The sequence below is a fragment of the Protomyctophum bolini genome (assembly GCF_963924005.1).
Source record: "Protomyctophum bolini genome assembly, chromosome: 10".
Classification (NCBI taxonomy): Eukaryota; Metazoa; Chordata; class Actinopteri; order Myctophiformes; family Myctophidae; genus Protomyctophum; species Protomyctophum bolini.
In genome coordinates, this window is record NC_137871.1 from 8420578 (window position 1) to 8485049 (window position 64472).

The 64472-nt window shown below is 42.8% G+C and overlaps 2 protein-coding genes across 2 annotated transcripts; one reads left to right on the forward strand and one right to left on the reverse strand.

Moving 5' to 3' along the window:
• Positions 1-27662: 27662 nt before the first annotated feature.
• Positions 27663-28167, reverse strand: LOC308322785 (small ribosomal subunit protein uS17-like; the record flags this gene model as incomplete). The annotated part of the gene is made up of 1 exon (XM_080774232.1): positions 27663-28167. Exon 1 carries the CDS (start codon positions 28149-28151, stop codon positions 27663-27665), a length of 489 nt encoding a protein of 162 aa, XP_080630358.1. The 5' UTR covers positions 28152-28167.
• Positions 28168-28524: 357 nt separating this feature from the next.
• LOC308322516 (hydroxysteroid dehydrogenase-like protein 2) lies at positions 28525-29799 on the forward strand (the record flags this gene model as incomplete). Its single annotated transcript, XM_080773813.1, has 1 exon — positions 28525-29799. One exon carries the CDS (start codon positions 28525-28527, stop codon positions 29797-29799), a length of 1275 nt encoding a protein of 424 aa, XP_080629939.1.
• Between the last annotated feature and the right edge of the window lie 34673 nt (positions 29800-64472).

The window sequence follows — 64472 nt, forward strand, 5'->3', positions numbered from 1 at the left end:
TGTACATGCACCTCCCCAAACAAGAGTGATGAGACAGCCCCCCCCCCTGCTCCTCTCTGTGAATCCTTTTTTTAAACGCATATACATTGATCTGTATATACTGCCGTGGCTGCATTAAACCATTAACCATTTAAGCATCTATAATACAACAGCGCCGTTATATGGGTGTGACGATGTTGTGTCGAAAGATCTATTTTATCGTTTCAAGAATCGAAAGTGTATATCGAAATGTAAAAGGCGACATGATCGTGTCGTTTGACTTTGTGTCGTATATATCGTGTAGTTTTGAATGCAAATAATCGGCGTCGAATCGTTTTGCAGCACTTTAAGAAGAAAAAAGAAAAAGGAGATTAATTACTTTTCCATTCAAAATCGCTACACGTTTGTCCATATGTGTTACTGTCCATGTGTTTGCCAGAGAATCACTATGTGTTTACTTTTATATATACATGCATAAATTCTTCCCTAAAAAAAAACCTGCACTATCCACAGATTTAATGTACTTGCTAAATAGCTGCTGTATCATTGAATCATATCGTATCTTCACAATATCGACCATGTATCGCTTCGTCAACCATGTATCGCGATTGCTGTTAAAATGTATCGTTTCACTATACCATCAGAAATAGCAAAAAATAGTGGATCTAAAATCGGATCTTGTACGTAGATCCGATTTTGTCATTTTGGGTCAACCCATTCTGGGCGGGAACCCCTTTTGGTGTTTTAAACATTATGTTATAATTTATAGCTATTGACTAAAATAGCAGATCTACAAGCTCATAGCATGCCACCTGAGTGGCGCGCTACGAGCTTGTAGGTCTGCTATTTTAAAAAAACCTGTGAAAATATTTTAGAAGGGTTTTTTTTTTATTTCGAGGTCAGGCCTAAAGTGGTTAAACGTATACATTGATCTGTACACACGGTGTGGACACTTGACACATTAAACATTAACTGGGAGGAAGGGAACAGATAAGGAGGTAAGGGGGTGGTTGGGGGGCATTAATAGAGTGGTATAAAGGGTTGTTTGGGATGGCAGGTCTGACAGCCGGCACTGAATGATGCTGCCCCACCTGTTCAGTGTGAGGAGAGGACGCAGAGGAAATGTGGGAGTGAAAAGTTGGCACCCTGCTGTGCAGACACTGATTGAAATTTACACGGATGCACTGACAGCCATATTAAGATCTGAGCACGCTGTGTGGCGACACAAACATGGGACAGAGAGAGAGAGAGAGAGAGAGAGAGAGAGAGAGGAGTGGGGGGGGGGGGTTTGGGGGTTGCTATCTGTCCTGGTCACATGCACAGCAGAGCATAAACATGAATACATTTTGATAACATATGTTTTACCATTTCATGTTTGTGTGTGTGCGTGCGTGCGCCTGCATATTTCTGTGCTTATTTGTGCGTTTGCGTGCATGTAATATATATATGTGTGCGCGTGGTCATGTGTGAGTAAAGTCTGAATTTTAAAATTTCACATTGTGTTCATTGGTGAGTCCGATAAACAAGGTATCCATAATTTAGCCATTATGGTTTCAGAGTGTTTCTTATAACAGTATAGCTCCATGACATTCTAATCTAAACACATCACTGTGGAGGAGCCCGGTCCTCAGTGTCTCCTTCCTTTTGTCATTCTCTCCCTCTAACGAGGCTTGACAAGTCTAAAGTGCCCCTGTTTGTTCTCCTTTATCGGCCGGGGCAGCTCCCGGCCCTCTCCATTCAACACACACTACAGTGGAACCAGATGTCCTTCTGCCCTGCCAGCGGCGCAACTTTCAAGTTGACAAGGTCCCCCTCGAGAATGATGGGCTCTGTGTGTGTGTGTGTGTGTGTGTGTGTGTGTGTGTGTGTGTGTGTGTGTGTGTGTGTGTGTGTGTGTGCGTGTGTGCGCTTGTGTGTGTGTGAGAGAGAGAGAGAGAGAGAGTGTGCACGGTGGCAGACGCACAGTTTGTGACTAATAGTGGGTTTGATGTGACAGGGGCTGGCTGTCTGGGGAAATTGAAGCGCGGTGCGTGTCGATACCTTTGTGTCTGTGTCGGTTGTAGGTTATTGTTTGCAGGGGCCTTCGGGGACCGAGGGGGGGGCCCAGGCACTTTTACATCGCAGACACACTCTGTGGTCAGCAGCAACTTTTTTATTGGTGGCTATTGATCGCCGGCGCTGCCGTCCCACTGTGGCTAATTTGCTTGTTAACATAAATTTGTCAGAGAGCAAGTGGATGGGCGGCGAGGGGCGGGGGGATGTGTGTGTGTGTGTGTGTGTGTGTGTGTGTGTGTGTGTGTGTGTGTGTGTGTGTGTATAAAGGGTTTCATGCCCCCTCTCTCCATCTTGCCCTTCTCTGCTCTTTCGGCTCTAATGCCTGATTTATATTTGGTTCAATTAACGTCGAGTGGTGGCGCTATCATGAATAGCCGATCTACAAGCAGCGCGTCACAATGTGATGCCGTTGTGAGTGAGCTTGTAGATCTGCTATTTTGAGGTATCAAATCACGCACTGAGGTCCATATCAAGCATCCTATGCCCCTCTCCAGCCCCAATATACGCAGGACCTTGTTTATTAAACAGCTGCTTGTTAACCTGTCATTTAATCAATGCAGCCCCTCCTCCTGCTGCTCCTCAGAATTAAAAACGAGTTAAACACAAACCAGCCGTAATGACCTTTTTATGACGCCCACTCAGCCAATGAAATTAGCAGTAGGAGGAGCAGGATGTTTATACCTATAAGCCTATATGAGAGTCATTAACTTCAGAAAATATCATTTTAAATGACAACACATGTGGCCCTAGCTTGCGCTTGGGGCCACATGCTTTTCTACTGTGAGTTGTGTGTCGTCACACAGAGGAATGCAGTGGCTTTCTAACCGACAACAGACGGAACTGAAGACATAAAAAAAAAAAAATCTCCGAGAGAGTGAGAGAAGGAATAAAAAATAAATAAAAGAGGACTGTATGAATTTTATATTAAATTCCTTTGGCTAATCCAGTTTTCTGTTGGGGTCCAGACCGAGTTTAGGCAAAGAAGAAAAATATTAATAATGCATCACGGGAACTTATTTTCTCTTTCCCCCGCTGAAAGGGTTTTAAAGGGAGTGGTACTTTCTCAACATTCTGCATGTGGGTTATTTGTAAGCACCCCAATAACTAAGCAAGGTGACAGTTCATTTTATGAGATCTTAAGCCTCCCCCTAAAGCCCTGAGAACGCTGCAGGTTGTATTTTCTAATACAAAAGAGGAAAATGGTATGAAAGGCAGATAATGAATCGGTGGAATATTGTTGAGTCGGTTCCTTTGCATCCTGCCCTGAGGCATGCTGTACGGGCCTATGAGCTTTGACGAGCCACTTATAGAGTTCACACAAAAAAACACACTATTGTTCGTATATATCATCTCAATATTGAAATGGTCTCTCTGAGATGCATGGCCATTTTAAATAACACGCCCAGGCCATATGAAAGAAGGCCTATCTTTTCATTTCCGTCGATCCGTCCGTCCGTCCGTCCGTCCGTGTGTATGTGTCTGTGAGCACTGTTGGAACCAATCGACGTGAATAGTTTGCACGCACACTCTCGGAAGGCCGAGTAAGAATTGAAAGATGTCATGTTTTTTCTCTGGATTCCTTGGATCGTGACTTAATAACTCCCTTACATGATATAGGCCCCGGCCAATTACGCCATGACTAGATTTAGTTTTCTTCTAAACAAATGTTTTGCTATAGTGCTGATTCTGTCCCAAACTCCCAAACATCGGCACACATTTTCTATGGGATCATTTTGATTAAGATGCATCAGATCGTTCAGATTATATTATTCCAAATGGCTACGACTGACTGCCTTCCAAATAAAGGGGCTGGGCCAGGCAACCACTTTTATAGTTGGTAACATAATGGGTGCGTGTGTGCGTGCGTGCACGTTCAGAGGGGTGCCCGTGGCAGGGAGTCTCTCTGATGTGCCTCTCTGTCTGAGCCCCCCGGGCAGAACAGACGTGCACAGTCATCTCCTAACCCCCACCCCCCGACCCCCTCTCGCACGGCCAGTGTCCATTCCCCCAGCATGCCACCGCCTTTGAGAACAAGGTGCTGTGGGGGTGTACAGTTGGCACTGGTGACAGCAAAGGGTGACATCACCAACAACTGGCTCCATGAGGCGATGGGAACATCAGTAATGTTTCTGTTGGGCCTATCAAATAAATCACGTTGGGGGCCAGGGGGGTGTCTATAGCAGTCTTGTCTACATGGACAAATAGCCCCGCAAAAGCAACTGTTTCAGAGTCAAACTAAACCATAGATTATGTCCACATGCGGTGTATTCAGTTAACTTTGTGCTTTTTTTAAAAAAAAGTGGTTACGGTAAATAAAATAAAGTTCGCTTTATTTGTCATTTATATTCTTGTTTGCTAAATAAGTTAAAACATTATAAAAAAAAGACATTCTAATTGAATATACGTTTTTAAAACCGATTTGAAAATGTTGCACTTTTTGACAAAATACTGGTCAAAACATGCTCTAATGAGGAGCAGGGAAAACAACAGGAGAGGCCTACTGTAGATAGATGCCATACCCGTTATCCCTAAACCTATTTGCCATATTTCACTATCTTGAAAAACATTTTTAAAATAGTTAAACTAGCCGATCTATACATCGACAGGTTGTAGATCGGCTATATTTGAACTATTTTGAACTTTTTTTTTTTTTCAAACTAGTAAAATATATGGCAAATAATGTTTAGGGATAAGGGTTGATTTGATCCCGAAGATGATTCTCTGTAATACAGTATGGCGCTTTTTCACATGGTACCGCCGCAACTTGACTCAACTATACCTAAATACCTCCTGGTGATCTAAGAAAGTACACTCTCTCAGGGAGGTGGAAATAATGCTGCTAACAATCGGTCTCCCCAAAAGACCTTCTGAAAATAACTTGATAAAATCTCTCAAGGGGATGAAGTTCACAATGTTTGGTCAACTGCCGTATCTCATCCCTATAGGGTTAATACAAAGTTAACGACAATGATAATGATGACAATTAATTTAGTTATATATAGCACATTTCAAGACATAGTCTGCTTTACAGAACAGGGTCAAACATAATGAAAAACTACAACAACAGCATAATCACAGCTACAAGATATCAGTAAATAAAACAGCAAGCACATGTAGTGAGTGGCGTTGAACATACCATGTGACGTCAAACACGGGAGAAACTCAGCCACCTAAGATCACGGTTTGCTGCAGGATGGCAACCATGAGGATGGAGTTTATCCAGGCTCAAAGGAACCAAAACACAGTGAGCAGACTGTGAACAGTGAACTTCGATGAGTCACATATAACAGCACGTGTGTGTTCAACCGACACCCTTCACACCGTTTGCGGTACTAAATCTCAGCGGGACTATACCATTTTGTTCCCCCCCGGAAGTTCCTAATTGTGAGTAACGTTAATCTATTTAATCCACATGAACCCTGGGCGTCCGTCCCTATTCTGCTGCGAACATTTGGCAAAAAATTGCAGATCTACAGGCACACAAACGCGTCACAGCATAATGATCTGTGAGCTTTGTAGATCGTCTATTTTTCGTGAAGAGGAGCGGACCAAGTATAGACCCCCAGTCAGTTAATTGAGGGTTAAAGTGGCCAAATTATATTATATAAAAAAAAACTATCACCCAGCATTCATTTAATCATCATAATGTAAAGCATATTTCATTCATACTTTGTGTGAAAAGTTACTCGACTTGACAATGGTGTGGAAGATAGTGCTGAAATATATCAGCAGTTTTTCCCTCGCAGCAGTTTTATGCCCATCAGGGGAACGGCAACTTTGTGTTTAATTAGTTCAAGAAATCGTGCAGTATTTTCCATGTCTTAGAAGTTTAACTGAAATGCATTATAAACTCTTTGAAATATCACGCTGAAACTGAAAATGAGCGCTGGAGTTGTGCACAACCTGTCACTAATTATACTTTCATGTCTGACTACAAGTGGGGGGGGGGGGGGGGGGGGAAGAGCAGGGGAGCACACTGCATCATGGGAGGCATGTGATGCATTGTGGGAGGAGTTTAGGGACACACTTCCCTCAGAGAGGATGCGTCAGCATTTTTGTGTGATGATTTTGAGTTCTTGGTTTCATCTCCGGGTTCCAGAGGGATAGAACACAGAAGCAGATGTGCCTGCGAGCCATTGACCATCGAGTTGGAGAGGTGAAAGTTTAGGCTGTGAGAGCTGGTGTTAGGGTTAACTTTGGGGGGGTCAGAGGTCAGGGTTATGGTCAGGTTAGGGTTGTGGTGAGGTCAGGGTATCCAACCCCTTCAGGGTGTAGTTGAACTGGTCTGTGTATCCCCGCGGTGAAGATAACACTATAACATGTCATCTCAAAATGACTGTAATTAATAAACATACACTCAATAAATGAGGAACTTATTATTGGTATTACGATATAATTTACACTAAATAGTAAGTAAGTACGTTTAAAATAATTCAAGTCTTGTGTTGGTTTTGTCACATCGTGTTTTTGCATCGCTTACTGGCAAATGGATAACATCTTAAATTTCAATTTCAGGAAACCTATCCACAGAACGCATTTACAAATTGTTCTGACTCGTTGTAGATGTCCCTTTATGTAACTGCTTTATATAAGGGATGATATGTTCACCAATAATGACACGTACAATATAGGATCACAGTGGTAAAAAAAGAAAGAAAAGGCATGACACATCGGCTGCATAATTGCTGATGCCAATAGAGCACCGAAGTGTGACGTCAATATCGGTAGAGGGCGCAAATCCACAGATTCATGTACTTTTTATTTGCATTATAATCCCCATAGGGGGATTTTTAGATCGCCTCATATAAGAACTGTGTTTGAAAAATAAACTGAAGTCCTGACGTAACAGCGAGTTACGTCAGGACTTCAGTGCTCTATGTTGTCACAAAAGGCAAATGGCCTATATTATCCTCCAAATCCATCGGTCTATACAGATCTGCCCCGTGTCACTCCCATTCCGCAACACCGCATCTCCACCTACTGCGTTGCGTTGCGTTGCGTTTGGACGACGTCAAAGAAATGAACCCGGTGAATGGGGGCGAATGCAACGCAGCGCAATGCAACACAACGCCGGCTGTGGAGCACCCTTCATTGGTTAAAAAAGGGGAACATTCAATGCATTGACGCTGACGCGACGCCCCGATGGATGGCTGCGGTATACGTGGAGCTTTCGGCAGTAAGCTGTACTTCTTCATCCCAGCCTCTGAGATACTTCCCTGCGGCTTTTTGGCCTTATAGTTCCTCATGCAGCCCAGAAAAACCTGGAGTGGTTGGAGGTGGAGGCCCGGAGTGGAGCTGAGGTGAAAATGGGTGGTCACACATGCAGGTAAAGGCTCCAGACTCTGGGCTCAGTGAGAAGCACAAGGCATGGTGGGGGTGGGTGGGGGTATATAATGGCTCAGTAAACAGAATACCATGGCATTACAGAGACATCCTGTGAGAAAGCCTCCCCTCTCTCCCTTCTAGGTCCAGATGCTCATATTGCCATCCGACTGCTGTTGGGCGGTAAGGTTGAGGCTTTAAAGCAACCCGGCTTTCTGTTTCTGTTTTCAACTTTCAGCCTCCCAAGACTGTAATGAAAGCAAAACAGTAGAAAACTCCCACATTATTAAATAAAACATGCAGGTGGCCGGGGGCCAAACATTGTCACGCTAAGAGGCAACAGGGTAACATGCTAACGAAACCCGTTACAGTCCGAGGTCTGAACCGCAGAGAATGTGTGCAAAATGTATGTAAACTGACTTGTAATTAGTCATGACCAATTGTCAATTGTGTTAATTAGCCATTAAGCTAGTATTTAGTTATTACTAATTGATAATTAAATAATAATAGAGATTAATAGAGACTAATTCATTTAACTATTTATTAATAGTATGTTAACTGAACAAGTAAATTGTTAAACTTGGTTAAAGTGAATGCAAACACTAAACAGAAGGCCATGTGGCGTTTGATGGACACTGAATTTGCGACTTTCCACTAGGCCGGTCTGATTACTCTTTTGTTCATGAAAGTAAAAGAATATTATGAAAATATACAGTAGATAACTAGATACCATACAGCATATGTGTCAAATATGTGAAATAAATCCCTGTTTTTGTGATTTACACTATTTCTGTGCCAACGTAAAATAACACATGATATCATTATGCCATAATAGACGTTATAGAGTTAAATATGCAGGTTTCTGGCATGTTCAGACACCGGAGGACTTGGTGGCCAAGTGGCCATGGCAGTATATATATAGCAGACATGACAGGAGTCGTTACGGTCAGTCAAAGCCCCCAGGCCGGAGTCACCGGGGCCATCGATAGGGGTCATCCTGAGGTTACCATTACAGGCTCCTCCGTCTTTGAGGTTGTGTCCTAATGAATGTAGACCCTTTTGGTGTGTCTGTGGCCCTTAATTAAAACGACGAACAGTCAATATCAAAAACAGACTTTAACCACTTTCAACCTGGTGTCCTTATTTTGGGGCATTCCAGAAAAAGCGGAACGTATTGTAAAAAATTGTGAAAATGGCAAGCTCACAGCAGCACATCACATCGACACTGTTCGCAGAACGCCATCTTACGCTGAAGTATAAAATAGGGCATAAACGTGTGGTTAATAATCAAATATCACGTCTCTCACGTTAGCAAGCTGCTATGTGGAATTATTCACAACTTAGAGAGTTGCACCATATAGTACTGGCAACCAATTAAAGACTGATTTGTGCTGTGTACATATTCTTTGCTGACGTCGTTCCAAAGATGACACAGACTGATAGAAGCCTGGATTCGTACAAACTAAAGTGTCAGGTCATAAATATGTAAAAACAACTTTTCCTTCCATCTCTCCCGTGAGGGAGGAACGGTATTCTTCCTGGTATTCTTTCTGGATAGAATCCCATGGTATCTCTCTCTTGCTCTCTCATACTGTCTCCATTTCTCTATCTCCCTCCTATTCACTTTCTTATCGGCCTGGAATCCCATAGATAATGGAATCCAGATGGAACGAAATGAGCTAACATGAGACACAGCAAAGATAGAGACATTAATTACCTTTTTTTTTTTTTAATAGCACATTTTCCAGTGCCTGCTAGACGGCTTTGAAATAAGAATAAAATAAAATATAGGCCGCTGAAACACATCACATGGTCTCCTGGCCAGATGGCACAATTTAGAGCAATGGGGGGAAAGAATCCTGTGATGTTCAAAGTTCTCTTTCTCTGATAGATTGTCTCGGTGTCTCCATCTTCTGTTCTTCCCAAGCAGAGACACAAGAGAGAATGTTTGCCTTCTGAATATGATAAGACAGAACGGAAGCGTAAAGGATTCTAGATTTAGCTTGTTCGTCTGTTCTTAACGTATGATTATTTTGATTCGAATTATTATTTGTTTTGTTGAAGAGAGAAAGAGGTGTATTTGAATATCAGTAGTGTTATATAATTATCATTGTACATTGACAACCAGTTATCTGAGTTATTATGTGTTCAGTTTGCGTTTATCTTAAAAGGGGAAAAAAGAAACAGAAACATATCATCTCCCATGATATCCACTAAATTCCACCATGAAATACACAGAAGCTACCACTGTTCAGAGATAAGACTCTTTGAGAGCTAGAGAAAGAATTGGTGACAAAGAAGGAAAGAAAAGAAAGAATATTAACCCATAAGCTTTATTTTATACTTGTGTCATGTAGCAAAAATGAAGCTCACGGCGCAAGACTCTATTTTAGAAATACTGTGCTCATTTTCAGGCTTTAATGACATGCCCAAAACAGGGAAACCAGGGTTAATGTGACTAAGAGAAAGAAAGAAAGAAAGAAAGAAAATACCTTTGAAAAAATAAGCGTGAAAACCAACATGTCTCGTCTTTCTCTGAGACCCCCAACATCCCCCTTCTTCTGTCTATCTTTCAACACCTTTCTTTGGGATTTACTTAGAATATGAAAGGATTGCTTCTACACCGGGCTTGACAGACACTGTACTACTTTATTAAAGCTCAGACGCCAGGTACGCCTGTATTAAAATTGAAAGAGAAGGCAGCGAGTGTTCGATTCCACGGGATAGACGCGCTGAAATCCCTGGTCAAAGCATCAGGGATCTGTCACTTTCTCTCTCACACACTCTCTCTCTCTCTCTCTCCGTTTCTCTCTCTCTCTCTTGCTCTGAAGCACCGAGCAACCCTATTGATATTTAGATGATGCAGTCACGCAAAGGTAGTAAAAAGCTTCTTCTTTTTCTTATTTTAAAGATATTGATTTTAAATTGCACATTAGGGCACGATTCCACGACCAGATCTGCTATACCTTAAAGACGGACCACTCTATCTCGCGTGTGGGAATTTGTATGGATTTTTTCTTTTTCTTTTGGTGGGGTGGGGGGGGGGGGGGGGTCTTGTTTGTCATGAAGAGGGGGTGAATGCAATAAGTGCTCCATTACTTAGACAATCTGCGAGTGCTCAGAAAATTAGTCACCAGTGACCCTCTGTGGCCTCACCCTCACACTCATCCTCCAGTCACGGGAGCTGCTGGGAATGGGAATGAAGCCTAAACTAATGGGACGGCGCTGCGGCCTCCGATATAGTGGAGCCCCCCCCACACTGACTGACTGATGCCTGAGCTCAAAACAATGACACCACTGAAGTCTTGAACCAATGACACACAACACACAGACAATTATGAAGATAAATAATCACTGCCATGCCATGGAACATGTACTGTCTGCCCCCTCATATTAAGTCTGCTCCCTCCGTAGAGGCCTTTAAGTCTTTACTAAAAACCCATTTCTTCTCCCTGGCTTTCAATGTTTGACCTAATTAACCTGTGTACTTTTTGTGTTGCTTTGATTTTGTAATGTAACCTGTGTACTTTTTGTGTTGCTTTGATTTTGTTTTACTATATGTTACTTGTGTCATGTTTCCTGTACAGCACTTTGGTTGGCCTCCTGGTCTTTGAAAATGTGCTCTATAAATAAAATTTGATTTGATTTGATTTGATTTACTGTAATAGTGCCCATGATGTATAGTTCAAGTTCAAGTTCATCTTTATTGTCATGCGTCATGTAAAATCACACCCGTGTGAACTGAGTGGTGCAGCTCCCCTCTCCCCTCTCTCTCTCTCTCTCTCTCTCTCATATTAGCAGGCAACAGTGCAGCACTATCTCTCTCTCTCTCTGTTTATGACACAACAGTGCCACTTTTGCCCCTACTGGCATAGTAACATAGTCACATTAGTTAACACGGACATTGATGTTCCTTGGAGTGGTTGCACCACTCAAAAAATACAATTAATTACTTCCCGGCTCTCTCTGTAGGCCATTCCAAAACCAAACCAAAAACATACATGGTCTACACTATGTTTACATTACAGGTAAAATAACATTACAAGTTACAACTAGAAAAAGGCTAATCTTCTGAGCGCAAAAACTGGCATGAGGCATGGAAACTGCGGGGGAAACAACGTCTCTATGACCTACGATTACAATTTTCACATTTGTGGCACCCCCCCCCCCTATGGGGAGAGAAATGTGTCGTGGGTGCGTTCTATTGAGGCCCATCAACATTGTATTCCGATTAGGGGTTAATTGATTGGATGTGGGGTTCATGCATGCATGCAAAGTTTGACACTGATCTGCCCAGCACTGCAGTGTCTGAGATTAGCTATACACAGACAGACACACGGACAGGACTTAAAACATACAGTCTTTGCCTCTCGGCCTGTCAGGCCGGTTTTCATAACGGGTACGTCAGTTGTACAGCAACCTGACTGGCTGTGGAAAGAAACTGTTACGGAGACAAGTGGTGTGTGATTTGACGCTCCTCCTTGACCTTTTTTAGAGAGTGCAGAGAACAGAACATGAGTGGGTGGTTTGTGTTCTTAAAGGAGTACTATAGTTCACCCAAGAAATGACTTTATTTCTATTGTTTACGTGCCTATGGTGTTGTCTTTGACTTACACAGAGTTTTAGTTTGTAAAACAATTCCTTAACGGTGAATCCAGAATCCAAAATTGAAGAAAAAACTCTTGATGGAATGGAATTAATCAAAACGGTAAAAAAATAATCTGTCCATAAAGTCCAAAATACAGCTCATATTATCATTTAGATTATATTCCACCAAAGTCCGCTAAGAAACCGGTTTAGCCCGGTAGTGTTTTTTTCTGGTTCTATAAACAATAGAAGAATAAAATATAGATGCACACATATGCATTATGAGCAGTGTTTAGGATGCATTTTCGAGGGGCCTCCACCTCCTATATTCAGCTAATAGTGTAGCTTTCGTCTTCTGACAATGAATGGAGAATTTACGTCATTATGTGTCTGAGCAAATGGGATATTTCTGTCCTACACAACAAAGGACAGAATTCCATTGACAATGAAGCAATAGACAATTAGAGCAAATATAGACATGATGACGCATTTTCTGATGATGATACTTTAATGATGGGGTAGGTGGGGTAAGTGCCATGTGCACAAAACATTATCTTGCGCAAAGGATGGTGGAATGGCAGGGCTGTGTATCTGAAATTATGAATTCACAAAAACAAATATATTTTTCACAATATGTGAAATGTGAAATCCTTCCCTGGCCTACTGGCGGCGGGTACAAGACATTTTGCGCTGATCGATCGGTCCACACACACACACACACACACACACACACACACACACACACACACACACACACACACACACACACACACACACACACACACACACACACACACACGGTGTGTCTCGGTCCCTAATAGCCATGCAGACAGTACAAAAAAAACATGATAAATAAAAATATTGAACCTAATTGTAACTCACACTATACTTCTCAGACTCACTGTGATGCTGCTTTTTCTACCACACACCCCAGTGCTGAACCACTCTACCTGGGCCACAGTCAGCCGCAGGGTGATGTTAATGTTATTATGTATACCCAATATCCAATGTTGCTGGCTGCCACAAAATCTATGAATATTAACTTCAAACAAGCTTTGTATTTTTACATATACCCGGTTCAGTTTTACTTTCAATGGCTTGGCCTTTAAAATAAGCGAAAGGCTTTGTGCTGAAACCGTGGCTGATAAAGAGACAACTAGGAATTACCACAAGGGAGTGGAATACATTTCCAGAAAGACAGATTTTAACTTTATTTGGGCACTGTTCACCACGGCTCTGCCTGTAATCAAACAGTTGGCTCCATTCACTGCATCCTAATACTGACATCAGTTGAGCTACATGGAATTAAATTTTAGAGTACAATTTAAGTTTCTGTGTTCAAGGCTCATATTGTGCAATCAATTAAAAAAATGTAGCCCGCTCACTTTTACCCATTACTTTTAGCCCATTATGAATTACAGTTTACTTTCAGTTTCACATTACTACCGACCATTTACTAAAGCATACCACAGGCTATAGTTTGTTAGATTTTCCAGGAAGCCATCAGGCTCCATTCATTTCAGTATGGTATGACAATGGACCTTTATGCAAAGTGCTCTACAATAATCATCCATCTGCTATTTTCAAAAGATTTGTATACATTTGAAAACTTGAAATGGCACATTCTGCATAATGTGTACTTTTGCTATTAGTACAATTTCATGAGTACTTTTTCCACCACTTTTTCAAGCGCAAATGCAAAAAGCCATGAATTGGAAAATGGTCTGTTTATAAATGATAATAATATGGCACAATATGTGAATAAACAATGATTGTGATATTATCGGCAGGGGATACAGTCCTTTAAGCCTTACGTGTTCAGATGGAAACTTTGTTTTGATACTGTACTGCATGGGAGGGGGCCAGCAGACGGAACTTTTAATGATAATAAAGAGGGATCAGCGCAGATCTAACAAATGATGAAAAACGACCTGTGTTCTTCCTCTGAGACGACATGAAGAGAGGAGGAGGAGGAGGGAGAGAGAGAGAGAGAGAAGGATGGAGGGATGAGAGAGGAGGAGCAGAACCTGCAGGCCCTTCATTCCATTCCCTCAATGTCTCTTTCTCTCCGTCTCTCTTTCTCTCTAGTCTCCAACTCTTTATCTCACTCCCTCTGTGCTCTTCCTCTCCTTTTACTCTCACCCACTCCCTCTCTCACGTTCTTCCTCTCATCGTCTCGTCCCCCCCCCCACTGTCTTCCTCCGTAGCCGTACAAATCAAGACCCCCCACCACCCCCTCCCGACCAGGACAAACCACACTGAGGCATCGCTTGATTTAATAAATGAGGCTTGAGAAACCTGATCACACAACACACTTGTCTCCATAAAGGAGCAACGAGGGGGCCTGACTATTGCCAGATGCAGGCTGGGATGTCTCTGAACAAAGAGAACGCACACATGTAATCCCTTTGGGTTTGGGGGGGGGGGGGGGGGGCGACACTGTCTATCTAATGGGTGCCAACAGAGGCACCCCCCCCCCCCCCCCCCCCCCCCTTCTGTGTGTGACTGTATGTGCTTAGACATCACAGGGAGTGAAGGAACACTGAGAGAGATACTCCCTCCCTCCCTTTATGAAGAGAAAGATGGAAAATCCATTTCCCTGTGTTGACACATAACCAGAAAAAAGAAAGGAGACTTCACTTCCAAGTGAATCTATGCCCCGAAAGTGCCGCTGTGCGGCGCGTATGGAAATGTGGAAGATCTTGGATGTCCTGGAAGAAATCCAGGACACAATTTGCTGCAACCTCATGCTTCTCACATAGCGGAGCGGGTTTAATAACAAGGCTTGTAGATCTGATATTTTGCATTGATAATAAAAAAGAAAAAGTTCTTTATAATGTTTTTTTTTTTTTTTTAAGCATGTACTTTTGAATACTTAAAAGCACGTACTCCAGACTGAGCAACTTCACTTGCAGTTGAGTCAATATTTGACCAGGAGTATGCCTGTCCATACTTTGACTCAAGTACTGGGGTTATAAGTATAGCCTACTTTGTCCACAACTGGATATATGCTAACAAGACATGGCCTAATGACGGCATGGCTTCCCGCCCTGTGGATCGCTGAACATCATACTGATGCCATCAGTCTTGCTCAAACATGGATGGACGATTCAGGATCTGAGATTATGGTTATGGCTTCACAAAATGTGAAAAAATATGACCAATGCTCCTTACAACGTAATCACTATATGTTCCCCCTATATTTTTGGAATTATAATGGATTTACTATCCATAATTCCGCAACATAAACGAAAACCTAAACCGACACACGTGCGTGCGCGTGCATGCGTGCACAGTGAGCTGTCAATCATGCCGAGTAATTAATAAGGTCGTCCTACTAACTGGGCCAACACAGTGGACCGGCACAGCATGGGGAAACTGTCCTTGAAAAGATGGCACCATATAATCCATGGGCAAATACAACGCAAGCCGACTTAATCTGTGGGATCACAGCCTAGGATAGGTCACATTATTAACGAGCCATTTAAACAACAACCTCTAATCTGGACCAAATACTATCAGCATAGTTTGTGTGCAGGTGGATTGCCTTTAAGAATAAGAGCACACTGAGTCTATAGTGGCACAGTACCTCGTGTTGGCAGATGAAGACTGATCCAGTTCATACAACACAAATCATCTCTTCGTTCAACATTAGCATTCCTTTCTTCTTAGTGAGAATAAAAGCTTGCTAAGTCTTCGGCATTAGATCGATATTTCTGGTTAATTCATGTGTGTTCCTTCCAAAGCCAAATTCACTGAGTGTATTTTAAAAGGAACATTGCAATCTCTTTATACTGTTTAGTTATATTATACTGTCTGTGTATGCTTATCTGCTCCACAGTACAATTAGCTACTGTATGTCTACAATAGGCATCTTTATCCATCCACATCCAGGTCACCACTGAGTCTACAGAACAGAACGATTTTGTTTTCCTTTCCACATGAAATGTACTTTAGTTTAGGACTAGGCAGTTCAAGGGAAGAAAAAAGAGAAAAAGAAAAGGGCATTCCCACACCAATTTACACAATTGTTTTCTCAGAGAATCATGTTGTTGTAGACTACTGTTGCTCCCTTGCCCACAGACCACGCCATGTAGACTCTACTCTAGTATAAAATGATTTGTATGTATGTATGTACAAGGTGGCCTTTATTGTTACATCTTTACAGGTATATATAGTTAAATGTTGTTTTGTTTGTCTCCTCAGACTTTGTAGAAGCATTGGTAATAGTCATTTTAAAATAGCTATTTTAATATGATGTACACACACACAACAAAGGGGGGGGGAGCAATTAAGAAGAGAACCATTTTCATCAGTATTCTTGCAATCTTGTACTTATAAGGTGCTTGAAGATGATTGAAAGTCGTCAATTCCCGTTAGATGTTTGGTGTGTATAGAGGGACAAAGGGAGGGGGGCCTATAGTATCATCCCCCCTGGGGGAGTCCAGTCAACTAAGGGTTTAAGTGGTTAAAAAGGGATGACACGCGGCATTACAGTGACCACAAGGCAAGAGTCGGGCCACTGTGGAGGAGGAGAGGAGCCTGCTCCTTGGACCAGTGCATGGCTGGTATTCATGGCATCATCCAACATGAGGGTTCAATTTGCTGGGGGAGAGAGATGGGAGGATCCATTATTCTGCTTTTGAAATCCCTCCATCGTAATAATGTTTTCTGATCAGACTGAATTAGAACAGCTTGTGTGCCCAAGACGTCCACATAAGACGTCCTGGGAATTAACCGTATGGGCTTCCCAAGACGTCTGTGGACGTCTTTGCAAAAAAATTGTAATTTTAAATACATACTGTATATTTCATTTTGGGAAATGTAGAATGTGTGATGTGTTTGATATCACAATTTAACACTTTATAAAACCACAGTAACCTTATTGGCATCCCTATTATTGGCCACATTTTTCAAAAAACAAATTGTCTGTGAAAATTAAAAGAATCACACGCGTGTGAAGTGAGGCCTCATACACACGTATAAACGTATCACAATGCAATTCCAATGGGAGTCACATGGTTTGACCAAACATTTGTGTTTGATTGCTGATTGCTGCCTCATCAAACACAAATGTTTGGTCAAACCATGTGACTCCCATTGGAATTGCATTGTGGCAGCCATTAATCACAGACAGAGCACAGAACAGTTATCGTTTGATACGGGTGTATGAGGCCTAAGGGGCGCTCTAATCATCGTACATCATCATCAAGAATGGTGGTCCTTTATTTGGCCAAGGGTGGCCAAATAACCGACATACCCAGCCGATTTGCATATATGACGTCAATTCTCCATTCATTGTCAATGCCATTTAATGTTTGTGTTCAGACAGAATCTACACTATAGCTGTTTATAGGAGGGGCTATAGCGTCCCTCAGAAAAGCAGTGACCGATGTGTGATATAGCATACACATTGTCAAGCATGTAAATCGGGTAATTTTGTCTATTTGTCATATGAAGTATAGGGCTTAAGTAGTTATGAAATGCCCTGCATATTGCCATACTTAGAGATAAGGTGGTGATGTGGGGTGAACGTATACAGTAACAGTATAGCTGTATATTTCTATCTGGAGCCAAGATAAAGTACCGCAAGGCCAGCGGTCCGGGCCAAGTAGTAAATTCTTATCTGATCGTGAGTAGAATACACCAATAATGTAAAATCACAAATGTAATTGAAATCTTATTGTATATATACTGTAGACCACTACATCTACAACTATTAACTATAATTGGCTCCTGCATTATCTCCTCCTTGTGACTCTGTGGTCAAAACACAACTGCATGGAAATGTTAAATCCTCTTCACCCAAAGACACGGGATTGTTTTTTTCTTCCTAGAGAAGAGGTGCAGTTATAAGAAACGGATGCTACTGTATACGTACATTATGTGTGTTAGAAAGATCTACCGGAGACACACTCACCTATCGTAACAGACTGGGAACATAAGCAATGTGGTGAGTATATACAGGCGTGTTCTGTGCAGTTTCAACTAGAAACCAAACTCTCTTCCCCTTCCAACAGGGAGGCTTAAACTGATTTAGTCGGAGCAGAATGTATGCCACAGAACTGAGAAAAAAAGGATCTGATGAAATTCCGTTGTCATGGGTGGGGAAAGAGGATTATTTATGGTGTTGTTTATGCGTATATATTTCCGTAATTAAAACATATTGGCTTCCAAATGCAATATAAGAGACAAATTGCTTTGGCATGGCCGTGGCAGTTGGGGGACAGACTCTGCATACTGGCAGATCAAATGAAAAGGGATTGTGGAGACTTTGAAAGTACATTTGAGACTTCAGACTATGGTAATGAGGCCTAACATGGTGATATCGCCATGCCCAAATATTTGGTTTGTCATTCTGTGGTGACAGGATTCTCTGCGTACCATGTGTCGTGGTAGTGGTGGTGTGTGTACTGTACTGTACTGTACTGTACTGTACTGTACTGTACTGTACTGTACTGTACTGTACTGTACTGTACTGTACTGTACTGTACTGTGTGTGGAAGGGAGGGTATTGGAAATGGTGTGTGTTTTTGCATGTGTGTACAGTACATGTGCATGTGTGTAGGCCAGCATGTGTGTGTGTGTGTGTGTGTGTGTGTGTGTGTGTGTGTGTGTGTGTGTGTGTGTGTGTGCGTGCGTGCGTGCTCGTGCAAGAGCGTGTACAGTATGTGACGTGTGTGTATTGGGTTCAGGATTCAGGGGTGGGCTTGGGTGGAGGTCACAACTTTCATCATGTAAACACTGTTTCATGACTATATGTCCCAGTGAAGTAATCTGATTACTTTCAGATTGTGGGGATTCAGTTCAAAGAAATTAGCATGATTTACAGTATATTACCATTATTATGTCCTGATTGGTTACTTACAATGTATGTACAGTTGTAAATTGTAATGTTCAGTGATGGTGTGGTTATACAATCTACATGGAACCCTGTGGGTCAAGAACTGAGTCCCACAAGACAGAGTGGTGTAGACGAGGAGTGGCGTTATTGGAGAATGACAAGCTGGAGTTTGAAATAGATTGTTTTCAATGAGAGCGGTGCGAATATCAGCAACTATAGTCTGTTGTGCTATTACAAGAAAACACTTATTAAAGGATTTAAGGCCACTAAAGCCTGAGTCCAGTGCACTTCCATGCAGTCCAGGACTTTGTAACTATTCCACTCCCCAAAGCCGACCCTGATAACCGCACAGAGCCTTTCTGAGCTTTCCTATATGGTCTCTCTCTCTCCTACATTGTCTCTTTCCAAGCTTTTCTATCGTCTGTCTCTCCTACACTGTAAATGGTACATTTATATAGCGCCTTTATCCAAGGCGCTTCACATAGATTGTGCATTAGATTCACCCATTCACACACACACACACACACACACACACACACACACACATAGAGTTTAGACACAGATGACAGATGAAACCCACCAATCGGGATGCTCATTAGGGGTTCAGTGTCTTGCTCAAGGACACTTCGACTCTAACTCTGGGGGAGCCCGGATTCGAACTGGGAACCTTGCGGTTCCCATCCGGCCACTCTACCCCTGATCCACCGGCGCCGCCCACTGTCTCACTGTCTCCATTTCAGCTTTATGGACAGCTTTATGGTCTGCCTCACGGTCTCCGTCTCAGCTTTCCTGTACTGTCTGTCTCTGCCCACACACTGCCTCCACACGATATGGCCTCATTTGGCATATCGGGTCATATCGTATCAGTGAAATGTCTACCGATATGTGTCATATTATACTGTATATACCGATGTAACTCAGCCTATTTTATCTGTGCCAAACGGTGATGCCAATGGGTGCTGGTAGTAGTGTAGTGTGTCTGTGTCACTCCGAGTCCAAACTACTCTTTTTAAAATATATATGTTCTCCCTTTGAGCTTCTTATTGAGTACTGTATTTATGAGCGTTGCATCATGTTTGTCCTGTTATTGTCTTGTATTTATTGTTATTGGCAGAGCTGTGTCACTTATTTTGCCTCTTCTCTTGGCCAGTTCACACTTGTAAAAGAGACTTCAGTCTCAATGTGGTTTTTACTGGTTAAATAAAGGTTAAATAAAATAAAATAAATCCTTGAATGAAGAAATTTGTTAAAAAAAGCAGCTGTCTGTACTACTGTCACTGTACCTTAGTTTACATAATCATAATTGGTAAAATTCTTTGCACAATCCACACAGAAAAAGGCCTGTTTTCACTCCAGCTCAAAAATTCACTATCAGTTGCATACAGTATCGGTTATCGGTGATTGTCCCCTTTCTAAAATTGATTATCGTATCGGTCACAAAAATCCACATCGGTCGGGCCCTAACTGCCTCCCTCTTGGCTTCCATCTTCTCATCTTTTTAAAAGACATTAACTTTAGTCCTATACTGCATGTAATCGTCACCACCCGACCCTACACTATGTACGTGTGTGTGCGTGCGTGCATGTTTACAGTGCGAGTATGTGCACGTGTGAGTCCAGAGCTGGTTTCAATCAGTTGACTTTGACAGTTTGAGCAGAGACCAGGAGACAGCACAGACAACCACTCGTCAAACAACAGCAGGCTGTCCTGACACACTGCTGGGATAATAGGAGCAACTTTCGAAACAACACCCCCCTCCCACACCCACACATGTCACACACACACACACATACGCGCGCGAGCGCGCGCACCCACCCCGCTGCCTGTATTTTGAGAAGAACATATGTTTGCCTGTGTCTACTTCTGTCAACAGCCTTCTCGACAGTGGCACAATCCAGAGGAGAGGAGAGGAGAGGAGAGGAGAGGAGAGGAGAGGAGAGGAGAGGAGAGGAGAGGAGAGGAGAGGAGAGGAGAGGAGAGGAGAGGAGAGGAGAGGAGAGGAGAGGAGAGGAGACACACCAGGCTGATAGGACGACTCATTTCACAGCAATGCACTGGTGTGGTTTCTCCCCCCCCAAACAACACAGGGATGAAATTATTTTGTGGTAAAGAGAAATAAAAATAAAAAACATGACAAAAACCCTTGCCACAGAAAAATTGCTTTATGTAAATGTGAAAAAGAAATAAAGAAAAAAAAAGATTCTTCTGGGATACCAGCCCTCATAACCCTTCAACAACCCTGAGTCAATCTCTCTCTCTCTCTCTCTCTCTGTGGAGAATGGACATTCAAACCAGATGTGTTTAAATGATAGCAAATGTCAGAGGCAATAGTTGTACAGAACACCTGGTACAGCACAGATAGTCTGACTGGACGTGACTGTGTACATTTTGCTTCCTCTTCTGCATTCTCTTTAATGTACAATAACAATGTTTCATTTCCAACCAAACATACCGTATATATCTTGCCAGTACATGATGTGCGGCATAAGATTATCTCATCGTGGACATGGACAATAATATTGTGGTAACTCGATGCTGCAAACTTACTGGTACATGGTACATGGTGCTGTGGTATGTGTGAATGCTTTCTAAAAATGTGTTGCCATACAACCTCTCCAAGGCCGACACAGCATCCATTTATTTTAGACAGTCTACATTAGACAACATCCATTCAGACACTACATATAGACAGTGGACTCTATGTACATTAAACAGACAGTATAATGCATAACTAGCCCTCTCCTGTCTGTTAGAGGATCAGGACGAATCTCTCATCTATCACGTCTTGAAAATATGCTGCCAACATCTGACAAAAAAACAAAAAAACAAATCTATCTATATTTTTAAATGAACAAAAATGTGCAGGAGAGGAGGCACAATATCCATTTTCCATGTCCATAATATATCAACGGCATCAACCGACCCACCACGGCTAATCTCAGACATTACCTGATCCACGAGGGGTTTGTTTTTAGAGCTCACGTCACATGCGTATATTTATCCTGCCATCGGGGTCTGTGGTGGTGTGTTTTCAGGGGGGGCCCCGGCAGGGCAGGGTGGCCCTCCTTCCTCTGGCTTGGTTCTGGCTGATGATTGATGACTCTTGTTGTGACACTGACAGGGAGGGATCAGCAAAACAACCTACAACTTCTGCATAGCTCCGCTGCAGCCAGACGCCAGCTACGCTATTGTGTCATCGGTGCTGGCACGCACTCACACGGCAAGCCACTCGTACACGCATCCACCCACCCACTGACACACAGAATTCACACACACACACACACACACACACACACGCACACACACACACACACACACACACACACACACACACACACACACACACACACACACGCGCGCACGCACACGCAGACAGAGGCGGCTGGTGTTGATTTATCATGGCTGAAACATATTTTCTCATGCATTGAAAATGAATGATGGCCGACATGTTTGCATCCCAGTACACACCCATAAAACGATAATTATCCTCTGTTCTGTGGAGAGATATTGTTTTACATCTCTGCCCGTGTTTCCACGCCCTCCATTTTGCTTGTCTTCTTTCCAAAATCAACTCCGGCCACCTGTTCTGATGATGACCACACAACGGAGTCTCTCAGCCAGTCTTCTATTGCCCGGGGGGGGGGGGGGGGGTCACTCATAAATGAGTATACTTCTCGTTGCTTTAGTACCACAGCTGCCCAGATATGTAACATTTATGATATTAATGCCCCCCCCCCCCCGGATCTGCATTTTATTGAGTTATCAATTTTCTTTTTAAAAACTCTTTCCGAAACCCCAGTGACAACTTCCCATACAGAAATGTCAATTCAGGGGTGGGCCATTAACAATATATCTGGTTGCAGACAGAACGGAACGTTTTACTGCCGACGGCCGTATCAGATAATGCCAACGGCGGGCACTCGGATGTGAATCGGCGCACAGCGATACCTCCTCAGCAGCGGCCATGCAGTGGACGGCCCTGCGTGTTTCCATGTGGCGCCAGCCATTACAGACCCAGAATTCTTCACTTCATAAAAAAATATCGTCCGGGCCATATCCGCAACTGCCTGGTAATCAATACTGCCGGCACAGCTGTCACACTATAAAAACCAGTCTTCAGTCGGTGTCCGACTGCCGACTCATTTGCACAGATTCAGGCCACCGAGTGGCCTGTGTGTACCGCTCCCTTCACCTATAGCAGCAGTACACTGTCAGGGTTATATTCAGACCACCGAGTGGCCTGTGTGTACCGCTCCCTTCACCTATAGCAGCAGTACACTGTCAGGGTTATATTCAGACCACCGAGTGGCCTGTGTGTACCGCTCCCTTCACCTATAGCAGCAGTACACTGTCAGGGTTATATTCAGACCACCGAGTGGCCTGTGTGTACCGCTCCCTTCACCTATAGCAGCAGTACACTGTCAGGGTTATATTCAGACCACCGAGTGGCCTGTGTACCGCTCCCTTCACCTATAGCAGCAGTACACTGTCAGGGTTATATTCAGACCACCGAGTGGCCTGTGTGTACCGCTCCCTTCACCTATAGCAGCAGTACACTGTCAGGGTTATATTCAGACCACCGAGTGGCCTGTGTGTACCGCTCCCTTCACCTATAGCAGCAGTACACTGTCAGGGTTATATTCAGACCACCGAGTGGCCTGTGTACCGCTCCCTTCACCTATAGCAGCAGTACACTGTCAGGGTTATATTCAGACCACCGAGTGATATTGATAGGGTACAGTAATTAGACAGGAGAGGGGGAGAGAGATGGGGAGTGACTGGCGGTGAAGGCCGTCGGGGCTCGGGAGTCGAACCCGCGGCACGCCGTCCGGACGGTTGAGCTAACCGTCCCGGGCCGACCATACATTTTTGAGGGGCACTATCCCCTCCTATGTCCATCAATAAAGCGTATATCTATTCTACGTCCGAGCATAGACATGGTAACGCCCAGCCTGCCTCTGATTGGCCTATACCGACACTGCCCGTCTTGCCTGTCCTCCGAGATGCAAGGGTACTCCGTGGTGGGAAATAACCATAGACTAAAGGAAATAATACAAGTAGGCCTACAAGAGAATGGCAACACGCGACAGTAACTTAAACTTACATTTTTGTAGAAGAGGCAAACTAATATTGTTTGTGCTGTTTGCTTTGATTGAATAATTGATTGAACACGTACGTACTATGATTTGATTTGGCTGTGTTCTAAATTACAGTACAATAATGTTTCAAGTTTGCCTCGGACGTAGAAAAGCACTATGGTAAGACAGAACATGCAAAGCACTAACTCATGTTAGCAGAAAACGACATCATATTTTGGATATCCCGAATTCATCGACTTCAATCTTAGTGCATATGAGTTAGGAGTTAGGAGTTCACACGGGCAGATGCAAAGATACAGTCTACCAGTCATTGTCAATGGAAGCCAGCGACATGCAGATGCAAAGATGCATCCGACGTTTGTAGCTGCTGCAAAAGCTACAAAGCTACAAAAACGTCCTGGCTTGTGGTTTCAACTTCAGATACAAAGATACAACGCTACAAATACACGCTGTGTAGCTTCACATCTTTGTATCTTTTGCATCTGCCTGTGTGAACCATCCACACCTGTATATACAGTATATGCTGATGACATCAAGGATCTCCATACATGAGCATAAAAGGGACCAGACAGACATGGGTACAATGGGTAGTCTGACAATGCATACAACGGATTATGCATATTAATGAACATGGTGCATTCTCAACTTGCGTCGCTCCTGAGTATAGGCCAGTGGCCAGGGTAATTTTAATTTGCATTTGCAATGTTTGAAATGATAGAATAGTCACTCAGCAAAGCTGCATAAACAATAATAAATCTGAGCAAATACCCTTGGATGGGCAATAAGACAAATGCACCAAACTGCAACATCCCCCAAACTGTTCACTTTCTTGGCCTGTGTGTGTGTGTGTGTGTGTGTGTGTGTGTGTGTGTGTGTGTGTGTGTGTGTGTGTGTGTGTGTGTGTGTGTGTGTGTGTGCGCGCATGCGCGTGCGTGCGTGTGCGTGTTGTCTCCATCGAGAGCTGGGCAGTGAAATGTAGCACAACGCCACATTGCAATCTGATCTGTACTCGACAGGACCTTGAAGTAGGCCCAACCACATCTATCAGGGACTGGCTGTGTGTGTCCTTGTGTTTCTCAGGGAGAACTCTCTCAAGGATGAAGCAACTCTTCAAAAGCATCTCCCCTCTTTTGATGTGACTGGTATAGGGATCCTTCTCAGCTCCACCGCCATCTTTTAATTGATTATGTGAGGCAGAGGGCAGCTGGATTGTAAATGAGGTGAGAGACAGCGAGACACCACACTCAGCTATTCCTCTTATCTTCCACTACAATGACACTGGCAACGGGGCCGGTGTATAAAGTAAAAATCTGCATGTTTAGAGGTCTAATTTATCATGAACAAATCAACAAATGAACCATTAGGGATTAGGCTGATTTCTGTACGTGAAAAAATGTATGGGATTTTTATTGGTGGAACCACAAAATGGCTGCCACTGCTATCTATGCTCTATTGGCTAAGTTTGCGGGAAGTGTGTGTTTTGCACAAAATGCTACAATTCATGAACACAGTGTCTGATTGGCGTGCAACTTTGCATCCCCATTCCCTATAGAGCGTCGCAGTCCCGCCCCCTTTCATGACGACGCCAGGCCCAGGAAATTGTTTCCAATGCATTTTTCCCATAGACATTTCAAAACCTATTTATTTAAAGACCTTATAATTAGCGTCGTACAAAGCCAACTCTTGTCGTGACAAATCATGACAACAAACACAATATTTTGGACCAAACAAATAATTACAAGGAAGAAGAAAGAAGAAAACAACAAAAAAAGTGTTCTTTCCAATTATTTGTTCAGCCCGAAAAATTGTGTTTGTTGTCATGATTTGTCACGACAAGAGTTGGCTTTGTCCGCGGCGTAAACGTCTTTAAATAAATACTTTCTGAAAAGTCTATGAGGAAAGTTAATGGGGATTTATTTTCCGGGTCTCTCGAGGGGCCGGGACTGCAACGCTCTATAGGCCAAGAACCCTATTGTGCTGAAAGACTACGTATTTTTCCAATGGAAATATCCTAAAAAACGGGGTCATATTATAATCGGGGACTAGACTATATTGTCTTCAATGTTCTTGTTCCACAAATGAGTCTTGAAAAATGGGGGTGGTCTTATAATCGGAGTAGTCTTATATTCGGCACAATACGATAATTAAAATATTGTGTATTACCTAAAACATATCTTTCTTCACTGCTTGAGTGGAAGTGTTTTGTTATATCTAGAAACCAAGCAAATACCTATAATGTTGCCATGCTAAAAGAAGCATAAGGTTTCTCCTTCCAGAACTTACCAGAAGTGGAAATAAAATCACTCTCTACTCCAGTGGTGGCTCAGGGCATGGTGACATTTGACAGTCTTTTATAGTATAGAAAGAGACATGTTTGGGCGTGGAACAAATTCAATTGCTTGCGTATTGATCCCCAGCCATCCGTCATTATTCCCAGGTTGATTGACAGGTAGAAATTGGTTACGTTAAGCATTTCAAATGTTATAGGGGAGCTGACATTTGCTTGCCTGCCTCCCAGTGTCAATATTGTTGGAGGGATCTGTAGCTTTATGAGATAGCATTATACACTGACAGTGGATTTTGTGTGATGTCCCAGTGTTTTTCCTGACATAATTTAAGATATATTAAAAACCGACGGAATCTCAAGGTGTTTAACCCATTCTGACCGGGAACCCGTTTCGGTGTTAGCATCATGTTATGTTTAGCTATTGAAAAACAGCAGATCTACAAGCTCATAGCGCGCCACCGAGTGGCGCGCTACAAGCTTGTAGGTCTGCTATTTTTTGAAAAATCAAAGAACGACTGACATTTTTTAGAATCTGATCTCAGGTCAGAATGGGTTAATCAGACCTAGTGTGTGTCCAGTGGAAACCTCGTATGAATCTGATCTCAGGTCAGAATGGGTTAATGCCAATATTATTGTCCTTCTCCAGGGGATCATGTATGCTCATAATGGGTGGTGGCTGCACGCACGCAGCTCTTAATGTATTCCCGGCGTGCTCTTAGGCATTGAGCACACCAATGACATCCAGATCCAACCGTTCTGATGGAATGGTGTCAATGGTGCTTATACGGCAAAGCATCATGGCCTCATTGAGCTCCCTCTGACTGTCATCTGCTCCAGACATGAATTCAACAAGATGTCATTGGCCCTCATTTAGCACATTTTAGTCAGAGGAGTCATTGGACATAATTGTTAAGACCACCAGATACTTAGTTGGGGGGTTGCTGTTTCGGGAAAAATGTATTGTCGAGTGAGGTGTCAAAAAGTCTTGATTTTGATTCTGCTATAGTGTAGATTTTTGTCCTAACATAAACATTAAATGCCATTGGCAATGAATGGAGAATTTACGTCATATGTAGACGAGCAAATCGACATGTTACATCATGATGATGTACGATGATAAGAGCGCCCCTCAATTCACACGGGTGTTTTTTTCTTTTTTTTTTACAGAACATTTTTATTATTGAGGTTTAATGTTTGTTTTTAGTTCAATGTTTGTTTTAAAAACGCCATTGACAATGGACAGAAATTAATGTTTGTCTGGTCCCTAACACAAACATAAAAATCCCATTAACAATAAAGAGAATTCAATGTTTGTTTTGTCACCGTTTGTTTTACATCATCATTACATCACCTAATCATTGCAACGTGAGTTAGACTTATAGAGTTAGCTCTACCGAATTCCCTCCTCAATGTTGTAAGACGATAAGAGCGCCCCTCACTTCACACGGGTGTGATTTATTTGACAAAAGTCCGCTATAAAAGCAACATTTTAGAACTTCTGGAATTGCTTCTTGGCTCCAGCTGCCTTATTGGTTACTTTCAACACGTTGAACCGCACCGTCTTGCTGAGAGGGCGACACTCCCCGACGATCACGACGTCTCCGACCGTGACGTCTCTGAAGGCGGGCGACAGGTGGACAGATATGTTCCTGTGCCTCTTCTCAAATCGGTTGTATTTGCGAACGTAGTGCAGGTAGTCCCGTCGGATGACGACGGTCCTCTGCATCTTCATCTTGGTCACCACGCCGGAGAGGACACGTCCGCGGATGGAGACGTTTCCAGTGAAGGGGCATTTCTTGTCAATGTAAGTGCCTTCGATAGCCTCTCTCGGGGTCTTGAAGCCAAGCCCGACATTTTTATGGTAGCGAGGGAGCTTTTCCTTTGCCTCCTTGCCACCTTCAGTGGCCAGAACAGGCTTTTTGTTCTGGAAGATTATGGGCTGCTTCTGGTAAGCCCTCTCGGTTTGCGCGTCCGCCATCTTCGCCTGCCGAGGTGTAAAGAGACGACTTGATTTTCAAATAGTCAGTTGCTGTCGAGTTCGATGGTATCGGCAAGGACCCAAGGACGTGATGCGCAAAGTGGGAAGTGAGTTGGATCAGCGGATCTCCCAAAACTATTTATAAATCAGCAAATACCCATATATGGAGTATGTTGCATGATCAATATGACATTATACACTGACTCCATATTTGAGCATGCCACTGGCAAAACTCCATTTAGGGGAATATTCACATGCAGTATGAAAGGAAGCTTGCAGCTTTTTCTTTTTATTGAGTCAAATGAATAAATAATAACAATAAAAAAAAGTTTTCGTCTCATTCCACAAAGGGGGAAGGTTGGAAGTTTCGAAGATGTTGCAAAACACTGGTAAACTGTCAGGTGTCACTCTGTTCATTACTGGCGCCAGCCGAGGCATCGGTAAAGCCATCGCTCTGAAGGCGGCGAAGGACGGAGCCAATGTTGTCATCGCCGCCAAGACGGCGGAGGCGCATCCAAAGCTCCCTGGAACCATTTACACCGCGGCGCGGGAGATCGAGGCCGCCGGAGGTCAGGCGCTGCCGTGCGTCGTCGACGTGCGCGACGAGGAGCAAATCAGTGCCGCCGTCAAACAGGCCGTCCGGAGGTTTGGAGGCATCGACATCCTGGTGAACAACGCCAGTGCAATCCACCTGACGGGAACGATAGACACTCCGATGAAGAAGGTGGACCTCATGTTGGGAGTCAACCTGCGAGGCACCTACTTGACATCCAAGCTCTGCATTCCTCAGCTCTTGAAGAGCAGCAGGACACCTCACATCCTGAACCTCTCTCCTCCTCTGAACCTCAACCCCGTCTGGTTTAGGAACCACACGGCGTACACCATGGCCAAGTACGGCATGTCCATGTGCGTCCTGGGCATGGCGGAGGAGTTCCGGGGTCGAATCGCCGTCAACGCGCTCTGGCCGAAGACCGCCATCCAGACGGCGGCCATGGACATGCTGGGCGGGTCCGGCGTGGGAAAGCAATGTCGCACGGTGGACATCGTGTCCGACGCAGCGTATGCCGTCCTGTCGAAGCCCACCTCGTACACTGGAAACTTCGTCATCGACGAGACGCTCCTCCGGCAGGAGGGCGTGGTGGACTTCGATCTGTATGCCGTGGAGCCTGGTCACGCGCTGTTGCCGGATTTCTTCCTGGATGAGGAGGAGCCTGAGGGATTGGCCAAACGGATGGCGCAACATGGGGCTACCCCGGCGTTCAAGCCACCCGGTAGTAGTCAAACTGGCAGCAGTGGGAGTTCTACAGGGGGTCCCATAGAAGCCACGTTCGATGTCATCAGAGGAGTCCTTAATGCTGACGTGGTGAAGTCCACTCGGGGAGTGTACAAGTTTGTACTTTCCGGTGAGCACGAGGGCGTCTGGTACATTGACCTGAAGAACGGTTCGGGGGCGGCTGGACGGGGCGAGCCGTCGGTCCGAGAAGACGTCGTCATGACGATGGACTCGTCCGACTTCAGCAAAATGTTTGCCGGGAAACTGAAGCCGATGACGGCGTTCATGTCTGGGAAGCTGAGAATCAAGGGCGACATGGCGATGGCCATTAAAATGGAGAAGATGATGTCATTGATGCAGAAATCCAGACTCTAACTTCCACCAGACCGCCTTAACAGGACTTGATTATCATACCGCCTGACTGAATTATTCTCGTAACGCCTTAACTTTTAGTGAGAGCTTAGCCAGCGTGATTTCTGGTATAGAGGGGCGGGTGCCGGCGGGATCATGGCGGTGGGTCCTATCAGTTCCCCTCCCCTCCCCGGTGGAAAACAGCGGAGAACACTGACGTCACCACATTTGGAGGGACGCCCCTCTTCACTGTTATTCACTCCCACTCACTCCTACCAGGAAATGTGGCTCGTTTGCCCCGCAGGCTTCTCCTTCTCTTGTGAAAACGAAACGCCTGTGGTCTACGAGGCTATAGTGAGAGAGCTTAACAGAACTGTAACAAAACATTGCAGAAATCACACAACATAATGGCCTTATACCTTTCTTGGTCCATCTTAACAGGTCACCATGGTAACTCAGCGTCAATCCACATCTTTGTTGTAGCCAACGCACGGCTATAGGTGTCAGACATGTCAATTTTCCGTGTTGTCTTGTTGTCCTCTGTTTTTCTGTTGTGTAACATTGTTTGAATCATGTTGGAGTGCTGGCTCAAAACTACGAGCAAATGCCTACCAAGTGGGGACAGCCACTGTCCTCCTTTCCTATTGGTTGCCCGGTCAAAGTTCATGAATGTTGAACTCTCAAGTTCAACACGCCACAACAAGAAGCTCCACCTCTTTGTTCCCATAGAATGGAAGTCAGCGGGATGCTGGCCTAACGCATGTTGTGTGGCCTTGCCCTATAACACTACAGACCTTGACTCAGACCACATTAAAGCCAACATACTACCCGTTAAAAGGTTTAACTTTCTACCTTTACGTATGTGATGTCACCGGTGGTGGATTCATTTTATAAACTGTAATCATAAACGCTGATGTTCATATTAAAATGTTTAAGTTTTGAAAAAAAGGGACAGACAGGACGGGTACTCTGACAACTGCCATTGTATAACACAACAGGGTGTGGTCGCTGCCTTTCTCCAACTTGCTTCGTTTCCGACTTGCATCGCTGCAGAGTTGGGCACCGACCTAGTGATACTAATTAAGGTTTCATTCCGTTCAGGTCAAACACAGTCAGGACGGGTGCTGCTATTGTGCTTGTTGGCTCACTGGAAAACTGCTGCTACACTAAACGGAACAGAACCGCAATTAACTTCATCAATTACACTTGCTTGTTTCCCTGCTAATTCATGTCAATATGCGATAGCTATGCTATTCACTATGCTCTATTGATGGCCTGCATCAGCCACTAAACCTTGTGGGAATATACCATTGTCCTGATGATGCTTGAACATCAATTAGGGTTAAGGTTTCGGTTCGGTCTTCCTTTGTTTTTCTATCACTGTGGCTTTGCATTGGTTTTGGGGGAGGCCTTTGCATGTGAAAACACTGACAGATACACCTTAGACAAGTTAACGGGGTATACTCTGCCTGTCCTCTTTCATTGACCTATCCTTTGTTGGTCAAACCCAAAAGCAAATGTTTAGGTCTAGCTGCCCATCCCTCTCATGCTGTATACCTTAACAGGAGACACTGTCCATATAGACCAGCACTCCTAGATCAACATTGGGCTGACTGGACAGTGGGGAGGTCAATACATAATCAATGTGATGACCAACTTGTTTCCATCTCCACTCACCATACACGTATCTGTACAAAATGAGTGAAATGTATATATTTCTCTGAGACTGCATGTGACATGTAATTAAAAAAATAAATCACACTTGTGTGAAGTGAGGGGCACATTCTGTGCTCAGCCAATCAAATCATCACAAATGTCATTCCGGCCAATCACTTTTCTGCCCTCACTTTTATCCTCAATATGTACTTTGCTCAGCCAATCAAATCATCGCTATGGGGTGATCAGCCAATCAGGAGGCCCTCAAAAATACCAAATCCAAGAGGACTATGAGGTCATTGAGGGCAATGTTGGACGAAATAACACCTTTATATGAATCAGTATTTATTTTGAACTTGAAATGACATTGTTGCTGTTAACTATGAAGGGCATAATCAACAGCAAAAAAAAACATAATTTTGTGTTATATGTAGGCTACAGTAGCTGAATGTATGTCAATTGTGGATGTTTCCATTTGCCAGCTATATAGAACAGAAACTATATAGCAGATTGGCCAGGTACCAACTTGCAAAACGCAAAGGATTAAATTAGCAAAAAATGTAATTAAATTACAGCCACCATTACGCAGAATACTACGACATATGTAGCGGTCACATATGTTACACACCTGCACCTCAGGGTTGTCTCACTCAGAATGGTATTAAAGATTAATGCATGCCTTATGGGATCTGGAACGTCTGGGATTCGGATTTTGTTGTATACTTTTCATCGAATTCTGGGAAACGTTAAGTGGGGTAAATGTATCTGGTGTAATCCCTGGATTAGCATAGCAACCAGCTAATGGCCAGGGAGTGGACATGTGTCTGTGTTTCAGGTTGCATTTAACCTGACACTCTTACTGGCTCGACGGGCTCAATGCAAAGTGAGAAACACAAAAAGTATAGTAAAAACAAAACAGAGATAAGCTGTTCATAGACCCGATACAAGGATTGACACGCAGACACGGACAGGAGCAAAAACAGCTGTCCAGCCTGGCAGAGACGACAAATTATGCTTTAATTACTAATTTAGCTTTGACATATCACCTGCCGTATGCAAGCCACCAGTAGTACAATGTACAGATACACGCACCTCAAAGTAAAGTAACAGCCATGGTTCTATATTCTCTACTATACTACAGTAGATAACTATACAATTTCAACCTGAGGAAACGATTTTCAGTGCACACTGCACATGTAGTCTTTTGTGCACAGCGTGGTTAGGTAAACGTTCTCAGTTCGTTTTGAGAGTAGAGAGAGAGTAGCAGAGTTTTTGCTGTAGGCTACAATTAAAAGATTTAAAAACATCCCCATGAAATTTCCTGGGTCAACAGTTTACAACCCATGAAGATTGGGATTCCCAAGCCTGCAGAAAAGTTTAATGATTAAAAAGTATTGTAATTTATCATGGCGTCTTAGGGCTAGACTAAATGACGGCCTTTAATTCACATTCATTTTGGTTTGCAATCAGTCCCACTGCCCCCCTCTGCAATTTACAGCACAATTCACCCAGAGGTTTTTGCATTTTACTGTGTCATTTCTTGAGCAAACTCTGGATTTATAAGAAACACATGACATTAATGGAAACTGCTATTAAAAGTCTCACACACGCGCACGCGCGCGCACACACACGCACACACACACACACACACACACACACACACACACACACACACACACACACACACACACAGAGTGACAGTACACAACGCAATGCGTGTGCAGTGCACCCATTTGGCAACAATACACTATACCACCACAAAGACATAAACACATTCACACATTATAGTTGGCACAAATGTACAGAAATCTGTGCTCCATCTTTCCCTCTCTTTAACTGTCTGTCTGTCTGTCTGTCTGTCTGTCTGTCTGTCTGTCTGTCTGTCTGTCTGTCTGTCTGTCTGTCTGTCTGTCTGTCTGTCTGTCTGTCTGTCTGTCTGTCTGTCTGTCTGTCTGTGTCTGTGTCTGTCTGTCTGTCTGTCTGTCTGTCTGTCTGTCTCTTTGAACTCAAATCTACGTAGATAGTTATGGGTCTTGGTCAGGGACATATCGACACAATGCACATCAGTCCTTCCGATACTTTCAACCATACGGTATGGCTTCCCATATATGTATATAAATATATGTGTGGGCGGATACATGTCACCAGTTATCTTTTAATACAATTAAAGTGCCCCATAATTGACTCTATATGAAGTGTTGGACGTGTAAAGCTGTGAAAACAATGGAAACAATGTTTACAATATGCTTGTTAGACTGTCGATCGTCATACATTGATAGATACCACACTTGCGTGCATATATTTTGGATTTTGGTGTATTTATGTGGGTGCGTTCGTTTCGTGCAGACGCCCGTGACTGACTAAACCTGCATGGATTGGGTTGAACTTTGGGGGTTTTTTTACGTAGCGCGAGTCGCACCCCTGCATGAGCAGCCCTGGACCAAACCCGTCTGCCAAACGTTCCCCGTCTGAAAAGACCTTAATGCTGTAATATTGTCCAAACACCACCAAGCCCCCACTTTGAAAACCACTGGTCTAGGTGGTGTCTGTGAGCTGGAGCGACTAGGGTGCTGTCAACTCGCACTTGCAGCTGATCAGGTATACTTTTATAGGTCACACAGTCAGGTTATATACTGTATAATTAAACTGTGTGATCTAACTTTGTCTTTTGAAGGGAGGCTGGCTCCTGAAAGCGATCCACATGCTCCGAGAGAGCAAACTCACTTTATATTATATTATGTGTTCAAACTTTCACACTGTTTTTGGACTAAGTCACACACTCAAAAAAGTTCTGGAGGAGATGACGTGAAATTAAATTACTTTAATGTCATTTTCAAAGGTTAATAGTATTCCTCCAACTTGGGCCTTTGCTCTAGCATGTGTGCGTGTGTGCACTGTGCATGTGCATGCAATTTCTCACTCTACATACAGTGTGTGAAACTACACATGCACAAAGTCATGGTTGCAGCCTTGTTACATTTCAAGCACCAAGAAGGTGCCTGCTCCCAATTCCTGCACATGTTTACCCTCTCTATTGTGTGAAGCAAAGATATCTTGCATGAACCTGCACAATCTTTTTACAAAACATTCTATAAGATTTTTTTCTAACACTCTATATTTTCTCACACACTGCAGCTGCAAATTATCACAAAATACATGGCTAACCGAGTCTCCGGACACTGTTCTGAAATACAGCCTTTATTGATTAGTTAAGATCTACAAGCTATGTGTTGAGACACCGCCTTACTACGGAATTTAAATGATGCCATATAGGCCAGGATGACCATGAAGAATTTGATCATTCGAGAAATGTGAGGAATTCAGCATTGGTCCAAGAAGTCAATTTGCAACTTTGGAATAGGGAATCTGATTGTGCTTGTAAACTATAAGAGTTTAATATGTGAGGGCAAGAATAACTTACAATAATTGTAGTTTTTTACGGTATTGTTAACATCCAGTGTTTTACACAGGATTAAAGTCTATCACCACAATCTTAACACAGTAATTAGTAGTTCCCTGTAAACTCCATACTAAGTATATACATGGCTTAATTACTAGCCATTAGTAAGCTCAATGAGAAAACCCTCCTCCTAACCAATAGCTTGTAGCATGTAAAATAAGGCATTGAAAATGTATCAGTAATGACTAATACAGGATTAATAAATTGCTAATACTCATGATAACAAGCAAGTCTTTCATGGTCAATAATGTGTAAAAAGTATTATTAGCCTGTCGTAATTTCTACTTCAAGTTAGCTTATCTTCACTGATTTAGCACAAATTTCTGGACAATCCCAGAACATTGTAGGAATTAAAGCTCTGAAACTAATTGAGGATGTGGGATATTATGTGAACTTAAACAGCTGACATAAATGTTACGTACGGTATGTCACCCCCACCCCCTGAACAACGTTCATGTTGTCAGTTTAAACCTACGCACTTCATCTGTCTATCCGACAGTCAGACATTCAGTCTTAATAATAATTTGGCATGGAGGAAGTTTGGTTTGACCAAAGTCTGTGGTGAAATCTTCTTGGCACATATGATAAGAAACAAACTAACTGGGGTTTAAGAGGCCATATTTTACATAATTATGGCCTCTCTGTTTCTTACATATATGACTCACTTTGATCGATTGGTCACAGATTGATATTATTTGGTGGACTAAAAGTTGATATACGGCAACAACAAACATGATGTAGCACCTTGTCGGGATCATACAATAGTCTGATAACGTGTACCTCCAGGTTCTTGTAAACTCAGGACTAAAAAGCATTATGTGAGACAGCACAGTATAACTGTCCATCACCAGTGTTCTACAAGGTGGAAAGTGTGCAGATAAATTATGCAAACTGTTGAGACTTGGCACCCACATGGACTGAAGAATGAAATCAGTACCCCCGGTCCGATTTTCACACTTAAGACGTCAAAGGCCCCTCGACAGGGTTTTCATCACCAATCATCGCGGTGATCTCTTTTGCATTCAAGCAAAACCAACAAAAAAAAAAGAATGACAGTTGGATCTAAGCTGTCCACAAACGATGCCTTGAGGCTTTAAGTGTGAGTTTCAGCCGAGCGTAAAATGTCAGCCGGGGGAAGCTTCCCAAAGCGAAGGCTTGTTGGCAGCGTAGAGTGGAAACCCAGATTCATGCGAAGGAAAAGGGAGAAGACGTTTTTGGTTTTGCACGCTGCAGTTTTTTGCGGAGGGGGCTCTGGCGTTCCGCTCGCATGTCATCGGAGACGGCATCGCCACACTACGACGGCACAGAAGCACAAATTGTAGCCTATATTTTAGCTTGGACGATTATTTATGTACCTGCCACGGATTTTGACTCGAGCTCACTGTGTTTCAGAAAACCTCCCACATCTCTCTCTCTCTCTCTCTCTCTCTCCCCCAGCCCCAGATGGAACAAGCCGGAGCGACCGCATAAACATTCTGGAGTCAGAATACCTCAGATCCTCCTCTTAGTGGAGTTATATGAATTCCCCATATGTGGTACAAAATTATGCATAAGAATAATAATAAAATGGGAGGCTGATGCCTGTTTGTGAGAAGCTTTGTGGGAATAAAAAATATCAATCCTGTGCTAAGACCCCAATCAATTTTATAGATGGATTTGCATGATATAAACAATCAACATTTCTGATTTGGGGGGGGGGGGGGGGGTTGATGCTTGTGCTATCTGATACCGATCGCCTCTCACAGGGTTGCTCACATAATAGGCCTACATATGGTTGTTCTGTATGGAAATCATACTAAGAGCTGGCTGTGGGAAAATTAATCAAATTCTTTGACGGCTATTTGCATATTTGTTGACTGTTTGTGTGCTTTATTGGGAGTGATCCAGTTCATATCAAAGAAATCCTGGACATTAAGATATATTGTCCTAATTTTAGGGACATTAGGGTAAAACCACCATAACTTACTCTCCATTGCCCTCACAGTATCTTACTGTGCCCCACATACACTTAATATTGCCATTGGTTGAGCAAATTCCAAGGTTTAATTGCCAATGTTATTCACTTTGCTTTTTGCTTTGTATTGTTTTTTATTTTTATTGTTCTCATTGTTTTATTACTCTTTTTTGTCGCATTGTTAATTTGTACACTAAAATGTTTTTGTTTTATTTTGCTCTGCAGTGCTGCTATATTTTAATTGTTTTCAATTGACATACGGCATGTGTTTTTGTGCTCATTTGATTTAATTATGTCCACAATTTATTGTGCGTCTGCACCTCGGCACCACTGAAAATGACGATATGCCCTCAACGCGTCTGAGGTTTTAAATAAATAAACGGTGATGATGATGATTCACAGTCCATTTAATAACATACGGTATCACAGTCCAACAGCATGCTGTTATACTCCGTCAGTGTAGCCCTGCTGAACAGCATCGCTCTGTGCCGAGACTCTCACTGGTAGGGCCTAATCCAGTGATTGGTTTTACCTTATCACACAACTTAACCCATTCTGACCTGAGATCAGATTAAAAAAATGTCTTCTACATCCTGACAGTTTTCCATTCTCTGACCCGAGATCAGATTCTAAAATTGTCTTCTATGTCAGTCGCTCTTCGATTTTTCAAAAGAAAAGCAGACCTACAAGCTCGCAGCGCGCCACTCGGTGGCGCGCTATGAGCTTGTAGATCTGTTTTTTTTTTTCAATAGCTAAAGCACGACACGATGCTAACACCAAAACGGGTTCCCGCCCAAAATGGTTTAAGGAGTGTACACTTCTAAGCTGACGGGATTGAACCTCTGTTCGATACAGGTTTGCAAAACTGAATCTGTTGAGCCTCCAAGATTTGATATGGGTATTTAAAGCTCTGCGCGGCATTAACCGCCAGGCACAACAAAATAGCCCGCCTTTTAACAGGGGCTGCTCGGGGAGGAGGGGTGGGTGGGGGGGGGTATCCCGAGTCGGGATGCAAATTGAAATGATCCGAGAGCAGATGGGGAGTAGGTGAGGAGGGTGTGGGGTGAGGTGGGGGTATACACACACACAGGGTGGGAGGTGGCTGAGTTTCAGGATGATGTGGATATAGCAGTGAGGTTGATTGAAAAGGGAGTTATTTGAGGAGTTAGTTGTGATTATTGCTCTTGTGACTCCTTAGAGGAGACGGCGCTGTCCACCCTCTACCACCTATACCAGCAGCCTTTTGTTCAGTAAACATGCTCCTCTCATCTCCGTTCATGGATGTACTGTACAGTATATGGGGTGTACAGTAGATACATAATAGGGCTTCCCAAAAGGTAGTAGACCACATGACATGCCCCTAAAAAATATACAATTTAAATATATTTTTTGGGCGTCACTGCCACTTGAATTAAGGTGACTTGATTGATCGGGCATCAAAAAGGGCCCATCGGCTCGAACCCACAATGCAATCCTTCGTTTTCAAGAGTGTTGCGCATGCACAAGCATCAGTAGCATTAGTTATTATAGGGAGAAAGAAAACTACTAATCCTATTCCCCCCCCCCCCCCCCCTCTATTTCCCATTCCAACCACCTAAAACCTGCCCACGACCCGGGGATTGTGTGTTTAGTCGGTCGGATAGGCGTTTTGGTTTTGTGTGAACTACAGGCATACAGAAGGACAGGTATTTCATGCATTTATAGAAGGATTTAATGTTATTTATTTTACCATAATGGAATGCTGTTTTTGGTGATGTAGAACTTGCCTGTGTGTATTGGGAAATGAGCATGCGTAAATGCAAATAAAAGTACTAGTACTAAATACACAAAAAATATATCATAACTGTTTTTATAGTTGTATTATATTACAGAATTCCAAGGCACACCTTTGAACCACCGGTGGACAGTGTAATACTGTGGTTGTACTGGACAGCTTAAATAGGCTACAGTAGGCTATGTCTAGTTACTTTACTGTACAAGTGAAGCAGGATGTTGATGAAAAAAGGACAATTCTGTGCTCAGCAAAGAGCAAACCTACCGTGGCTATAAATCAATTCAAAGAAAAAAAAGAATATTCTTTGTGTGAATCTCATAGTTGGTAATAAAATGTTTACATATTTGCTACAATTTATAGCTTGCTTGATGCTTCATCTGCAAGTTATACAGCCTCGGTAATTATGTCTTTATAAATTGATAGTGATCATAAATGTGCCATTCTGAGATCATTTCAATCCCATCATAATGTTCCATAATCAGTGACCACAAAGCTGTTGGAGATACTGGGGGACATTTAGACACGGAGATAAACGATGTGGTGCAAAGTAGGCCAACATATACTCAATGTGCTGTGCTTAAGATAAATTACTTTGTTTACTTGAGTAAGTATTTTTATTAGGCTATATATCGATTAATTTATACTTCCAATCCACTATACATTATGTACCTTTTACTCCACTACTATTATTTTGGAAACATTATATTACTATAGTTACTTTATAGATTTAGATTATTAGTAGGCTACAAAACATGAAGCAATTACACCCTGATTCACTCAGGCTATTCGGAAATAGCAGATCTAAAAGCTCACAAAAGCTATAGATCTGCTATTTTTTTTAAAGGTTTGACAAATTTTGATGAATGTCAATACTTTCACTTTGGTACTGTTAAGTATATTTTGATGCCAACACTTTTGTACTTTTACTGAAGTAATATTTTGAACACAGGCCTTTTACTCGTGTATAACAACAGAGTATTCTCGTTGGTACTTCGTCCATCAGCGCTGGTCTTGAGTCATGGCGGTGGTAATTTCACAAGCTACATGTTGCCATATGTCAGTGATACAACACGACAGCATAGAGACATCATTTCTCAGAATTATCAGTGAACATAACATCACTGTGGCTGGAGGATTCTTTTTCTTTTCCCTTTTCTGGTGCATAGGGGCGGACAGAGACTTGAATTGAAAGCATGTTGGCCGCCGTTGAGCCGAGCGCGACTGTCTAGAGAGTGTAGAGAGTCTAGAAGTTGTGTGATAATCATAACCATGCTGTCCTCTGGTCCAGTGCGAGATGCCAGCGTTCTGGCGCACTGGAACCGCTGTGTAAGTAAAGCATCATGCGTCCTTCATTAGGTGCATGCTCTCCAGACCAGAACATTTGAAGCTCCGCTCGAACAAATGAGATTATTTTGACTCGGGAGTTGCCAATGTGTTGGCAATGTGTTGGCAACTCTGCGGCCACCGTCGCTGCAATAGCCACTTAACTGCAGAAGAGTCTTTGAAATGTAAACTTTCAAGCTGCAATTTTAATTGTTGATGTTACAGTGCCCAGGTTGGAAGGATGGGTCCATGATGTCATCAACTATGAACACGCGCGCGAGCACACACACACACACACACACACACACACACACACACACACACACACACACACACACACACACACACACACACACACACACACACGTGTGCATGTACACTTGCACACAGTGGTATTCATTAGTGAAGCGGAGACTCACTAATGACTTGGTAGAAGAATGTTGTGAGCTGCCTACTTCTTAATGATGCAATTAAAGAGGTATAAATCCACACAGTGGTCATGTTGAAGAATCCCCTCCAAAGACCCCCGTTAACCAGATCTAGGAATCATCTGCCCAACTGACACTTAATTGCTCTCCACTTTAGTTCCTTTTCAACCGTGATTTGATTTGCTACTGGCAAAACTATTGTTATCACCATTAAAGTGAAGGCAAGGCAGCAGTGGTCCATTAAAGCATAAAGCACCGTGTTCGTGGGTGCGGCGTGCATGCGTGTGTGTGTGTGTGTGTGTGTGTCAGGGGGAGGGGAGGGGGGGGGGGTGATGGCGGTGCACGCAGGGTGACTCACGATAGGGCACTCCGTTAGAAGTCAGAGAGAGACTATGAAGAAAGCAGCTCCTCTCTCCAGGGTGTGGTGAGCTTTACGGGGGCTTTCACATACAACTTTAAAGAGGCCAAGTTTTAAATCCTAGGATATAGTGTTAAATCACATGGGACGCCTATTGTTTCCAAGGTTTTCCCATGTAAGCACTGTTAACCCCCTGCATGCCATTCAGACAACGACGGAGAGAGAGAGAGAGCTCCTCGCTCATTAATAGCGTATGAGCAGTCGTTGTCGGCGGCCCAGGGGCAGGTGTGGTGTTTCAGCGTTGTAACACCGCTATGTTTAAGTTATTATCCATATCGGGTTACGTTCTGTTTGAATAACGCTCTTTCCGTCCTCTCTCTCTCTCTCTCTCTCTCTCTCTCTCAATGTCCCTTTCCCTCTCTCGCCCCATCATCTTGCATGCATCCATTATGTGATTGAGTGTGCGTTGGTGAGACCACCGCCAGCCCCCTCTGAAACCGCCCCTGACATCATCACCACGTTTCTTTTGCTGCATGCGCAAAAATGAGCCCCGCTCGCCGAGCCTCAAACCTGCTCATTAGTCTATCATCAAGTGTTATTGAGTCTGTCTGCAGCGCTAGAGCCGTGTTCCCCCCCCCCACTCCCTCTGCTGCTCCGCGCCGCGTCGGGAGTCATGCAGGAATAAAATGCATGGCTGCAATAAGACGCTCTGACAGCATAGGAGATGAGTTTGGAAACGCGGTTGAGCTAGCTGTCTTTCAGCGATCACAGTCAAAGGCGCTTTTCTTTTAATCGAGAGGGTGCTAAGAGTAACGAATAAACACGAGGAAATCCAAACACTATTAGATGTGATATTGGAGGGTTGTCTCTTTATTTTAATGTTAAACGTGTGATAAATTGGACCGATGTAAATTCACTACACCGCCGCTGCACTGTCTGTCTACAGTGTTTGCTCACGTTTGAATTGAATGGATCGTGTTCCGTATAATGAGAGATTCTCCATTTGAGAAATTGGGGCCTGTCCTCTTTATAAAATGGTTGGCAGGAATTAAGACAAATTACATTATCTTCAAAGCATATTAGATAATCAGTAGTTGGGGTGGGGGAGAATCATTCCACATTAAGACTATAGTTCTTATAATACTCCTCCATTGTCAGAAATAACAACACAAATAACTTAGAGTTAATAATGATTCCCCCCCCCCCAAAATGGATGTAGGTTGTGAAATGGAGTCTTCATTTTAACTATTGACGTTTTATTTTCATTTCAACCACCCACACCAGTCTCTTCTCTCGTCTGGCGTGCTGAGACGGTGTCAGAGAGTAACATATGATTGTATCATCAGATATCGATCCTTCCCACCCGCTCCATTGCCTCGTATTGATTCCTCAAAGTGGTGCAGCGGGCCTGAAATTGGCCCCTCGCAGTGAATTTTCACCGGTGCAGTGTTTTTATTTGTCAAGAAAACATTCATGTACCACTCAGTCATGTCTTTGCGTGTGCGTGTGTGTGTGTGTGTGTGTGTGTGTGTGTGTGTGTGTGTGTGTGTGTGTCTCTGTCTGTCTGTCTGTCTGTCTGTCTGTCTGTCTGTCTGTCTGTCTCAGTGAAAGTTTGTTTCTCTGCCTGCCTGCCTTTATATCTGTCTGTTCATCTCCCAGATGCATTTCAAACGATGGGCAGATCCACATCACATGTTGGCAGTGTATCTGTGTTCATGTGCGACGTTATTGCTCCAATGCTTTTACTCACTTAGTTTGTAATGTGTATATGGAATTACTACATCTGTGCTTATTTAGCATGCAAAGTTGCCATGATGTCACCTTATCCATTTTTTTATTTGGTATCTACAACTACAATCTGTAGTGGTCGGTGACGATTCCCGTTCCCATCCCAGTCAGCTGAACTTGTAGATATACTAAAACACTTGTGATTAAGGAATACAATATATAAGATCGAACCATGTATACATCTGTAAGAAGTAGAATTTGTAGACTGTATCGCTGTAACTCTTGACATGGTGTATAAGCCTTATAAACGAAAATCTTCATGTAGGCCTATTCCTATGACCAATGTCAGAATACCTGCGTTAACGGATTCCCAACGACAGCTTCCCTGTAAACCTTGAGTATATTTCCTTCTTCTATAATATTGGCTCGACAGAGCTGTCAGTCACCCTGCGGGTGAAATGCTGTGGGCCCAACATGTGGTACTGTATGGCAGCGAGCGTAATGTTGAACTGCAGGGATTCCACTTGGAAAATATGACTTCCTAAAGAAGGAAGAAAATACAAAACAATTGGCCGCCCCAAAAACTCAAAAATTGTAACTCGTGTTGTTGTTCTGTTTTTATATTGTTTATACTAGCCTACTGTAACAGCTGTCGAATGGCTGTCGAATTCAACTTCCGAAAACTAAGCCATATTGCATGTATTGAATACCGGCGTAAATGTTACTGTCTGCGTTGTTAAATCAGGTGTACCAATGCAATACAAATAAAACATATTGTCAAATCACATGGAACCATGTGTGTGTGTGTGTGTGTGTGTGTGTGTGTGTGTGTGTGTGTGTGTGTGTGTGTGTGTGTGTGTGTGTGTGTGTGTGTGTGTCAGTGGTTCCATGTGATATATTCTTTTGAACCTTTCCACAATAGTCCCGTCATGTCGTTAAGAAGCATTCCCATGTATACCGACAGAGAAGCAGCAGTTCATCTGCATCACGGCTCCGTCTCTGTACGTTGCACGCTGCAAAGCTGCTGACACGTCTATTATTCCTCACATAACATTATTGGCTATAAAGTAAAAATAGATTGGTCCCGGAATAAAAAGGGACGACCCTGTATACTCGGCCTAATGAAGTCAGTGATTTAATATGCCTCCTTGCATGGGTGGCAATAGATTCTGAATGTAATTTGGGGCCAGAACAGTTTCCTCTGATTAGGCCGCATTAGGTGCTAATGGAGCCGGGGGCCACTTAGCATGCTAGGGGGTTAAGCACCTTGCTCCAAGGCGTGGCTGCTCTTTTGTTGTCATGTGGATAAGCTGATTGTGTGTGTGTGCGCGTGTGCGTGTGTGTGTGTGTGTGTGTGTGTGTGTGTGTGTGTGTGTGTGTGTGTGTGTGTGTGTGTGTGTGTGTGTGTGTGTGTGCGTGTGTGTGTGTGTGTGTGTGTGTGTGTGCACAAGAGAGAGAGAGAGAGAGACACCCTTCTGTCTCCCAGTGTGTGTGTGGTCTTTATTCTCTGGTGCAGATTCCTGGACTCACCCAATTAATGTGATCCGTCGATAGATTAGATTCTCTTACGTTAAATTAACACAGATGATTTTACATGCATGTATAACACAATAAGATACAATGATCAACATTGCATCGTATCATTCATGTCGCTATAGGATCCGAGAGCCAAATCATTGTATGAATCCAAGATGACAAAGTGCTTGTGAGTTCTCATATATACATACTGTAGGTGTCATTTTGAGCACAGAAGTGTGCTGGAATTGTGATAACACATATACAGTATAATGATAACAACTCATGCTGACAAAGTGCTTTTTATCAACACAGGGTATTTTGATCACCAACACGTGTTGAACCCCAAACCAGACACTCACAGATAAGTTGATGTAAATTATGTAAAGTGTACTGCCTTCAGGGTTTATTTAAAAAGCTTCAGAAACATACAGACGTACAGATGTACCATGCATGTAATGTAGCCTTATGTATCGTAGCCTGCTATGATTCAGTTCCCCCCGAATGGCGATGCCAGCTATATAGATTACAGATTCAAGAGCATATGAATATTATCTACACAGGTCTAAAACAACTTAGACTATACCTGTAAATGCCTTCCAGTTATTCAGAGGTCATTATTAACACTTAAATACCTAAAAGGGCGTCATCTGTCTTTTGATGTGTGATGGATGCACCGGCAGACGGACAACCGGGAGGCATTCCTCGTTTTCCTCCGTCCGATCTTGACACTTTTCTGGCAGTGTATGAAGGAATGGATCACCGAGCAATAAAACAGACAATGTCCCGCGGTGTTGAAAATTTATAGCCTGACGGCCAGCACATATAATAGTGCCATGTGTTTTTGTAAAAAAGGAGGAGAATAGAGCCCCCCATCTTTGATGCTCCAGCAATCAAATATGTCTCAATTAGATTTTATGTTCCCGTTAATATCAGATTTATTTTGATGGGATGAAGACGTGAATACTTATAAAAATTTGCTGGCTCGGGGAATATATCGAAGCAAACATTTTTAAGATGTTTTAAAAAATAACCTAAAATTTAGGCATAACAATTTGGCTAATTATCGTATAGGACCAAGTCGATTATCCACGTTATTATTCATTCATAGAAAAAGCAGACGTCAGTATAATTCTGCGGCAATTTCAGAACCTTGCTGAGGCCTAAATTAAATTGAGCAATTTTCAGGATAAACTATGAATACAAATAAATAAAACCAGAGATGACAATAAATGTATTAACAGCCCTATATACGCCTCCTAAACTGACTGCGTGAAAAGTGGTTTACCCACATTTTAATGTGATTTCAGGCTACTCTTTTCTTGTCACAGCATAATATTAATTGTTTTTTTTACTTTGTAACGTGTATGTATTTTTCATTTGGTTTTAGGATTTCATCAAACCCACAGAAGCGGAGATTATAGCTGGTGAAGACTCCCAGTGATCTAAATGAAGGCACCCGACGCCATCTACTGGTATATGAAGGAACCGCAGCAGCTTCACGCTTCAGATACCTCATCACCTGTCTGATAACAGCCAGGCGACCCCCCCCCCCCCCCCCCCCGCTGTGAGTACAGATTGAATAAAAAATGATATGATGGATGGTCCAGGGGGCTTGATATGCATGGTATAAAGGCCCTAAATATATAGACATATCATTGTCAAATTCAATAACCTAAAACACAACCGAACATTTGGGAATCAAATTAACCTAAGGCTTTTAGAGAGAGAGAGAGAGAGAGAGAGAGAGAGAGAGAGAGAGAGAGAGAGAGAGAGAGAGACAGAGAGATATTTTGCCTTTATGCCTTATGTGTATTATCAAGGGAGTGGGATGAAAACATGAAATGTAAATTATTAAAAATGTATTAAATAGAAATTAAGCTAATAAGTATTAGACTGCTGGACCTGGCTGAGGCGAGTCAGTGTTGCATTCATGATCTTCTGCACTCCAGGCTATTTGTCTGTGTTCAATCATTTGCTATATATATATATTATTTGCCTATAATTATGTATTAGTTTGACAAGGTTTAGATATGGTTATTTTCTGAAAAAGTAATTTTAGTTATACTATTTATTTTACCAGTCCATTGTTATAATTTAATTAAATTAAATCCTTTTCCCCCCTTTTTGACAAGAATAAGACAAAAAAACAAACAAACAGATGTCTGCTAATACGCGAGTTAAGTCAAAATAAGTCTCAGGAAAAAAAAAAGGTGATATTCAACATATTGATTCTTGATTCATTCTCCCAGCCCAACAAAACCACTAATATTTCCGGTGCACAATAGAACCCTGAGCTTTAATGTATACAAATGTATCCAAATGGGCCCCATTTGGTTACAATTGTACACTGGCAATAATGCTCAGGATTTTATAATGTGATTGTGATTGAAGTCACGGAGCAAATTAACACCTGCGGTAAATACTATACTGCTAAATGTAGTTGGACTGCATCAATTAAGATTTCTTAAATTATTTGAGGACACAATGCCTTCAAGGATGTGTGAGGGGGGGTGTAAGGTTTGAGGGTTTGTTTTTTTATATGGAAAACTGCAGTTATTATATTGACATCTTCTATAGCGTTGTTTTATGATTGTAAACAAAAGCAAATATTAATCTAAAAAAAAAAAAAAAAAAATGAAAGAAAAGCAAACAAGTGGGACTCAAACCACGGCAGACTCTGGTGTGAAAGATCGCCCATCTGATCCCCCCCCCACCCACAACCCATCTTCAGTCTGTCTAACCAGATGGCCATTCTCTGTCTGTCTGTCTGTCTGTCTGTCTGTCTGTCTGTCTGTCTGTCTGTCTGTCTGTCTGTCTGTCTGTCTGTCGTTCTTGCTGGTTGATTTGGCTCATGGACAGACATCATTGAGACCATTCCTGTTATCTCTCTGCTACCTGCCGATAAGCGATAACAGTGGGAGATAGCAACTGAGTAGTTATAGTGTGTGTGCGTGCGTGCGTGCGTGCGTGCGTGCGTGCGAGAGAGAATCATATATCATGTGCATTCGTGACACAAACTAAAAACCTTGTTTCATGGTAACCATTAACCATAATCTATTCTGGGGCCTTTTTTGCTTGTTCAATTTTCCAGGTGGTTTGTGTATCGGTGTTGTGTATTGGTGTCTGCATCTGCAGCAGCTCAGGTATACACTATGTCTTTATTTAGAGAGCACACAGGCCACGCCCCCCACACGCCATGGGCTCCATGCACGTCAAAGTCATGTTTTTTATCGTTTCTGGACTTAAGTGTAGGCCACTTAACTATCTAAGCTTTTGCAGTGATCATCCCATTTATCTGGGATTATTGCAGTGAATTCACTGTTTGGTCTTCTTCCAGGCCTAGAATGTCAAGTCCAAAGTCATGTATGCAGTAGCTTTATTCAGTAAGACCTCGGCAGATCCGCCCAAAGCTGGTAGCAGTTGATCTTTGGATAGAGCATGAAATAAATAAATCCTCTTTAGCAGATCAATATTCATCCCATTTAATGCTGGATGTGAAACTGCTGGATTTGAGGCAGGGAGCTTGATGTACAGCTAATCGTTGTGAAATAAGCATTGGGGCTTTGCCATTCTCTCAGCAGATAGTTTAACCCATTCTGACCTGAGATCAGATTCATACGAGGTTTCCACTGGACACATACTGGTCTGATGAACCCATTCTGACCTGAGATCAGATTCTAAAAATGTCAGTCGTTCTTCAAATTTTTCAAAAATAGCAGACCTACAAGCTCGTATCGCGCCACTCGGTGGCGCGATATGAGCTTGTAGATCTGCTATTTTTCAATAGGTAAAGCATAACATGATGCTAACACCAAAATGGGTGCCCGGTCAGAATGGGTTAAACAGGAAGACGGATGAGTGAATGCCGATTGTCTCGCCCCGGTAAAAAAAAAAAAAGCACAACAAAAACTGCTAGTGATTACCTTCCAATTAATACACATAGCAGAACGTCTCCTCCACTATAGCGTGCATGTGCGTGCATGCATGTATTTGGAATAAGGCCTCATCCGTCCGTTTCCTGCTTTCGTCTCACTAGCAGTGACACCAGACTCTAATGATATTAGTTGACACCGCTTGTACAAACAGGGGGGGTGAAAACCGATGGATCATGCAGCAGAGGGCTGTGTGTGTGTGTGTGTGTGTGTGTGTGGGGGGGGGGGTCCTTATTATTCTTTCTCCCGGTGTATTTCATGTTTTAGGAGGAAGCTGCGAGAGGACACGACCTCTGGCTCTTACAGACTCTTGGCACGAGAGAGACCAGGCCCTTTTCCTCCATGTGTAAATTCACTTGGTCCCCCATCTGCCTCGGTATAAGAGCACTCCAGCGCCTGTGTCACAGTGAGTGTGATAGTGGAAAAAGACAGAGAGAGAGACAGAGAGAGAGAGAGAGAGAGAGGGGGGACCGGGGTTTGACCAGTAAGTCAGTAATACGCAACTTAACGGCAGTCCCCATAGCATGAAATACAACATTGGAGGACTCAACCCGTGTAATTTATCGCTGAACTCTCTGTTCCTCGTCGCGGAGGAGATCAAACCCACCCCCCTTTACGAACCCCTGCATCCCCCCCCGCAACTCGGCCGCTGGCTTGTGAGTATAGAAGACCCTCTCCTCTGTGATTTACTCCACTTGTAACAACTGTGTGTACGGAGAGTTCAATCCCGCGTGTACCGAATATGCGCAGCCGCCTCGGCCTCAGGTTATAGCCGTGGACTGCTTCGATGCTTTTGACCGATGGCACCCTGCAGGATGTGTTGTAATTCAGGGGCATTCGATAAATAAAATACAACTTCTGGAGATGTCTTTTTTGAGATTCTGCATGTCTATGAAAAGGTTTTGCGCTAAGCTAACGTGTCTTTCTGTGTGCTATGTGGACGCCATTGGCCATAATTCATAAAAAGAGCAAAATGGCAGCCATGTGAACGTGGATAATCGTTCCTGGTGTGCTCCAAGTATATAGAGACGAGCTGGGTTTCACTTCCTGTGTTTTTTTTTTGGTCAGCGATGCTGGAGGATTATCGTAAATCACAAAAAGAAAACATGTTATTAAAAGCCTGATGATGTTTCCGTGGAGAAGTCTTCATATAGAAAAAACTATTAGGCCATTATGGATTTCACCGGTAATAAACCAATAAATGTCAAGCTACTTAACCCATTCTGACCTGAGATCAGATTCATACGAGGTTTCCACTGGACACACACTGGTCTGATTAACCCATTCTGACCTGAGATCAGATTCTAAAAATGTCAGTCGTTCTTCGATTTTTCAAAAATAGCAGACCTACAAGCTCGTAGCGCGCCACTCGGTGGCGCGCTACGAGCTTGTAGGTCTGCTATTTTTCAATAGCTAAAGCATAACATGATGCTGACACCGAAATGGGTTCCCGTTCAGAATGGGTTAACCATATCTCTAGCGGCCCACGATGCCCATATGGTTGGCATTCCTCAGCGGACACTAATACACATGCACGCATGCTTCAAACACCTGTTCTCCTTTCACATCAGCACGGTACAAAATGGCTGTTAAGATATAGCAAACTGGAGATCAACGCTATAAGACTGGAAAGCTCAATATAAAAAACCCACGCATCGTGTCGCCAAAAAGAACCGATCTTCAAACCGAGCTGACGGCGCATCGCGACGTGTTGTCGTCAGCTTGGAGATCTGTTATTTTCGGAATGCATCGATGTCTTTTTGTCTCTTTCACAATGTGCTGACTGATGATGTGTGATAAAGGCCCCATAGGGTTCCTCCTCCAGGGTCAGTAATAGGTATACAGACAGCATGAGGCTGGAAAAGAAGGGGTTTCACGGTAGACAGGGAAGTGGTAGGGTGCTGACAAGACCCTGGAACACCAGAGAGAGAGAGAGAGAGAGAGAGAGAGAGCTCAGCTTACTGCCACAAAGCTACAGAGCTGGGATGTTTACCAAGGATTTCTGGCTCCCGCAGCCGAAGGGCTGCAAGTGAAAAGAAAGAAAAGAAAAAAGACTAAAGGAAAAGAGGGAGATGAAGAAGAAGGGTAGGGGGGGGGGGGGAAGAAAGGATATTTGGCATTTTCCAACTTTTCCTCGACAAACACCCCCCCCGGGTGTAAAAATCCCATTTAAATAAACAAAACCAAGGAGTTTGGGACCAATTTGTGGACAATGAGCGTTGCCTCAGGGTGGGGTTCAGGGGTGGGGTGTCTGTGTGTGTGTGTGTGTGTGTGTGTGTGTGTGTGTGTGTGTGTGTGTGTGTGTGTGTGTGTGTGCGCGCGTGCGTGCCAGATTGCACCATGCTGAGTCGACGGGAAAAATCCCTTCCTTCAACAAGTGGTGGATGTGGGTCGGCCACACTCCGACTCAACTGGAGGTCTTTACCCTCTCTCGGAAAACTTTGAAGGTAGAGACAGAGAGACAGATTGACGGAGGGGTTCACTGGCGCAAATATAGAGACGGATCTCTCTGAGCAAAATGGCTGCCAGCCAGGAAGGGTGTGGGAGTTTCGGGGAGGGGGGGAAAAGAGGAAGCTCTTGGCTGTGTGTGTGTGTGTGTGTGTGTGTGTGTGTGTGTGTGTGTGTGTGTGTGTGTGTGTGTGTGTGTGTGTGTGTGTGTGTGTGTGTGTGTGTGTGTGTGTGTGTGTGTGTGTGTGCAGCTGAGCTTGGTCTGGACCAGATGTAGCAGATTGAGAGCAGAGACACCTGCACATTCTGTTTCTAACACCTGGTCACAGCAGCGCAGAGAACAGGCTTTCACCTGGCTGACATCTGCTGTATTTCTCAAAGTAATAACACCCTTGGTTCTCTCTTATTTGATCGGATATACAGCATAAGAACTGTCTGTGAGGCCTTCTTCCTATGCGACCAGGAAAGTGAATTCCAGCCAGTTACACTAGATGGTCAGCAGAGGGCGACCACCACACAAAGAAACCCATGCAGGATTAGTGTGTGAATTGTTTAAAAACATCCTCACAGTTCACAGGGAATCATAGTTGTTGTGGTCATTAGTTACATTTTTGAATTTGTAAGGACATTCTGTGCACACTTCAACAGAAAATACTTTTTTTTAATAAAAAAGTATCGTATTTTGAGCTGTAGTGTATGTATTTGTATAAGTAAAGATGTCAAAATATCATCAATGACATGAAACTGAATCTAATTTTGTGAAGTGATGTTACTGATGTATAATCTCACTCAAATTAAATACATTGCGTTTGGAGATTTTTTTTTTATTTGCATTATGCACAGAATGAGAGAAAACGTACATGGTTTATAAACATAAGGTCATACGAACTATCATCGTAATAAGTCTTGATGATAGCAGCTGTACTGAGACCAGTGGTCAGCTGTGATGTGTCTGTTAGACCACTAGAGACTGAGCTGCCTCCACTGAACAGCAATGACCACAGCCCTCAGTTTACAACTAATATCTAAGAATGTTCCTTAAAGTTTTGTTTTTAGACCAATGGTTCTCTTACATGGTTTCTGTCCAGGGGCCCCGAGTTTAAACACTTGCCCTACTTTTAATTAAATCTTCCGGCTATTCGAAAGTATAGCCGATATACAGTGCAAGCTCACAAAGCATGACAAGCAATAGTTTCAAAAACAAAATGTCAAGGCCAAAGAAATGTGATTAAAATTACAGAGAGAAATGTTTTACTCGTGCAGTTTGTACAGACTTACAAACAGCAAAATGTATGAACACGCAACAATAATTAAAAAAAAAACATATATTCCGACATATCTCAAGCAAATTCAAATTCATTTTGAAACTATTTTATTTTACCATTTTCTGAACATTTTCACTTATATGACATGCCCAAAATAGGGACAGGTTCAAAGTAGTATCTTTCTTTTCTTTTCAAAATCTTTTTAATTTAAGTTTTTTTTTAAAACAGAAGCCCAGGGGCAAGCATAAATCGCATTAAGCCTATAAAACTATTAAGTTATGGGAAGAATTAACAGAACAATCAAGTAAGCGTATATAGCCTTCAGTAGTGCAATCAGTATAAGAAACATTAGGTCAGAACACTCTTAAGCCTTAAGTCTTAAGTCTGAGTGGTGACACAGAAGAAATATAACAATATAACAAAAAAACTCACACTTGTGTGAAGTGAGGGGCGCTCTTATACATCATCATCCGGCCAATCACTTTTGGCATCCTCAATTTTCTGTCCTCAACATCTATCCTCACATTCTGTGCTCAGCCAATCAAAACATCGCTATGGGGTATACACACAAACACACAAAGCTGGGCATAGGAGGGAGGGGCTATAGCGCCCATCAGATATGATCATAGTAGATCAAATACAGATTCTTAGATGTGTTGAGGTTTGGCGTTGGTCAAAGCATTGGCACACTATGCCGTTTGTGTGCTGTGGTATAGAATGACATAAATGGACCCCAGGTCTTATAGATTTTTTTCTCAGAGACGGCAATTGAGAACCTCGACGTCTCCAGTTTGAGACGGGACATTTTCACGAAGCTACTGACAGAGCACGGGTGGGGCAGCATCCTTCCATTTGAGCAGAACAGGTTCAAAGCAGTTTAACATGGTGCAGACCACCAGTATCAAACTGGTTAATTAAAACCCATTCTGACCTGAGATCAGATTCTAAAAATGTCTGTTTGAAAATGACAGTTTTCTGAAAAAGCTATGTTTCTGTGTCAGTCGTTCTTGATTTTTCAAAAAATAGCAGACCTACAAGCTCGTAGAGCGCCACTCGGTGGCGCGCTATGAGCTTGTAGATCTGCTATTTTTCAATAGCTAAAGCATAACACAATGCTAACACCAAAAGGGGTTTCCGCCCAAAACGGGTTGAACTATACTTTGGTCCTTTACAGCCACCGTGCTATAAAAGATAAGCAGTCCTGTACTAATGTCTACCAGTATACATTAGTTATAGCCTACTGTAGGTTCTACATACAGTAAGGTCATTTAATTGCATAAACTATTATGCTTCATAAACTGCTCCTGGAAATGTGTGCATGCACGCACACATGCGTACATCCACACATCCAGACTTGCATTCATTCCATATCCTCTTACCCATGCTATCCTAAATCATAACAGATCTAACTTTAACCCTAATGGATATCCTAACCCGAACTCTAGCCTCATGAAAATGCTTTCAGATCAAATTGGGGAATGGGCACGTGCACATGTGCGCGCACACACACACACACACACACACACACACACACAGGATTGTGCTACTAGTGATTTACAAGCTCACAACGCGTCGCAACATGACGTGTTGTGAGCTGCCTTGTAGCACTATTTTCACTATGGTGGACCGGTGTTGTTGTTGAAATAGGGAATCTATTTTAAGAGAGAGATCCGGGCCCATTGGTCTCTCTTTGCTGGTATAGGTGAGGGCCATTGGACTAAATCTAGGCTTGAGATGTGTGGAGTTTAAAAGATAATTAAATCTGAAAGTTCAGATACTTGTATAGCCTTGAGACAAACTGAATAACTATTCCTTTGCGAAGCTGAGGTTTAAGTGGTTAAAGGGTGGTACTGGAAGTACCTACAGCGGTGCAGGTTCTCAAAGTGGCCCTCTCAGGGTTCCTTGAGGGTGTTCCAAAAGGTCTGTAACTCTGAGAGTGCACAAATGCAGGTCCATGTGTGGCTGTACACTCTCAGAGTCATGACTTAGGGTCCTTGAAATTAAACCGTTTGAGAACCGCTGGCTTGCAGTATGAAGTTATGAACCATCCGTACATTCCCCCGGCCTAGAGGCACACTCCGTACTGATGAACTTTAGAACAGCCTCTCCGTTTCTTATCTTGCGCTCGGCTGTTGGCTCCAGGGGTCACCTGGGGTCTCTGACAGCCTGTTTGACACACTGTTCCACGGCCCCGCCGTCCATCCAGGCCTTATCACCGCGCAGCCTGGCGGCTCCACCACCGCATGACATAATATATATGGCCCTATAGGCGCTTAGCGACCCTGACCAAATGACTCAGACGCAGAATTGAGAAATTATGGAAACGCCTGCGCCAACAAAGAAGCGAAAAATGCGTGATACTATAGTGATGTGTACTCTGCACATAGCCGGCCGATGCTGGCAGGTACTACGATGCATACTAAAAACGTCATCTGTTGCTTATCGTGGTGTCTGATAAAGGCCTCTGGCCTCCACGGGGTATGGCCGCCAGCATCAGATTAACAGGCATAACACATTCAGAGGGAATGATAAGATAGTGGTTTTCCCGTCCACTCATCCCGGGAGCATTAATGTAACCAATGAGAGGCCGTGCGTTATTCAAGCTCTGGGATCAGGCCATTTCAGACTCAGCTATTTACAAAGGGCCATTTTTGGAGACGGAAGCTGTTGTGTTGTTCGATGGAAGACACCAAAAGTATGTTTTTCTAAAAATAATAATAATAATAACAAAACATTTCATTTTATATTCTGCATTTTCAACCTGATGTCGCTGTCATAGGGAGAACTTTTCAAAACATTTCTGAAAATGTCTGAAATGTCCAAATAAATGTACTACTGTACTGTATGTAAAAGAAAAGTTGATCAACGCGACACATTGGGAATTTGGGAAGTGACAGGTAGAATATTATTGGTCATCATTAAGTGTATATAGTGGTTAAACAAATTATGAAAACATTTTTCAAATTGCTGTACATGATGCATATAGAAAAAGATCGCTTCTTGGCCATTCCTGCTTCATTCAGAAAGGCAGACAGTGGAGCGAGACGGGGAAATGAGGGCATCTCAGGTCCTATGAGTCTGGAATCAAAGCCAGGACATTGTGATCAGCTCATTAACTTCTTGAAACACCAGGATAATGTCTAACAGCTCTCACAGGCCCGAGGGTTATTAAACTCACTTTGAACTTTTTAATTCAAGCAAGGAAATAAAACTCTGATATTACAGTTGCATGCAGTTGCATGAGTCCAGAAAGTAAAGGCAGTTTAATTTAAAAAGAGCAGGTCAGGAAAAGGACAGGCGCTCTCCCCAGGGCCTTCTAACCATTCAGGAAAGATTGAAAACCCTGAGTCACTGTGTTGAGTGTGTTCTACCCTGCACTGTTGTGACCCGTTGTGCGCTTGTAGAAATGCTATTTTCTGTGCATGACACCGCCGCACAACGGTACAATGTATAAATCAGGCCTTATGGTACCGTTATTGCTGTCCCCATTTACTATGGAATTGACATGGGCTGCTGTATACTGTATAGCTGCCTCTTCTATAAGCATATTTGATTACTAATTTAATAATAATTAGTTAATATGGCTGCGACCGCAGGTCGCAGATTACTATGAAAACCTGCAAAACCCGTCCGTCCGTCCGTCACGCCTCGTGACACACTCCATATATGGCCGTCTCCATATATGAAGATCACGCCACTGACCTCATCAAACCCTGGATAGCCATACATGGAGAAGACTGGATCATCACCTAGATCTGCATATATGGAGCCGGCCAGTGAGTCATGTCTACATTCAGTCAGTCTACATCTGACCTCAAACCCTTGGATCTCCAGCCCCACCTGGCCTTACTAATATTAGCACACATTTTACGGCCTACCCGGCCCGAAAATGTAAATTAAAAAAAATATATATGGCCATTCCCAGACCTGTTCTCGCCCCCAGGGCGTCTTACTGGAAACAATACAACCATTTAAAAAAGTATTATAATATATAAACCCTAAATATTCTACATACATTGTTTAAATGTCATATTTTGTTTCAAATACTGAAGCATTCAGGGAAATGTTGTCCACGCGGCCCTGCTGTTCCATATCCCTCGCTGTCCAACCAGGGCCGCTGAACCAGCTAGCATAAGCCTCTCTAAGTCAGCCTCAGCTCTGCCGTCTCAGTTGGTTTAATCCGATTCATACCCAATAAGACCATGCTAATCTGGGGTTTTATGACGGGACTAGCTAACTGTGTCTCTATCCGCTGTTAACCTGACAGAGCCGTATAGAGCGACTACACACGTTGCTGGAGGCTTGTTATCGTCTCTGCTTCCAGGAAAATGTCTGTGCTTTCATGCCGTTTTACATCTCCATTTGTCCATTGGGTGGTTCAACAGGAGGAGCACGGCACGGATGCTTGCTGCCCAGAATACAGGGTTCCCACAGCAATTTATTAATTAAGAATTAATTCAGTTCTCTGTGCTCCACCATAACTTGAAATATATTATTATTATTATTATTATTATATAATTTTATTCAGTAAATGCATATAGAATATTGTGATTTGGGTTACCATAGTTTGGTTAGTCGGATATTGATTGACCAAATGGAATATATTAACAGATATTACGTTTAAAACATCTCAGAAAACATACTGTAGGCCTACTGTATTGATACACAGCACATCCGCCTGATAAATTCACTCTTGCTCCCAAGAGGCCTTAAAGCAATGAAAGTAGACGGGCGTTTCAAAGTTTGTAGTCTAATTGATATATAGCATACTTCTCTTTGGGTATCCTGTGTTATCGATCATAAACCATGTTGTTGCCGGGGCAACTGGATGCATTAGAAACTACGTATAGGAAGAAGACTGGCTCCTTTTGTAACTAGTTTGGGGTTATGTGCCTTTGTTATGTTAGCCAACTACATTTGTGGACCAGAACGTTATAAGCAAAAAGTTACTCTTTGTGGGCATAAAGAATGTCCATAAAGACCACCTGCCGATGTCCTGGGAAAATAACCCTCAAGAATGGCCATCAGTTGAGTTCGAAACATTTTCAAGAGTCCTGAAAGTACTTACATTTTAGACCATGAATTCGAATGTTGAAACTTGAAATATTTCATTGTTTGCTGATGCGCTGGTGCTGATTACCAACAGCCGTTTATTTTATTGCAAACTAACCCAAAACAATGATTAAGTTCCCCATTTCCCCCACATTATTTGATTTACTTATTTTTGAGGGGCGCTAGCCCCCTCCTACAGTATATATATAAAGTTCAATGTTTTAAAAACGCCATTGACAATGAAGGGAAAATGTACATCATCTTGTCCCTAACACAAACATTAAATGCCATTAACAATAAAGATAATTTAATGTTTGTTTTCACACAGTTTGTTTTACATCACCATTACATCATGCACCTAATCAACATGAGTTAGACTTTAATATATTAGCGCCCCTCATTTCACACGGGTGTGATTTTTGTCTTTAAGGTCCAAATAGAAGATGACAACTTGTTAGAAAATCATTAAACTGCTTTCAACCTACAGTATAGTGTCCCTCTTTAGGGCACGTGATATTGGCAGAATCATGGAAGGTTTTGAATATTTGGCGGTCAGTTTATTTTTTCCTTCACCATATTTTTCTGTATGATGTAACAATGTGTAGTTGTGTACGTTCCATGAAGCAATTCCAATGTGTGGAATGGTGAATTCGGCCAAGCCCCGAAATGCCTGTGTGTCTCAAAGAATTTATTTGAATATAGCATACGCTCTAGTCTAGCCAGAGACCGAGGGGAGGAGCGTAGATTTGTATAGCGCCTTTCAAAAAAAGGACACGTTACACCAAAACAAAGAAAGCAAAACAAAACTATAGCAGTCAAAGACCTTGGTTAACAGATCGCCTTTTCATAGCAGACTTAAACGTGTCCAGGCTTGCCCACCTATACCCTCTGCCCCATAACGATGGACATTATCAACAGCACTGGTGAAGGAAAGCATGGTTTTGCACAGGGTATCTAGACCCTGTCATACAGGAGACCTATTTAGCAGACCAACCTGGTGTTTGTTATACATGACAACTCTGACAGGGAGTCTGAGCTTGATGAAAACCTGTCATCGGCAATTGTAGCATTGAGGCCTTGTGCCGTTTGTTGCAGTGCACGGGAGAGACAGGACATCTGTAGGCTTATCGGAAACTGTCTTCACATCGTGACGGTCAGCAGGGCTCGGCACACAGACAAGGTCCTACCCCCGTAGGTGTATAGGATGCTCTGGAATACAACTAGCTAATTAACCAATTAAGTATAATTGTGTGTTCATCCATCTTTAATATGCAGCATTCAGACTATTCAAACTTAGTCTAATACCCTGCAGCCATCCTACGGAGATCCATTCTCATGTGGTATCACCTTCAGTAGGCTATATTGAGTAGGTTATATTGACAAGACAAGTGCAGTCATGTGCAGGAAAAAAAAAAAAAAAACCTCCTTATCGAAGTTTTCAGACACAACCCAGCCAAATCATTTGAGACGTCATATTTACAGCTCTTTAACATATTCACACAAAAACTAATCCACACAAAGTGTCCACCATTACTCAGCGATACCTCCAGAAATGCGGTTATCAGTCCCCCCCCCCCGGGCAGAGTAGCGTTCAGAGAAAGGGCCCTTGCTGTCTGCTTCTTATCGCTTCTCAGCGCCGGCGAGTGTTTGGTGGAGGACAGAGACTCTGCGTGCGTGTGTGCGTGCGCGTGTGCATGCGTGCGTGCGTGCGTGCGTGCACATGACTGGACAGTGTTGGCCAGGGTCATCAGCATAGGGCTGGTCGTGGGGGGGGAGGGGCTCAACAGGAATGCAGTTTTCTTATCAGCTGCAGGGGAGCACTGAAAGACAAGATACATACAGCCAGGTCCCTCTGGCTTTCATGTGTTTCCCAGCCCGGCTCCAGCTCCGGCTGGCCGCTTTAGAGTGGCATATACTGTATATCCACTGTGGAAGTATCCCTTCATATATATGCAGTAGTAGACTACTGTATGCTGTGTGGTAGGTAGATGCCCCTCTAACATTTAATAGTTAAATTAATAATAATACAAAATAATAATAAAAAATGTTTGCACTTTGCACTAGCACTATCCAATTCAGTTCAGTTACATTCTATTTCCGGATATTGATGGACATATATAACATAAAGACTATCCACAGATTGTTGAATTTTATAACCAAAATTAGTATCAGTACTATTTTTTTCTCTTTCATTTTATTAGAAATGGAAACATAAATACCTTTTTTCCCCCATTTAATTTAATTTGTAATAGTATTTTCCTGGGATCGCAGCAGGAGATGTGTGCAGTGTAAAGTAGGTTCTCTCTATAGTGGTTAGAAAGAACAGGTCATGTGGCTTATTTTCCCAGCTCTGCTTTCCTCCACTTGGCAGATTTAAAGCTGCGGTTTAGATACCAAACCACTCCAACTGTCCAGGAGCCGTGATTAAGGACATCTCAGAGAGTTCTTACCCTTCATCCCTTCTCCTCCCTTTCTACCAATATTCTGATAGATTTATGAAGCCAAATGATAATGGTGTAATTGTTCATCTAAAAAAAAAAAAACGACAGTAGGTACAGGGGCTTAAGTGTGCACTCAAGAGATGCTCAAAGTCAGTGAAGTTTGTTGCGTGTGAAAAGAACACTTTTGGAAAACTTCACCTAAATTCACAAGTGCTTTTACAGCAAGTCAGCCATGCAGTACCATGGGGTCCTTATGGTGGTTCCAGGGTTCCCCAGCTAAATGGAGCAGTTTAATATCACTATTATTTTACTGGCTAGAAGTTTGCCCAGTGAAAGAATGTATAACGATGACTATTGAAATCACTGATTATCTTCACACCTATACCTACAGTAACAGTTAGTTGAAGAATTTAGTACTAAATCTAATCTAAACATCAAAACACCTTCCTGGCGCAACATTTCCTCAAATGTGGGTCCAAATTTGGGGTGTTCTTGACATGAATATTGTTGAGAACAACTGGTGTAGAATATTGTACATTTCGTCTTGGTTTTGGTGTTTCGGTCTGAAGACCATTATGGAGACGTATTACTTTCATAATTATACAACGTGCTGAATCCTGCTCCGCCCAACTGAAACGCCTTTTCATGGTTCCTTTCTTCCAAGACTGTATTTTTACTGCTAGACTGCTCTCTGTATATTTAAATCTCTATATTACAACGTAGAGCACAACAAAGGCAAATGCCTTACTGGAGCTATACCGCAAAGCTTTTGAAATGATGATGAAATGTAACCTTTTATTGTTATTGGAAGTAAGCTATCATTTTGGAATTTGTGGAGCAAATAAAGGATAAACTGGGAAAGTAGTCGAGACTTCATCTGGAACGAAACACTTGAATCGTGAATGTATGCGAGCATACAGTACACCCTGTGTGATTAATAGGTCAGGCTTGGAAATGTGATGGTAATGCTTTTTCTGGCTGGTGGTCGAGTGTTAATGTCTGCGTCTTTTCTGTGATTATGTGTTTGGTGCCAGCGCTGTCTGTCTGCGTGGCGGAACCAGTTGGATGTCCAAATGTTTCCACTCCTTCCACAGAGTGTCACGATTCTAACACACACACACACACACACACACACACACACACACACACACACACACACACACACACATACACACACAAAAGAAACAAAAAAAGTTCATTTCAGGGAGCGTGGAACCGGTTGAGCTGGTTGACAGCAAGCTGGAGACTACGGGGAAAAGTTCTGTATCTTTGTGAAAAATCCTGCAGGATTTACTATCAGCTGTGAAGTTGTAGCTCGCTGAGTGTCTCTCTCTCTCTCTCCTGAGTCACTTCTCATCCCATAATCCTCCCCCCCCCCCCCCCCCCCCCCCCACTCCCCTCCCCCCCCACACACACAACACCCCTCGCCCCCTCAGCCAGGCTTGGCCAATGGAAACGCCTTCGAGGGATTTGACTGACAGGAGGTGGGATGAGGCCAATTACGATGACGGCAACTTCTCTCCCTCCAGATCGGCGGAGTCACTAAGTTGCCGACTTATTGCTCAGTGGGACTCTAGTGCTAGTGGATTAGCGCTATAGTAAACATGCACAAGGGCCTGCACGGCTGGAGGCTTTGACCCTGCCAGTGACACCTCCATGTGAAGCTCATAAAAACCAGAGCGTCCAGATCGGAGAAACCAAACCAGCCCCTCTGTTGGCTTTGTGTTGTGTGTGGACCAAGCACGGCGACACAGTGGGGGGGGGGGCGAGGTCAAAGGTTGACAAAACTCCAAAATCTAAAGCGTATAGGGCTCAGAGGAACCAGGCTTATATTCTGACATAATCAGTAACCTTGCATAACAACTTTCAACCTAACATCTCCATTTTCGTTCAATAGGCTATAGGCTACAAAATCTGCAAGCTCACAATGCATTGCATCGCAACAACATATATATATATCTACTTTCTTATCTATTTTCATTATTTTTTGCGCAATACCATTGTACAATGATGTACAGTATAACAGGCTTGAGTCGTTAAAGTCAACCACTACCTTACTGGATGGACCGTGTTTATGCACGGAATGGTAGATATAGATACCTGTATTGATCCCGCAAAGGAAGATTCAGGCGCCAGAGACTTTCTACAGCGCTGTTCCATGATTCTATGTGATTGAATGTGATTGAGTCACACTGGGACAAAAAAGCCTGATTAATATTTACTTAATATTTACTTGAGCACCGAAAGTATAGCAGATCAACATGCTCACAAGAGGTCTCGGCGTGACGCCCTATGTGGGCTTATAGATCAGCGATTTTTGTTAATAAAGCCTCAGAGGCCATCTGGATGAGGGTTATAGAGACAGTTTGGGAGGTAAACGGAGCGTTTCTACTGGGTTCCCCAGCCAGAGTCTGTTTACGGCTGCTGTCTGTTCTCTGCCTCTTGGCAGGGCATCCATTCCTGCTAGTGCAGGGAAATTAAATGCATTATTTGCCATTTTGCATAAAATATGTGTGTTTTATTAGATCCTTTATGCAGTGTGAGTGAGTTTTATCAACCAATATATATATATATATATATATATATATATATATATAGTATACACACACACACACATACAGGAGTGCAACTGTTTCATATCGCGTCAAATAAGAACTGTGTTCCAAAAATAAGCAAATGATCGCGGTGGTTTGACTCATATGGATATAAAGCATCAACTGACTGAGAGAAAACACTAATGTTACTGCCGTCGAATTATTAAAAGTTTCGCTATAAACAGACGCTATCAGACACAGAGACACGTGACACCTCCCTGAGAATATATAACAATGTGACGTCATTTGAGGTTCGTGGGGGGGGGTGGCGGGTACCGTCCTAAAGTCGGCTCTTCGGTGCTATTGAAAATGTCTGACGAGCCGAAATCATTTCGGCACTACAGCGGTAAAATAGGAGTATGAATCGGCCCTAAGTCTGTATCAAATGCTATCTAAGTCTACAAAAGTGCTATCTAAGGGGGTAGGGTGCTACGGGCCATAATGACATAATGAAGTGACATTATTCCGAGAGTGTCTCAGCCCTGCGGTTGTTTCTCGCCTTAAGGCGTCTTACTGGTATATTTTCAATGCAACTAATTGCCAATATACACCAGCCACCCACAAATAAAAGCTAGATTTCTTGAATATTAAAGCAAAAAAAAACGGAAAAGAAAACGTATAGGCGGATAGTGCTTACAAAGCCATGCTATAAAACAATGACCAAATGTTTTTTAAAGCTATGACTGAAACACAAAACCTCAGAAGAATGTTTTGTGCTGGTGACGGATTCGTTCAGCTGAACAACATATTGTAACGAGGGTACACCAGCTGAACAACATATTGTAATGAGGGTACACCAGTAACAAAGGTTTGAGAAACACTGCTCTATTTTATGTCAGCTCAATGGAAGTGCTCGTGTACACATTTCCCAGCACATGTCATGTCTGTCTGGACGTACAGACAACACACTCCTCCAGACAGCATACCTATCAGCAGCACTGGAAGCGAACAGCCACACCACCTGACCTCTGCAGACAGGACATCTAAACACTACCAGAAATGTATATCATTAACACGCACGCACACGCACACACACACACACACACACACACGCACACGCGCACGCACACGCACACGCACACGCACGCGCGCACACACACACACACACACACACACACACACACACACACACACACATTCCAACTTCTGTATGTCTGTCTGTCTGTCTGTCTGTCTGTCTCTCTCTCTCTGAGCATTACTGTGATAACGCTGGAATGGGTTATATAATTTATGTTAAAAGAATGAAGAAAAATGTTAGGGAAAATAATCAACAACACTTCAGCAACTATATTGTCACTCATCAGAGTGGAAATAAGGTACTGTAAGTCTTTACCACGTCTTGGTTAGTCTTTAGCTATTTCTTTTCTGAGATTCTGTGAAGAGCGATATAGTGAAAGTTTGTAATATATGAGGTGAAACGTTACATTATTAGCCAGCAGAGATGATAAAACTCTGTTCAACTGGCCCCCTATACATTTCTGTTTGACTGTACCCTGTACAGATTACATTTCTGTTTGACTGTACCCTGTACAGATTACATTTCTGTTTGACTGTACCCTGTACAGATTACATTTCTGTTTGACTGTACCCTGTACCGATTACATTTCTGTTTGACTGTACCCTGTACTGATTTCATTTCGGTTTGACTGTATGTACTGATTACATTTCTGTTTGACTGTACCCTGTGTACTGTACTGATTACATTTCTGTTCGACTGTACCCAACCCTGTACTGATTACATTTTTTCCAATAAAGTATTTAATCAATCAAACCACCATTAAAAAGAAGAAGAAGTAATAATTAAGTCCTTATCACAAAACTGATATTTTAGGGATATTGAATGAGGCAATAATGCATTATGAATTTAACCAATGGCTTAATAAAAACACAATTAAATTACGGAAATTATGCTCTTCTTAAAAGATAATACACATATTAGAAAATGCTTCACCCCCTGTGTGAAAATACTGTACAAACAACATACAAGAGCACACAAATACGGTATAGGTTCAAGTAAATTCAAGCTGCCACTTTACAGCAGTTTACATCCTTGAGACTATTAACACATACAATGCTACAGGTTCTAGTGGACCAAGGATTTCCAGTGCTAAGGGGATTAACATTGGGATTTTTGAACTTTTTTGGGGGCCCACAGCGAGGGGCCTCTTATAGCGAGAATCACACCGCATAAATCAAAAGAAAGCCCAACTTGTCCACTTCAATTTAAAAAAAAAATATGATTCTACCATCTTCCATTCTGGAGATATTGACCTTTTTCTAACACCTGCTTTTGCCTGCACGCTGCTTGTGAAAAAAAACAACAGAGATATGGAGGCCTGAAGTTGACAGACATTTCAGTTCAGTTTTTTTAGTTCAAAAGACCGATATAAAATTGAGCACAAATAATATCCTATACAAACCATATACCGAATGAAAGCCCTGAATGTCTACTTTTAGGAGGAAAACAGTACACATTGTACACATATACAGTTTGTCACTAATTGGCTATTGAATGCAGCTTGCGCCCACCAGAGAACTTTAGAGAAGGCATGGACCCGAAGAACTATTATTCACAAAATAAGGCCTATAGCGACATGTACATACTATATACCGTATGAAACAGTAGACTCTCTGCTTTCATAAGAAAAATACCACCCAGAAAAATCACACCCCTGTGAAGTGAGCAGTGCAATTGCACTGCTCACTTCACAGGGGTGTGATTTTTATTATTATTACAGTATTAGTATTTTTCTTATGAAAGCAGAG